This window comes from Homo sapiens, chromosome 2, assembly GCF_000001405.40.
Source record: "Homo sapiens chromosome 2, GRCh38.p14 Primary Assembly".
NCBI classification, from domain to species: Eukaryota; Metazoa; Chordata; class Mammalia; order Primates; family Hominidae; genus Homo; species Homo sapiens.
Window position 1 is genome coordinate 4,496,698 of NC_000002.12, and position 72,089 is coordinate 4,568,786.

Here is a 72,089-nt window from a genome sequence, read left to right on the forward strand (position 1 = left end):
GCTCATTCAAATCCTCACCTAATTTATAATTGAGTTTTTGTTCTGAGTTTTTATTAAGTTATTACTGTTTTATTTAGTTTGAATTTTTTTATATATCTTAAAAACATCACCTTTGTCAAATGTGTTTTGCAAATATTTTCTCCAAGCCTTTAATTTGTTTGTTTTTTTCTTGCCTTTTCATTATCTAAACAGTGTCTTTACCTAAACAAAAGTTTTTAATTTTAATAATATCCAGCTCACCAGACACAGTGGGTCACACGTGTAGGCCCAGAACTTTGGGAGGCTGAGGCAGGCGGATTGTTTAAGCCCAGGAGTTCAAGACCAGCCTTGGCAACATGACAAAACCCCATCTCTACAGAAAATACAGAAATTAGCCGAGGGTCATGGTGCAAGCCTGTAGTCCTAGCTGCTTGGGAGGCTGAGACGGAATAATTGCTTGAGCCTGGGAGGTTGAGTTTGCAAAGAATCGTGATCCTGCCACTGCACTCCAGCCTGGGGGATAGAGTGAGACCCTGTCTCAAATAGAAAAAAAAAAAAAAAGAAAAAGAAAAAGAAAAAACTAGCTTATTAATTTTTTATTTAATGTGCATTGATTTTGATGTTATAATGAAGCTCATAACCAAACCCAGTCTTTCATATATTTTCTCCTGTGTTTTCTTCTAGTTTTATAGTCTTGCATTTTACATTAGTTCTATGATCCATGTTGAGTTACATTTGTGTTTAAAGTTTAAGTTTTGTGTCTAGGTTCAACTTTTTATTCACATAAGCATTGAAATGTACCAGAACCATTCACTAAAACAAAAACAAAAACAAAAACAAAACCCTAGACTTTCTCAATTGAAATGTCTTTGTGCTTTTGTGAAAAATCACCAATTTATTTATGTGGATTTTTGCTGGACTATGTGTGTATTTCTTCACCAATACCCCACTATCTTCGTTACTATGGCATTCCAATGTCTTTAAATAGGGTGGTGAAATCCCCTAAATTGCTATTCTTCAGTATGTGTGGATTGTTCCAGGTCCTTGCCTATCAATTTGTTGACATCTAGAAAATAGCTTGCTGAATTTTGATTGGGATTTCATAGACACTATAGTTCAATTTGGGAAATAGTGACATCTTAACCATATTGAAAATTCCAATCCATGAACACAGGATATCTTCTATTTAGATATTCTTTGATTTATTTCATTAATGAGTTGTAGTTTTATGAGTACTGTTCTTGCATATATTTTGTTATATTTATACTCAAGTATTTCATTTTCCGGTGCTACTGCAAATGGCACCAAATTTTTAAGTTTCAAATTCAAATTGGTCATTTCCAATATATAGGAAAGCAATAGACTTTTGTATATTTGCAGGCACTAGTGCTGAGACAAGATATTTTGTCCTTATTTCTGATTTTAGTGAGAAACTATCTAGTCCCTCATCATTAAGTATGACGTTGAATATAGGTTTTGTAGTTCTTCAAGTTCCCTTTTATTATTCATTTTCTGAGAATTTTTAATGATAAATAGGTGTTTGATTTTCTCAAATTATTTTTACTATCAATTGAAATGATTACATGATTTTTCTTCTTCATCCTATTAATATGGTGAATTCCATTGATTTTTTTTTTACTGTTGAGCCATCTTTGTATACCTTTGTATACCAAATCTTGCTTGGTAGTGCTATATAATTATTTTTATATGTTGTTGAATTTGGTTTGTTAATATTTTGTTGAGGGTTTTTGCAGCAATATTCATAAAAGTCATTTTGTCTGCAGTTTTCTTTTAATGCCTTTATCTGATTTGGGTATTAGCATAATGCTGGCCTTATAGAGTGACTTAGGACATGTTTTCTTTGTGATTTTCAAAAGAAAAGATTGTAGAGTCCTGGTTAATAATTAATGAGAATGTTTTTCTGTAATTAGAAAAATTAGAATTTGGATATAATAGATCAATAGTGGGGCTGGGCGCAGTGGCTCACACCTGTAATCTCAACACTTTGGGAGGCCAAGCTGGGCAGATCAAGAGGTCAGGAGATGGAGGCCATCCTGGCTAACACGGTGAAACCCCATCTCTACTAAAAATACAAAAATTAGCCAGGCGTGGTGGCAGGTGCCTGTAGTCCCAGCTACTCAGGAGGCTGAGGCAGGAGAATGGCGTGAACCTGGGAGGCGGAGCTTGCAGTGAGCCCAGATCGTGCCACGGCACTCCAGCCTGGGCAACAGAGCAAGACTCTGTCTCAAAAATAAAATGAAATAAAATGAAATAAAAATAAAAAATAAATAAATAATAGATCAGTGGTTCTCAAATTTCACTTGATAGTGAATTAGATGGGAAGATTTAAAAAACATACCATCCTCCATCTCAGAGGGAACTAATCCAAATTTCTGGAGTGGATGCTAGGAATTAATATATTTTAAAGTAACATCTCAAATCATCCAATATGAAGACAAAGTTAGATATTCATTTTTAAAGGCTGAACTGATTGTTCTTTAAATCTTAACCACCAACAGGACACATTCTATGACTTAAAAAATTCCCAGTGAGAAATCTAGGAAATACCAGGAATGAGTAGATGGTTAGTGATATTGCCTTCACTAGGGAAGACATCTTTGGTATTTTTCGATTTATATCTTCAACTGGAAAATATTTCTACATTTCTATTTGTTCTTTGGAAGAGAATTTCATTCTGGTGGGAAGACAGTTCCTTACAGACGGCATTTCTCTTAGTCCCAGAGAGGGTGGGGAGAAGGAGAGAGGCAAACATGCAAGGCCTTTTCACCGGCAAGGCTTTGTGCAGGCTTCAGGCAGTTTCCTCCTGAGCTGGAGAAGTGGAGGAGGCAGGAGAAAGGGTGAGTCATCCATGCCTCACTGGAGCTGAATTCACCTGGGTTATGAAAAGTGGCCTTGCCTTAACAAAAGAACATCCTCTGTAGGCTGATCGCCCCTAGGGATAGCTCACTTGGACTTCTGGTGCATTGAAGGACCTTGTCAGGAATCATTCACACTGATCACATTGTACCAGGCCTCTCAGTCTTCTATTTCTAGCTGCACCTTCTCCCTGACATTCCTCCTACATATTCACAAGGCAAACTCTCTGTTGAGTGACAGGAGGTGCTCCACATCCCTCAGAACCCAGGCAAGCTGCGCTGGAAGAGCCTTTTGTCCGCTTTCAGCTGTTCATCCAGCAGCACTTGCCAACCAGATGATACAACAAATGCTCAGATTGTTAGTGACTGAGTGTAAATTGTATTTAGAAAAATTAATTGTGGGCTACATTGTTTTTTTAAATAATCATATGTGCCTTTTATTTTTCATTATTATTGTAGCTATTATTTTATTATTGTTTCTTTGTTTTGGGGTTTTTGTCTTTTGTGGGGCTATATCATCAAATTAAAGTCTGGCATGCAAAATGGCGGGGGAATACATGCAAGAACTCTGTTTTAACATACACATATTTCATCAGAGAAAAGACTCTAGTCTCTTGTTAAAAGGAGTTATTAAGAGTTTACTGGAAATGCAGCCATCTCTGATGGCTGAAGTCAACCTGGAAGAATCTTTTGGAAGAAGATGCATCTTCATATAGAGACTTATTTGTGTCATAAATAATGGCATTGACGACACACTGGATTTAGGATGAAATAATGATATATAGAAGCTTTTAACAAACATTACACCATAAGAATAATTGTTTTCCAAAAGTACCCTTATTTCGTTATGTTTCCTGGTCTATTACCTATCCCCCATGCTTTCTCCTCCATATTTTACTCTCTTTTTTATGACTTTACTCAAATATGGATTAGATCATGGACTGTTCATGCTCATTCCTTAATCTTGTCCAGTGACAGCGCATTAAGCTTAGCCTCATGACGACACTATTTAATGACACTGTTCTGCTGTGGAGAGCAAATGTTATTTGCTCTTGTTTTGTTGAAGAAAATAACCCCTGTGTTTTCAGATTAATCTCCTCATGGTTATATGGGTATATATGGCCTTATGGCAGTTTGGCCATGTTGCTAAAGCTAAGCACTGGATCCTGATTGCCCACCATATTACTTATAGACACTAGGACAAATGATTCAAATAACATTGTTAAGTATCAAAACTATGCATCACTTTTCCTAGCGTTTCTTAAACCCATGCATTACTGCAAGTGGTCTGTGCCAATAAATGAAGCTGTTGCTGACAAGGGAGTTATAAAAGTAACTTATTAACACTCATGTTAGAAAATTCCTGTTATGTATTAAAAGTAAGCCCAGAGTTTGATTATCTAAAATACACAGACAGCCAAAGAAGTAATGTATTAGCTGTTCTCACCTAAAATGAAAGCTTTACTTAAGTTTGGAAGTGCTCCTATCTTCAATGACATCCCTATAGGAGGACCCCCCACAAAACCCAGTCTTCTGCCTGTAGTGTAGGTAGAGGCGTGGAACACAAGAGGGTGACAAGACAAATGATCATTCATTTAGACACAGGATCTTCTTCCTGTCAGCTTTCCCATAGAGGAACTGGTGTGGGGCAGCTCTGCCTTCATCATCAGGGACAATGGAGCAGAGGCTAATAGAAATATTGGCAGTGATGTCCCAGAGGGGTCAAACATGAGCCAAGAAATCTTCAAAAATCCACTTTGAAGAGCCTATCTGTTATGGGTTGCATTGTCTCCCCCAAAAAGATATTGATGTCTTCACACTGAGGACCTAGGCTACGCAGGTGACCTTATTTGGACATAGGGTCTTTGCAGACGTAATTAGTTAATATATAGCCATTAGTGTTTACCCTAATCCAATATGACCGAGTTCTTATCAAAAGGAAAGATTTTGATGCAGAGACCCACACAGGAATAATGCATGTGAACGTGAAGGCAAAAATTGGGGTGACACGTCTATAAGTCAAGGAACACCAGAGGTTACTAGCAAATCACTAGGAGCTAGGAGAGTGGCATGGAACTGATCCTTCCTTCCCTAGCACCTCCAAAGGAAGCACAGCCCTGTCAACACTTTGCTCTTGGACTTCTAGCCTCCGGAACTGTGAAACAATACATTCCTGTTGTTTAAGCCACTCAGCTTGTGGTACTTTGTTACAGCGGCCTAGGAAACTCATAGGCTATCCCAGCTTACAATTTCATGACTCCATGATAAGCCTTCTGCTTTAGGGTAGAAAATGTTTCCCAAAATATGTTCAAGAGAAAGGATATGAATCATTAATCAAGTTCACTCAGTCTATATTTCAAACTTATTTGATTTAGGGACTAGGATATATTTTATTTGTCTTTGAATAACAACTACCTAGTATTTACATATATGAATGATTAAAAAAACTTATATCCAAAACATGTAAATAATTCCTACAAGTCAAAAATTAAATACAACTCTTTATTTTATCTTATATAAAATAAAATAATGGACATACATCTCTGTGTTCACAAAGAAGACATACAAATAGTAAGCTATAACAAGATATGAAACATCATTATTCAATAGGGAAATGTAAACTGAAATCACTATGAGATAGCACTATGTGGCCATCAGAATTGCTTAAATTAAAAAGACTCACAACAACAAATGATTGCAAGGCTATGAAACAACCAGAACTCTCATATATTTTTAGTGAGAGTATAAGTTGTATAACCACTTTGGAAAAATGTCTAGCATTTTCTTAGAAAAATAAACATACACTTACATTATGACCCAGCAGTTCTACACCCAGACATTTCCTCAAAGGAAATGAAGCATACATTCACAAAATTACTTGTACATGAATGTTTAAAGCAGCTTCATTCAAAATAGCCAAAACCTGAAAATGGCCCAGGTGTCAATCAACTGGAGAATGGATGAATACACTGTAGAGTGTTTCTATAGTGGAAGACTGCTCAGAAACAACAAAGGCTGAGTACAGGTACACAAAACCCATCTGCTGAGAAAAAGAAACCAGACACAGAAGCATATACGCTGTAGGGTTCCATTCATAGAAAGTGCTAAGACAGGCGAAACGAGTCTTTCTTTAAACAGTCAGAAGAGTGGGGAAATGGGGTGAGCATTGACTGGGAGGGTTCCATGGCTACTTTGTGAAGTGACAGCAGTGCTCTGAAACTTGAGCTTTGGTTACACAAATGTGTGCATCTGCTAACTTTTAATGAAGGTACATTTAAGTTTGGTTCATTTCACACAACGTAAATTTTACTTAAATCAGCATAAAATATTTAATTGTAGTTAATGATACAGATTCTGAAGTGTTTAGGGGTGGCATATACAGGAATATGCAACATATTTTGAAATGCATCAAAAAACAGAATTGATTAATGGCTCATAAAAAGGCAGATAAGTGATAACGCAAATAGAGCACACGTCTGCTGTAGAACCCACGTGGGGTGTATTTGAGTTTTCAGCGCATCATTTTCCAACTTTTCTGTATGATGAAAGATTTTAATAATCAGATATTATATAAAGACAACTTCAATTTTGAGACATTAATGTGCCGATCAAAATTGTTTCCTGATAGTAAACCCCTTACGAGTGGGAACAGTCACCCCACCTCACGTTGGCTGAGTGGATATAAGCAGATGCTTCCAGGGGTCACCTCTCGGCTAAGCTCCCCCAAAAAACATTTTATTTGGCCTGTTTCTTGAGTCCATTGCCTCTTTCATTTCTTCACTGTTATCCCTCATCTCTTTCATTTGAGTAAAATTGTGATAGCATAAGATGCTGTCCTGCCTCGCAGTCATGTGAAGAAGAGTCCCACTGGAAGTGTGGTGGAATGGGAAGGCGATAGAGTCTTAGGGAACACTGCAGAGGTCCCTTTTCAGATCCGGACTGCTCATCTTCATTCTCCTTGTAGGTTACAAATAAAATAAAGGTCTTGCTGTTTTAAGCATGCTTTCATTTACCACTTGTTAACGAAAATAACAAGCTTAGATTTTGGAATTAGTAGAGGGGAGGAGAAAGACAGTGGGAATTGAGGATGCAACCTTCCCAGCTTAGAAACCTGAGATCAATTTTGGTCAATAAAAACATTTTTGGAAACTGTAGTTTGTGATATTTGGGCACATACAACCAAGCACCAACTGTAACTACAGAGTGAGGATAACTGGTAGGAAATACAGAAGGTATGGCTATGTTGGCTGCTGCATGCCACCTTCGGTAAAGTCCTCCCAGTGAAGAAGCATGAGCTTGGTGTAGTACTGTCAGCCTTCAAATAGAGACAGGGAGAGTTTCTGGGTTATTCTCTACCTGCAGTCCAAAATCTGTGTTGACTGAGACTGATTTTCTGTTTGTTTGTTTTTAAAATTTTAATACACTTTATTGCATATATTTGAGGTTTGCAATATGACGTTTTGGGATACATTAGTAAAATGGTCATAGTAGTGAAGCAGATTAATATATCTATCACCTCAGTTACTTTTTGTGAAAACAACCTATTTGTTTGCAAAAATCCCTAATACAATACAATTCTATTAACTTTAGCCTTTGTGTTGTACATTAGATCTTTAGAATTTGTGTTTCTTAAATTCAGATACTTACAGACATTAAATTAGGGATAGAGGAAACAGATAAATAATAGTTTTGCATCCTGTGACTGCTATATAATCCAATTATGAAGAAAATACACCAGTTCTGGGCTTCACTTTTCTCCACTCATTTTCAAATTCACACATTTTTAAATATTTCTTATCTATCAAGCCTAAATCAGACTGTCAAATCTAGTTAAACTATTACCTAGCATGAGTTTCTAAATCCAGACTACATGATTTAAAAAGCCAGTTTTTATATCCTAAACTGAAACTTGCAAATGCTGTAGCTGAAAAGCAACCATTTTAGTAGTAGATAATTTTGGGGTCTTAGGCCTTTTTCAAACACCTCTCAATTAGAATCTGCAAGACAAAGAGAGAAAATTTTCCACCAGGTCGTGATCAAGGATGTTGTTATTTCTCTAGATACTATTGTTTTGAATTGCCTCAGAACACAGCCCATAATTTAAGGGAGGGATAAGGATAGACCACAGAGAACTGCTGCTGAGATTAAATAGTACAATGATCTGATGAATATGCCTAGACAACTTTGGCTACAGTTACTCCATGTAGAATTAATAGGAAGTAGATAGACATGAATTCCGTGTTGTCTGAGAAAAGCGCATTGCCAACTCCAAACAGAGCATCAACAACCTTTTTCATCATCCACTGAGAAATCCCGTAATGCCCTAAATTTGTACCATAGAAGTGGGCTGCAAAATGGTACATCTTCCAGGAAGGATATTCTCCCTGGGGCCCACCCCACTCTGTTCATGGAGAAATTTAATGTGGGCAATCCACCCAGAAGGCAGAGCTGTTGGGTCATGAAGAGCAACAAAGGAGAAAAATGTCCCATAGATAAAACCAAGAGACTCACCTCTCTGTTAGGGCAAGGTACTTACTATTCCTTTTCAGATGGTCTTGACTTGTGCTATGTTCCAGGAACTGCTGTGTTGCCCTTTCTACCCATCCAGACCAAGAGATTATCTTGTTTCTTCTCCATTATTGTATGATGGGTATCTTGTGCCAATTGATTATCAGATGGTTAAGAGACACATCTTACCTTAGGCAGAGGACCGTATAATTCACAGAAATGCTAGACTTTGGGGTGGGTGAGACTTTGTGGTCATTTCCCTGGGGGAGTTAGGAAGCGTGTTTTAAGGATGTGTATGGATGGGAAAAGTGCAGGTATGGATGTTGGATAGACCAAAGAATGGACTGTATCAGATACTGACACTTGTCCAGATGATCTCAATCCCCTTTATTTCCAGCTAGTGGAACTTGCTTTGAGCAAGGTAGAAAAGTGCTCAGCCAAAACTATTAATTTTCCTTCTCACAGTCATGCACTCTAGTCTGGTCTTCCCAAGGATATATGTAAATGAACAATCCTTCTGAAGAGCCTTTGAAAAGGAATAGATGCAATTTTCTCTTTTTCCTATACCCTTCCACCTTCTTTCTGCTTAAAATGTGGATACAATGTTTACAGATAGAGCAGCCATTTTGCAGCAAGAATATAGAAAAATCAAAAATATAGGAGGAAAATGGGTCTTTGGTGAGCTTGCAGAGCCATTGTGCAGGTCCTTGGGGCTTGTCATAGCCTTTTCTTATTGCATGAAATATATGGAATCTTTGCTTATTTCAATTGCTTTGGGATATTTGTGTGCTTTCAGTCTGATTTAGTTCTAAAATAGAGGAGAGGCAAGCTACTTCATCTCAGAGTTTATATCTCAGAAAACGAGTGCAGGAATGGGATAAGAATAGGGAGTAGTCTTACCAATACTGGTTAACAATTTAATTTTTATCCTTAGTAAGAAATTTGCTTATTTCTCTCCAATTGAAGAATTTAGTTTTTTTTTCTTCTAAGACCCAATCTAGAAATTAATATTTCTGCTAAAATCTTTGTATAGCTTAGCGAAAATACATAGAGATAATTGAAAGTTCAAAGAGAGACAAAAATGTAGAATTATGGAAATAGTTTTAAAAAACGTTGTCAGACAGCATGTAACAGGCAATAGAAATTTATCAGAGACCACTGGCAGGAAATAGCCATTTTAGCAGAGTTGATGGAGGGTATTTAAACATTTAAACTTTGCATAACTGAATTTCTTCTGAATATTTCTGATTTCTTCTAAATCTCAAGGAAAACTTCTGATTTTCCAGGCCCTTCTGTACTCCCTTTCGTCTGATGCTGACTGCTTTGGTCATTGGAAGTCTCAAAGATTAGAGCATGGAAGGAAAGACCTGAGGGTGTTTTTCTCTGTCTGTCTCGGAGACATATCTGGTAGGGGCTGTGTGTCTCTCGTCTGCCAAGCCAGACAGGATTACCACAGTTGTAGCTGCCCTCAGGTTCCAGCATACTTCTTTTATCCTTTCAGCCTGGAGGGGAACATTATATTAATGATGTTTTCTGACTGTTGTATTATCAGTTCTATTTGGCATCTTTGTCTTCTGACACTTGTGTAATGCATTCTTTCTATTAAAGCCTCTGTTAAATTAGGGTGTCTTTTATTTTTCTGATTGGAATCTAGACATCCCAGCCACAGAAACGGTGGCTCCACAAGGGAGCTGGGCCTCTCCAGGTTGGTAAAAAGAATGGAGGAAGGTGGAGGCAGAGACAAGAAAATAGTTTTGCGGGCAAATGGATCCCATGAAGGGGGCAAAACTGTATCTCACATTGATTTAAATAATATGACTAGACCCACCCAGGGCCTAGTCTTGCCTATCAAGTAAGTTGCTTCAGTTTCCAAGAAGTTGAGTGTTGAGAATGTCTTAAGTTTTCTCCCTAGTAGTCCTGAGGGAACAAGAGTTTCTCTTTTCCGGGTAAGGCAGAAATGGGGCCTGAAATTTTTCTGCTGAGAGTGTAAATCCAGGATCAGAATACGTGCACGCAGTAAGAAGACTGAAACTCACATTATAATGAAAGAAAAGAAGAACCATCCAGATTGGACCAGAAAATATAACATTATCCGAGCCAAATGCATTTAAAAAACTAAGTTCAATAAAAATATCTTTAACATAAAAGAATTCAAAGGTAGACTATTACCTTCATTAAAAAAGTAGTGGCTTTATTGAACTATTATATATTGTTCTCATTAGTGACAGTGAGATGTTCCTTCTTTCAGAAAATGTTGTCTTTCCCCCATATTGTCAAAAATCGATGTTTAGTTTAGATAGAGCCTAACTAACCATTGCAGCCACTATCCCTGACCCCTCTCAAACACTTTATTGGACAAAGAAACAATAAGACAAAACAAAACAAAACCTCAAACCTCCACAGTCTTCTCTTATTTTACATTCTCTAGGTTTAATAATCCTACATTTTCTTTGGAAACAATAAAATACTATGTGAATGTGAGCAGGCTAGTTTTATTCTCATTTCACTTCGCATTTGTGTTGTTTGGTTTTAGGTCTAACAGGTAGACTGCAGCTCTACAGAAGGAATATTGTTTTATTTTACTTACGTGTAGGATTGAGCCTAATTCCCTTTCAGCTAACAGTGTATTAAGTGGCTCACAATAAAACAAAGGGTCAATAAGGGAGACGTGCCACCTTGAAAAGAAATAAAACTGCCATTTCCTCAGAAGACTTCTCTTATGAAGGAGGAAATAAGATCTTAATTGGCATCCAAACTAACAACAGCTGAAAGCCCTAGAGCCTGAGCGTAATTAGACCTCAAACTGAATTAGCTGGCCCTTTCCTGTGGCACTCAGAGGCAACAGGTGCCCCAGGATTTCTCCTCGGCTCCACTTCCTTGTTAATGTTCCCAGGTTGCAGGGGAGGTGAAAAAGGGATTAGATTTCCCTGGTAACTCTCATCCTGCAGTATGGATATTTTAGAAACCAATTATGCGGATCTCCCTGGGACACAGCCTTGGCTATAAACATCAGTCTTCTCAGGCCCTGAGTCAGGATGTCGTCCATCGATACAACCATCCATGGTATGTGTGTTAATTTTGGATAAATCACAGACCTAATGTTTTGGTTTCTGTGCTAAGTAGACATTGGCAGGTATTATTTCACAACAGTAAGAAAAAATGACCATTAAGAAAAAAATTATGCAGGGGAAGTTAATATTCAAGGCAACATAGCTTGTCATAAACCATGGCTATTGGCTGTGTTTTAGGCAACAATAAGAAATGAGACACACCAATTCGAATCTTTGTGATGATGAAGGCTTACATATGGGTGAATATATATTCCTGAAATAGACAGAAATTAACTGGCACAATGGCCAACATCCGCTAGAAAATATCAAGAATTGGTTACACTTCTAAAACTGTATATTGGTAGTTATCTTTTGAACAAAATAGAGCAGGTTTCAAATGAGAATGATTTTAGCTGTCTTGAAGGTTGCTGTAAGCTTTAGAGGAATTCATGTTTCAGAAGTATCTCATACAAAACCAGGCAGAAAGCAAGTGCTCAATAAATGTTGACTCTTCTCCCCTAAGTTATAAAGACAAACCTAAGTGGGAGTTTATCTTTTTTTTGTTTGTTTGTTTGAGATGGAGTCTTGCTCTGTTGCCCAGCTGGAGTGCAGTGGCGCAATCTTGGCTCATTGCAACCTCCGTCTCCCGGGTTCAAGTGATTCTCCTACCTCAGCCTCCCAAGTAGCTGGGATTACAGGCACCAACCACCACGCCCAGCTAATTTTTGTATTTTTAGTACATACGGGGTTTAGCCAGGATGGTCTCGATCTCCTGACCTACTGATCTGCCTGCCTCGACCTCCCAAAGTGCTGGGATTACAGACATGAGGGGAGTTTACCTTATAGGGACTGTAGTGGGACAGCACATACTCATGGGGACAGAGCCTGAGCAAGCACCTTAGTCAGATAAAACAGAGTGGCAAGGAAAATTAATTGTTCTGAGAAAAAGTCCACAACGACAGTTAAGATGCTAGAAATACAGATCCTCCCTTCTTGCCTTGTGCGTGGAATTTAGACGCCCACTTGTGTAACAAATATCCACATTTATTCTCGAACTATGTGAATGTGCTGCACCTTTGGTTTAAATGAATATGTGTCAAATGAGTTTACCACCTCAGTTGCAATTTATGTAATTTTTCCTCCTAATTTTCTTCCATTTATCTCAAGCTGTACAACAGAATCTGACCCAAACCACTGCAGCTGCAGCTCCTCCTGGGCTGGTGGAGGGCATGGGGCCCTGGATGCTCTCCCTGTTGTGTACAGCCTAAGATGGTAGCTGAAGATCAGAACTGCTGGATTGTCTGTTTTCCAGTGTATTTGTTGGCCTTTACCATACAGTGGGTCTTCTTGATTAAAAAATGTTGGCTCTAAAAGCTCGTAGGGCAGGCTTGGTACAGCATTTGCCGACCAGAGTAGCTGGTGTGATTCAGTCCAAACAGCTTCAGAAAGACAGGTGTGTCTCCTCCTTCTTCCTTGTGAACCCCAAAACTCCTTCCTAAAGACTTCCAGCTGCTGTATGTAAGTGACCACTTGAATGAGTTTCTTTTTAAAGGAGGAGAAAAGTAAAACAAACATCTTGTAAGTAAGACTAAGTACCAATGGTGCATGCAGGACTGTGCAGAGTAAGAGAGGTCGTCCTAAAGCAATACTCAGCTGGTGACCATAAAGTCTGAGTAGCTGTTCATCTCCTCCATGAAAGGATCATTCTCTTAGGGTAAGAATTGAGCAGTAGGTGCAAACAGTGGCTTTGATGCTGGAGGACAATTGATGATGCAGGTATCATTTTTCTCATATTGAGGTAGTCAAGGCCTATGACTTCCAGTTGGCTTGGCTTTTCTCTTGGTATTACAATGGCAATCAAGGTTTTACACAGATTGTTACAAATATAAATCATTGAGTCCACCAGCAAAAGAGCCCTCCCTTTCCTTCTACAGATGCTGATTGTAAGGTCTACAGCGATGTGACTAGAACCGTAGTCCACAGACTTCTGCTACGGCATCCCGCAACTACGATCGTCCCTCTGCCGAGAGATCAGCCAGCTAGCCAAGTGTAAGTCTATCACATTCCTAAGCACATGTTTCTTTTAGCTCACAGTTTTTCCGGAGAACAACACTTCGGTGGAGGAAGCAGTGTGTTGATTTCCTTGAGTATATTGTACTCGATCCTTATGTCTGACAGACTGGCACTTGGAGTAGCAGCGATCTAGAGGGTTTAAATGTCTAGAAGTAAATTACCTAGGAATTAGTGCCAAAATTGCCAGTAGAACCCACATGTCCTGATGCTCAATCCATTGCTTCTCATGTTCTAGTACATTGTCTTTCAATGATGTAGTACAAAACGTGTAATATTCTAAAGAGCAGTTATACATAATTTGGAAAACTTTTGGAGCTTTAAAACAGTTTATATTTTTTTACCCTCACCTTTGAAGGCAGGTTGACATTATTTTTATTAATAAGACTGAATAGCTGCTGAGTAATAGACAACAAATGTCAAATAAACAGGGAAAGAGATAGAGAATGTGTAATGGAAAGTTCAGGCTGCAGAAACTGATGATTTCCCCCTTCTCTGTGTACACCATTCATAGAGTAGCAACAATAAGAATGTGCAGTTTATAAATTAGAGGCTAAATGAGATCATCTCTGTAAACTGTTTAAAATAATGCCGGGAACGTAGTCAAATTTCCATAAATATTACCTACTAATAGTAGTACTACCAATAATTATAACTAAAATTTACATAGGGCCTAATATATGTTACATAAGTATGACAAATGCCTTGGATAAATAAGTTAATTTTATCCTTTCCCAGGCCTAGTAGCTAATGCTATTGTCCTCATTTTACAAATAAGAAAACTAAAGAAAAGGCAAGTTGAGTAACCTCTTAATGTGCCATAGTGAGTTAGTAATAAAGGGAGACAGGAAACCAGATGGTCTACCCCCAAATTGTTGGCATTTAACCACTCTCCCATGTAAATTCAACAGTAGCCACAGAAAGGAAATTCAAAAAATATGTATTTCTCATTATTGCATCAAAACCAAAAATATCAGGTCTTTGGAAAGACAAGCCTTACCTGTCTTTCTGGGGATCCAGAAAGAAAGTACTAAACCATGATTTCTCTTGTGGAGATGAGTAATAGACACAATTCCCAGAAGCAAGTTTGCAAAATCATACAGAGGTTTTCCCCATAACACTACTGCTTATATCACTCCTGGTGACAGTCAATGCGTACTTTTGAATCATGGTCTATGAAAGTAATTCTGTAGAATAAATATAATTAAATAGCTTTCCTATCACTTGCAATGCGTTTGGCAATTATAGGTTGACAAATATATGGGCTGACTTTTGGATGATAAATTGAAGACTGTGATATTTAACACCTCTCACAGATTTAGTTCTATTTAGGAGCCTTGTAATGGAAAGGCATATGTTTGGTCTTTTCTTTATATAGGTAGTACTCATTTCCTTGATGACCTCATACAGTTACTTGATTTTAAACAACATTTATATGATAACTACTCCCAAATTTAAGTCACAGGCTTAGACCCAAATTCCATACTCAAATTTTCAAACGCCCGTTCACATCTTTGCTTAGCTATTTAACAGGTCTCTGAAACTCAAGTCCTACACTAGGCTGATCTTTTCCCATTAACCTGCTCCATCCCCAGACCTCCCCCTCTCAGCTGGTATCAACTTGATCCTTTTCATTTCTCTGGCCAAGCATCTTAATAAGGTTGTCCTTGACTCTTCTGTTTTGTTCACTCTGTGTCTACTGTATCAGCTCATCCTGTTGGATCTACGTCAAAATGCATCTGTGGCCACTTCCCATTACTTTCCACATTTCTCCTTATCTGTCCATAGTGCTTGAAGCCATCATCTTCTTTTACCTAGATTGCTGTAACAGTCAGTCTATTTACTCCAGCTACTACTGTAACCCTCTTTAAACATGAAATGAAAGTGTGTCTTTACTCGGCTCAAAACCATATAATGGGTTGCATTTTACTCTGAGAAAAGAATCAGTAAGGTCAGAAGACACTACATAATTTTTCTGCCTCTCCTTCCCCTGACCCCCTTTTCTATACACCCCTTCCTGTCACTCTCTACCTCCCTCACTGCACTCCAACCCCATTGACCCTTATTCCTGGTTCTTGAATAGCAGGCATGCTTCTCCTTGGGTGTTTGCCATTAGTTTTTGTGGGTTTTTGGCCCTTCTTGTTGGAAGTAACTTTTCTAAGATAATCCGCTTTGTTAATTTTCTCACTACCGGTAAGTCTTCACACAAATCTTGCCTTTTTTTGTTTGTTTGTTCGTCTCCCAGGCTGGAATGCAGTGAGTGGCGCTATCTCTGCTCACTGCAGCCTTTACCTCCAGGGCTCAGGTGATGCTCCCACTTCAGCCAAGTTGCTGAGATGACCGGTGTGCCACCACGACTGGCTAATTTTTGTATTTTTTGTAGAGATGGGGTTTCGCTATGTTTCCCAGGATGGTCTCAAACTCCTGGGCTCAACTGATTCGCCTGCCTCAGCCTCCCAAAATGCTGGGGTTACTGGCATAAGCCACTGTCCTTGGCTAAATCTGGCTTTCTTAATGAGCCCTCTCCTAAGCCCTGCATTTAATTTTGTGTCAGTTTTCAGCTCCACCTCCTTCACTCCATTCCAGCTGTGATTCCTGATTTCCCCTGCCTATTGTACCTTTTCCTTTTTACGTATATTCATGAAACTCCAATACAATACCATATGATTGTATTGTGTATTGTATTTGTTGATTGTCAACTGTGGAGACACATTTTGGCTCAAGTTGGTAGTATTTACGTAGTTTGAATGGTCATGCTCTTGCTAGATGTTCAAGTGTGGAATGCCTCCAGGAATACTCCTACTACTCATAGCATCAACACATGATACAAACCTGTAGAGCCAGAAGTCAATCATGGCATGGACATGTCCTACTGCTCAGGGGGAAGATGTATGTGGGTAGTGAGGAAAAACGGGTTTGAAATATTCAATTGCAAGCCTCATTGCATAGCATTAGGGGATACAGTAATATACATATAAGACCACCTAATCTGCACACAACCTTAAGTTCAGAACTTACAATGGTTTATATTTGAAAACCTTATGAAATTAGCACTTTATTTAACAGGTGAAGAAACTGAGGCACAGAGAGGTTAAGTAACTTAGGCAAGGTCTCATGGTAAATGCAAGAGCTGGGCCTTGAACACAAATAGTTCCACATTCAAACTTGTACTCCTGACCTCTAAGCAGAATTCTTCAGTTAATTCTTTAGTTTTCTCCTGCAGTCCCCTCTGCTGAGGTTCACCAGTGCTGTCATGCTGTGAGCATAAGGTAACAATGGTATCATTAGTTTATCCTTTCCATAAGCCTATGAGGTAAACATGACAATGACTTCAATTTTAGGGAGAAAAATTGAGGTCAAAATTATTTAAATCTCAAAGGTCACGACATTCGTCCTTGGCAGAGCTGGAATTACAGTCCAAGTCTCCTGACTTTCAGATCAAAATACCTTACAAACTGTATGCTACCCCTCAGCTAGTGGTTTATGACATTGGCTGTCTAGAGAAACGTGCACGGTCTCTGTGACCTTCCTCAGTTCAACAACAAAACCCCAGAGGGAGCAGCAACGGTGCATCATTAAGATAAGAGATCTCACAACACTGAGCTAGGAGATGATTTCTGGAAATCCCTACAAAGGAATCTCTGGGATAATGCTTAGATGCTCACTTCTAGCAAATAAAAGATGGGATGGTCCTTCTATTTTTTTAACTTTATTAAAATACTGAGTTTTATTTCACATGTATATTTTTGTCTCCCCACCATTTCCGTGTCTGACCACCACTACCACTATGTCCTACCATAACATTCCATACATACTTAAAACCAAGCAAAGGGTGGAGTTCCATCTTTAAAAACTAAACAGGCATTTTGGACAACACATTCTTGGCCATGGAACCTGGACAACATTTATCAAACATGGCAGGGAAAGCTGTCACTCTCCATTATAAAAAGGACAGCCAGACATCAGCTCTTACAGAAATGAAATAAGACAGAAAATTTTTAACAAATTGTTTAAACTATTTTCTTAAAGAGACTTCCTCCACTGCCAGAGATCTTGAATAGCCTCCTGGTCAGTTATCCAGAAGCCATTATTCACGTAATTGATGAACTTGGATTCCACTTTGGGAAGAGAACCACCTTTTTCTATACTTGCTTGCATTTTTACTTTAATGTCTTCTACAGAACTAGGTCTTTGTGGTGTTTTAGGAGTTTTTTCCTGTTTTTGAAAGATTCTTGTCCTTTTGATCTTGGTGTTGATGGTTTTGAGTCTTTTCCATTCTGATTTGACTTTTGTGCACTTTTGGCTAGAGTATCTCATATAGATTTCTTTACTGGCACCTTTTCTTCAGTTTCCTCATCATCAAAATTATCATTGTCATCATCATCATCATCTTCATCAGCAGCAAGTTTTACTTGTTTCCATGGAAACTTGCTACCACCCCCTGGGGCAGATTGCTTTCCAGATATACTTAAGAGTTTCACATCCTCCTCCTCTTCATCTCCTGACTCTGCCTCTTCCTCCACAGCTACTAAGTGCTGTCCACTAATATGTACTGGTCCTGAGCCACACTTCAACCATAAGACGACTGGTGGTGTTATTTCAAAGCCCCCAAGGGAAACCATTGCTGTACAGACATTTTCAAAGTTACCAGTGTTACTTTAATTGGACTGCCTTTGTAATTCATTGCCTCTGCTTCAACAGTGTGCAATTCATCCTTTGCACCAACCACTAAACTGACTGTTTTTAAAGATAACTTGAGCTCATTTTCATCATTATCTACCTTAAGGTGATCATCTTTGTTGGCCTTTAGTTCACAACTGAAAAGGTAATTCTGGGGCCTCAGGGTGCTCGTGTCCATGTCCATCGAATCTTCCATGAGGTGGTGGCATGTACTTAGGTGGGAGAGAAGGCGGATGGAGATAAATGACTACTGCTCAAGAGAACAGTCACTCAGGACAGAATCACACCAGAGGTCCTTCTATGTTAAAGAGCAGGTAAGCTCCCGCAGTGTCGCACAGCCTTGCCAACCAGAGATCTGGCAAAAAGCCCCTAATGGTGCGACTTTGTCACAGATATAATTAGCACGAGTACCTCAAAAAGCCTTCTGGGTGACCTTCCTAGCTTCCCCCAACTGAAAGCAAGTGTGCTGTCAAAGAACTGGGCTCTTAGGGTGAGAAACCAGCTTTTGGATAATTCCACCTATGCTGGCCTGTGTACTCTGAGCATCCCTGACCTTCATCTCCAGAAAGTGTTGTTATTTTTGACCATCTTGATTAATCCTGTGACCTGACGGAGCTTCCAGGCTCATTTAAGTTCCCTGTGTGAAGCTGGCTTAACAAGAGATCCCAGGGTTTTACCTCCCCCGCTGAGAAGCCCCTCTGCTTAGTTAGATCCAGGTGGGGTCTGAAAAGTTCCTGCTCTATGGCCAGGTTATGTGTTTAAAGTCCCCTGTGATTAGGATGCCATCAAATATTCCCATGTGGGACTGACCGAAGTGGTGATTTGAATGCTTTATTTCTATGCCATTCTGCGAAGTAAGAATAGAAATCTCATTATTTATACAAGTTATATTCTTACTTTTACATACTGAAGACTTGGCCTAAAGTATTATATTTTAATGTTAAAAAAAGTCAACAAGAACTTATCAACCTCTCATTCATGAAAAAAAAATACTGGAAAATGTCTGTCCTCATTGAGGAATAATCTGTTGTATAGTTAAAGTCAATTTGAATTTAAGGAGAAATATGAAATTGCCCAAACACACAACACACACATACACACATATCCCACCATCAACACACATAAAACCTCGCAACATTTCTCTTACTCTCTGACGTCTGTATGCCAAACGAATGTTCCTCAGATGCTTCCATATGTCCCAAAATATGTGCCTTCCTTATTTCATTATGGCAGGTTAATAGATATGGCAGGTTCAATTAATTATGACTTAAAACTTTCCACAGTTTTAAGTTTCAAGTATTTTATTCCACAGGAAGAAAAATACAACTTTCAAGTACAATACTTCTAACAATATGACTGATTTTTTTTCTCGAAAAAAAAAATCTGTCAAAACATGACATGTCAGATTCAGCTTCCTTCCACCAACATATCACAATCTGTTTTGATGGAAAAGGGATATATTTTAATTATTTGTTTTTAATCTGACTCCAGACTTGACATATGGCACCTCATTAAGTTCTCTCTACATATTCTGGTAAAAACAAAAACAAGCTGTACAAAGTTATTCAACTTCTGGCATAAAAGTTATTTTTAAGAACTTCTATTGCTTCTTAGGAGGTTAAACAATTCCAGAAAAAATATCCTTTAAGAGCCTGGAGTGACATCCGTTTTGAGAGGCTTGCCGGGAATCAATCACAGCAGACATTAGCTGCAGGCTAAATGTGCTCCTTGAGTGGCGGGTGTGCACAGAGATAGGTGCTGACGGCCCCTCCATGAGCTTGTTCCTCCCTGAAATGAACAGATATTGCCCACGCTGGGAAAAAAAGCATATATTATCTTCGAACTATGGATATTTTCAAACTGTGGATAAAGTCCTTTATGCCTCAACTCTGCCTCCGAAAAGGAAGATAACAGACGATTCATTTTTGTTCAGCTTTATGCTACAACACTTTATGAATGTCTCCTCTCCTATAGCACAAAGAAACAATTCTAAGTATCTGTTTTATCTGTTGGAGACTAATCTAACAGAACTATCAATTAACCAGAACTTCTTATTTTGTCTTGCATTCTACATTAAAAAATAACTTAAAAAAATCCTCATTCAAGATTTTAAAATGTTTTAAAAATCCTTTCAAATAACAACAAAAAGGGACATTCAGAGGACATGCTGATGCCAATACAGTTTCAATCTACTAATTTGGATTATAATTATCTATGCACCTGAAAATGATCAGTAATGTTTAGAAACTTTTTTATTTATTTACATTTATACAATAAATACTGAGTACAAACTTTTTTACTGAGCTTAAGAATTTTAAAAACTAGGAAGATGAGACACAATCCCTGTTCTGAAGCAGTTCATCGTGCTAAAGAGAAGAATGTTGTTGACCACAAAAAAAGGGAATGAAAACTGAGATATTAGCCAGAGTCTTCTGTAACAAAGTTTGGATATAAGACCATTTAGGGATGAAGCGGGTGAGGACATGTCACCAGGGTTTCTAAGGCAGTCACTCTAATTGAGACAAAGTCCTACTCTGTGTTCTATCTTGTCCTCAGAAGCCGATGGGACATGGACTCCTTCCTCTAGGGTCTCTCTTGCCAGATTTTAATCTCTGTTCATGCACCTCCTCAAAGATCTGATGGTGTATTAACTGCATTTGAAAAAAGATGTTCAAGAGAGATTTGGTGAGTGCCTACTATGTACTAGACATAGTCGCAGGAAGTAATGATGCATTGATGAACAAACAACTTCTCACTACCCTAAATCTCACATTCTGGAGGGAAGTATTATGCCACTGTGATTAAAAACAATTCAGTGTGTGTTTATGTGTCAGTGTGTTTGAATGCATGCTTTTGCATTGGGTTAGCTTAATCTATATTCTAGGTATTCATAGCCCAGTGCTGGTGATCAGCTGTCATTTACTCTGTCTAATTTTTAGAGAAGGCTATTATAAGTTCTTTCAACTATGTGTATCTCTCATCAATTCCAGAAGCTTCACTAATTAGTATAATACATATTAGATTTTCATCAATGAAAATAGTGGCTTGTTTGATGCTAGAAATTAGCTCTAATAGGTAAAATGATTCAGTTATGTGGATTAGCAGAAATATTTTCATGGACTTTTTATATGCATTAATGGGATATAAAAATCTAATGAACCCAGTAGCTTATAACCTTGGGGTTGATGCCTAAGCCTTTACTTGGTTAAAACCAACTAAATGTGATATATTTGTATTTTGAGATTTTTTATATGGATTAACTAAATTTGAAGTTTAAATTTGAAGGATAGGATGTAAAGATAAATAAATACAGGTGGAGAGATAAGCAGAGAAATAGAATCAAGGTACACAAGGAAGGAGGGGTGATGAGTATACCAGATGATCTTAAGTATTAGAGCAATAAACTTTCTTTTTGAATTAGAGGAGCCAATGAGAAATGCAAATGCTGTGTTAAGTAGATGTGCAAGTTTTCAGCAGAACAGAACATTAACTGTCAAGAGCTGTGTGTTTTGCAAAATGTGTTTCTCATTGAAGAAGTTAATCCCACTCATTCTCAAGGGACAACCAGAGACTATAATCTCAGGGCAGCTAAAGACGAAATCCTTTAGGGGTAGCATAGAATGCCAAGAAAATTGCTGGAGTTACGTTTTAGGCTCAGGAACACATTTTCAATAAATTGAGTGGCTCCACTGAAACTGTTACAGTGGGTAGCTAGTCAGGTATGAGCAGGGCAGGAGAGGGCTCCTCCTGCCCGACACATACCAGGAGTATCCAGGGTCCATCAGGTGATGGGCAGGTGGTTGTTAACTGTCTCTCTAAAGTAATGACTGGTCACAGCTGGCATCAGAGAAAGCCAGTCTCCTAATAGATAGAAAACACCTGAAACTGGTGATCAGCAGCTTCCCAAGGAGTTGGGCAAGTCAGGAGAAGCAGCGCAAGACCCTGGAAGTGAGCCAGCCTACAAAACCCCAAGTCAAAAGGTCAAACCATGCACTTGGCTTTCAAGATGCCCGCTTGGCCCTCTTCCAAGTGTACTTTTCTTCCTTTTGTTCCTGTTCTAAAGCTTTTTAATAAACTTTCACTCCTGCTCTAAAGCCTGCCTTGGTTTCTCCTTCTGCCTTATGCACTCAAATTCTTTCTTCTGAGGAGGCAGGAATTCAGGTTGCTACAGAACCGTAAGGATATAGATTCGCCACCAGTAACAGAACTGTCCCCTGGGAGGCTGGAGAGCCCCAGGACTACACATATCAGCAGTTGATGTAAATCCAGGGTACAAATTACCTTGAGAGTTACTCTATATTTACAGTGTCATCCAGGCCACAAAGAGTGCGATCTACGCATGGCTATGGAGTTCTCGACAACTCGAACCAGAATGCCTTCACGTGGAAAAGATCTGAACCGTGCGACACCGTCAGCTTCTCCGGCCTCTCAGTTGGAACTTGAGGCAAAAGAAGGCAGAAAAAGTTCCTTGAAAAGTAACCTGAAGATGACCTTGTCCCAGAATCTCTGCTTCAGTAACAGAGAGCAAGGGTAGCTTCCAAGCATGCTCAGATGGCAATGAGCTGAAACAGCAGCAGTTCTCTCAGGATGTTCTCAGCCAGAATTCTCTGCTTTTCCTTCTGGGCCAGCAAAGCATTGACTACAGAAAAATTTCTTTTTCATATGGTGTTTTTTTTTTTCTAAAATGAACTAATAATAAGAAAATAAAATAAACACCAAAGAAAGTATCAGTACGAATATAAGATACTCTTATGCTGACTGATGAAACTGCTAATGGAGCTGTCTCCCTTAAAAGACAATTGTCACAAAAGCAGATCACAATTTGAGTGCCCGTGACTACCAAACAGCAGGAGGAAGAGCAGGCTGCAAATTCCTGGCACCTTTACGGAACAAAGCTGAATTGTTTGGCTTAGGCAAACAAGTTTATGCTTGGTTATAAAGCAGATATTTATCTTTTAATCAAATTTTAAAGTAACAAATACCTAAGAACAATTAGAAATAAAACTTCGTAGACTATATTCCTCAGTTGGCAAAATATTATGCTGGAAATTTAAAGCAAAATAATAGATGTCTTGCAAATTGTTAGACACCAGAATTAGAAACCATGAAGTCTTGGACAGTGACTTTCCAGATCAGATTATTCAATCTTGGGATTTGATGCAATGCCTCAAACTAGAGTCAACAGGAGGTTTACAGTCCAAGGCAATGCAATCTTTCTCAAAATACAACTTATTTCATGCTATCTGTGGGGTTGTAGTGCTGAAGTCTTGGTAGAGGGCAGGTTTCAAAGTAAAAATTTCTCATTTTTCCATTCAATGGTAAATTCTGTCAACATACATAGCAATTTCAACACATATCTGAACTATGCCCTTAATGTTCAGGGTTTTGTCCAGATTTTCAAAATAAACATCACTCATAAAATAGACTTTGTTCTGGTTTGGTAAGACTAAAATGTATACATTATATAGTTCTTTTGTTTCTTCTAGCCCTCTGATATGTAAGAACAAAGATACATTTATATAAAAGTTGATAAAATTTTAGGCAGCCTAAACTCTATTTTTAAGTAAGAAAAAGATAATAAAAATACTATATTTTTTCTCACAATAAAGTTCAAGGAAAAGCTGAGAAAGATGATTCAGAGAAGAGGCTTTTAAATCTTTCATTTATCAAAAAGTATTTTAGAAATCCCTAAAATGATCTAAGAATAGCAAAATTGTTTCATGAGACATAAATATATTTCCCCACGATTTTAGATTTTCTCTGACACCTGAATATGCACTCATAGTTCTTGAATGATACTGAGCAGACAACACAGCCTGCTAATATAACAATCAACAAAATATCATCAGTCCTGGACAGGTCTGCGCAAATATCAAAAGTAAATTCCTTTTGTTCAAAATAAAAGCCATTGGGAGAAAATAAAGTTTTGTGGAGCAAAAAAGATTCTCCCTTAGATAAGATGATGTGGCGTATATAAATTAAACACTCAGCTGACACACAAAAAATTTATCCTTTTACTTAAAATAATTTCAGCCCAATATGTTTTAGGAGCTCTAAGCAAAAGCTAAAATATTAGTTGCTTATTATAAAACAAATAAACTAAACTAAAGATGATTATGTATCTTTCTCTGAGTTAAAGTGTTCTCATTGAAATATCATGATAGTATCTTGGAAACATAAGTAATTTAAAGAAATTACTATCAAACAATGTAAAAATCAAAAACTGATAATAGAACTCATATACCTTCCTTTCTCATTCATGTCAGGAATTGGCTTGCATTTTAATTTTAATTCCCCTCATATACCTTCCTTTCTCATTCATGTCAGGAATTGGCTTGCATTTTAATTTTAATTCCTCTCCCCAAATCCCTCATATCTTTGCATTCATTACAATATTTTAAGAAAAATGATATTTGTCTAACATTTTACTTTTTTACATGTAAATTATCTTTTCAACACTCAAAAACCTTGGGATAGAAATTAATATATAATCCCTATTTTATGAATAAAGAAACTGAAGTTGAGGAAGGTGAATGATATCTTTTAGAGTTTCAGAACATCATTTCCACAAAAAGAATCTATTCCTTTGTAGAAAACACTTATAAAAAAGAGGATTCTTAAATGCGTTATAATAAAGTGAAATCAGTCAATCTGAACAAACTATGTATGATTCCAACTATGTGACATTCTGGAAAGGGCAAAATTATGCATCAGTAAAAACATCAGCAGTTGTCAGGGGTGGGGATGGGCAGAGATGAATAGATGGCACATAGAGGATTCTTATGGCAGTGAAACTATTCTGTATGATACTATAATAGTGGATAGATTTGATTATGCATTTGTCAAAACCCATAGAACTGTGCCACACCAAGAGTGAACACTGGTGTCAACTATGGACTTTTGTTAATAAGAATATGCCAATATTGGCTCATCAATTATAAAACGCAGTGCACCAATGCAAGATGCAAATAGGGGAAACTGTGTATGTTGGGAAGGGGATGCGGGAACAATGTAATACTCTTCAATTTTTCTATAAACCCAAAACTGTTCTAAAAATAAGTTTACATTAAAAAAATTCAAAATCACACCCATGTGCCCTTTTTCCACTTGAAGATATTCCAATGTCATTTCAAGATATGAGTTTCAGAAAGTGATGCTTGCTAACCTTTAAAATCAGGCAGCCCTACTTGTGATCAGGTTCAGGTTAGTCCATAACAACTACTCCGCACCGGGTCTGCACCCAATACTCACCCATTATGTTCCACCCCAAATGAGCTCCTCTGAATACAGGTTTCCATATTTCCAGAGTATAATAACAGTTAAAGAGGGAAACAGGTTCAATAGCAGAAAAGAGAAAGTTGTTTTAGTCTAACAATGAAAAAAAGTGGATAATCTAAAAAATCATAATAAATAAATAAATAATCATAATTTTTTGAGACTATCCACACGATTGCAACTGTCAGACTATTGCGACTATGCAACTATCAGCACTATTGCAACTATCAGCACTGTTGCAACTATCAGCACTATTGCAACTATCAGACTACTGAAACTATGAAGCTGCAAGGTGCCCATGTGACCTGAGTTTCCTCTGAGGAGCATGGGGCACACAAATGGTTCCATCTGGGAGCACTCCAGGAAAAGAGTCCCCCTGAAGGCCCAGGGCCAACATTACTGGCAGGTTGGAATCCCTGTGAGCCCTAGACACCAGGTACCTGCCCCCATAACCCCTACAGCTGGCTTTTCCCCACGGGCAGCTCAGGTGCCCACAAGAAGGGTTGCAGGCAGCACTGCAGGCCCCAAAGGTCCCTCTCCACTTCAGTGACACGGTTGTGCAGGGACTGCCTAGTTTTGAGGGTAACACAGGAGTCCATGGGAAACTTATGCGCATTTAGGCACAGACAGAAAACTTGCCTGCAGCCCGGGCCCTTCTTAACGTGGGGCAAATGCCATCTGCTCCTGAGGGAAGGGTGGAAACACACCTGTCCAGATAACAGAAAACGGTTTTCTACCACTGAGGAAAGGTAAAAAAAACACCTCTCTCCCTGCATAACACTAGGCAGAAATCTCACTCCTCCCCAGGAGTCCGCACTGATACAGTGAACCTCGGAGTTGGCTGTGGGGGCAGGGATGGAGACACCACACACCCAGCTACCAAGCAGAGTGTGCTGTCACCTGTGGGCAGGGCGAGGATGTGTGCAGGACACAGGCCTGCTTTCCAGACTATGCAGAGTGATTTCCCTGGGGGAGGAAAGGATGCTAAGAAAGTTGTTTTCCTGAAACTCAGACACATGGGGCCTGCCTAAGCCTAAGTCTGGAGTCGAGAAAACACACGCTTTGCTCTCAATAACAGCAGCCGCCCCTTCCACTGGGTAGCAGGAAACCAGCCGCTGAGAAGGGCATGTGGTCTGAGACAGCAGTACACTGACAGTAAAGGTGGATGACTGAACGTGTTCTCTGGCACTCCAGGTCCCAGACTAAGTTCAGGCCAGTGGCAGGCTACTACTGAAGGGATGTGAAGGCTACAGTACACCCAAGGTAACTTCGGAAACAACAAAACAGGTAGGGCTCAAGTGCAGACTACGTGGACTCAACACACCATAGTTAAGAGCCTGGCAGAAAAAAACCAGTCAGGTCCATAAGTAAATATTCTGTTTTTACAGAGACCGATTTCTATACCCAGCATACATATCTTTCATGAATAAAGGTGAATAAAGCCTTTCTCACGCAAATAAAAGCTGAGAGAATTCGGGAGGCAAAAGAAAAATGATATCAGTGGAAATTAAAATATACACAAAGGAATGCAAGAGCTATGATTTGTAACTATAAGCTACCTATATGAGACATGTTTCCCATTTTAATCATATCAAAGTTAATTAAAGCATTTAAATAAAAATAATGCAAAGAGTTGTGGGCTTGATGACATATGTAAGAACAAAATATATGACGATAGTACGAAGGATAGGAGGAGAGAGAAAAAAGTTGCTAGGATTGTATATTACATGTGCTGTGGTTTAATATTATTTAAAGGTCATCTGTATTAAGAATAATGTGAATGTTGCAAACCTCAGAGAAATCAGAGAAATAAATAAATAATAAAAAGGATGAGGCCAATCAGCCAAAAGTAGAGATAAAATGGAAACATAAAAACATAATTATTTCAAACTAAGGAAATGGGAAAAATACAGAAAAAAAAAACCAGATGGCACCAATAGGAGATGACAAATTAGATGTCAAATTTTAATAAAAGTATATTAATAATTATGTAAGATATTAGTCTCTTGAAAGATAAAATTAAAGGTCAAGATGTTTATATTGGATGAAAAGCAAAGACCAACTGTGTGCTGTCTACATGTAGCACACGTTAAAAATAAGTAGAGGGAACAGTAGATTGTGGAAACACAATTCCAAAAGAAGCTGGATTAGCTATATAAATATTGGATGAAGTAGATTTTAAAATAAGTGATATTACCAGGAATAATGAGAAACATTGCATGATAATTAAGGGTCACTTCATCAAGAATTAAAAAAAACTTTTAAATATATAACAGAGCTTCCAATGATATCAAGCAAAACCCAAGAAAACAGAACTTTTTTTCAAATATCATAAATATTGTTTGAAATTAAAACACTTCTTTCTCTCTCCATCATTGATGGGATGAATACAGAAAATTAGTAAATATATAGAAAATTTGAACAATACTATTAAACTTTTTTTATTTTTGGACGCAGGGTCTTGCTCTGTTGCCGGAACTGGCACTGGAATGTAGTGATCCAACAACTGCTCACTACAGCCTGGAACTCCTGGGCGAAAGCTTTCCTCCCACTTCAGCCTCCCAAAGTTCTGGAATTATAGGAATGAGCTACTCTGGCCAGCATCCAAAATATTTTAAAATTAAAAATGACATTTATAAATAATTCACTGGTCAGATAAAAAGTTACAAGGGAAATAAGGAAATATTTTGAATGGGATTATATGAAAACAAGTCATATCAAAATATGTCATATGGAGCTAAAACATTGCATAGAGGAATATTTATCGCATTAAATGTTTACTTTAGAAACAAATCTCAAATCAATCATCTACACTTACACTTAGGAAACTACAAAAAGGAAGAGGAAATTTAATTCAAATCTGTCTAACAGAAGGAAATAATACAAATGAAAATAGAAATCAATGAAAATGAAAGTTAATAAATGCAAAAACAAAGAATAATAAAATCAATAAATTCTAGTCAGTTTCATTAAGAGAAATAGAGGAGGCGCAAATTGCCAGTGAAAGATAGGCCATCACAACAGATACAACAGATAATAAAACGATCATAATAGAATATTGTGAACAACTTATTGCAATACATTTGAAAACTTAGAGGAATGCTTTTGTTCTAAGAAACAAGAAAACAAAGGAAAAATGACAAGGAAAGTATGTCCAAACATACCACTTTTATTAAAAATTATATTGAAACTTCTACCTAGCAGAATAAAGCAAGACAAAAAAAAATTAAAGGCAAACTGATCAGGAATAAAGAAACAAAATTACCTTTATTCAGAAATGGCATGATCATCTAGTTAGAAAAGTCTGAGGATTTATAAAATTGGTAGCAGTTTAGAGTGTTTACAATGGTCACAGGATATAAGGTCCATAAACAAGAAGTCATTTTATTTCTATATATTATAACCAATGGGAGTTTGAACTTAAAAACTGGAACTACTTATAATCACATAAAAATTGTGAAATATTTTGGGGTAAATTTCACAAAATATGCACAACATCTGTGCACTGAATATTACAAGTCATCGCAGAGAGAAATGAAACAGAAGTCACAAATTGGGAGAAAGTACTGGTAAACATTTATTAAATTATCTACACTCCATATCATATTTATAATGTATTCAGCATAAATAAGAAATTCTTGCAATTCAATAAAAGGAGAATATAATTACAAAGTAGGCAAACAGGTACTTTCCAAAGAGATGTAAAAATGGCCAATTAGAAGCAAAAATGTGTTCAACATTATTAGCAATTAGGGAAATACACATTAAGACCACTTGTACATTCACCAGAATGGCAAAGCAAAATTTCTTGTTATACCAAGTGTTGGTGAGGATGTGAAGCTACTAGAAGTCTCATACATCAGTGGTGAGAGAGGAAAAGCTGTGAATTCTCTTAGGAAAGCTTTTATCAAGCCCAAATCTACTTATCTTATGATCCAGCAATGTTAGTCTGAAGTATTTATCCATTAAAAATAAAAATAACTGAGAGCAAAGGACCTATACGTGTATGTTTTTAAAAGTTTTGTTCATAAAAGTTAAAAACTGCACACAATTCAAATGTATATCATCTGATGAATGGATAAACGAATTGTGGTATATTCATAAAATTGGGTACTATTTAACAATAAAGAAAATAAACTATTGATATATATATATATATATATATATATATATATATATATATATATATATATATATATAGAAATAAATGAATTTCAAAACTTTCAAGCAAAGTGAAGCCAGAAATAAAAAAATACATAAGCTACAGTTTTATAATAGTTTTATAATATGCCATCCTGGGAAAGGCCAAACTCTAAGGGCAATAAGCAATCCAGTGCTTGTCATGGTCTAGGTGAGGGGGAAGGACTCAACGATGAAAAGGGACATTTTTGTTGAATGGATCAAAATGTTCTATACCTTGATCATGGTGGTGGTTGTGTGAGTATATGCATTTATGAAAACATCAAAGTGTGTTTCCGTGTGTATGTGTTCTGAAAGTGAAGGGAAAAATACTCAACTGGAGGATTTCTTTTTCTTTTCCTTTTTTTTTAGATGGAGTTTTACTCTTGTTGCCCAGGCTGGAGTGCAGTGGCGCGATCTCGGCTCACTGCAACCTGTGTCTCCTGGGTTCAAGCAATTCTCCTGCCTCAGTCTCCTGAGTAGCTGGGATTACAGGCATGCGCCACCACACCCAGCTAATTTTGTATTTTTAGTAGAGATGGGGTTTCCCCATGTTGGTCAGGCTGGTCTCGAACTCCTGACCTCAGGTGATCTGCCTGCCTCAGCCTCCCAGAGTGCTGGGATTAGAAGCGTGAACCACTGCGCCTGGCCTGGAAGTTTTATAATAACATTAGATATATTTAACTGTATACATCAGCAACATTCATGTTCAAATTTTATGAAAAGTGTATGTTTTCTCATATAAGTAAAATATGCTTGACATACATATTAGAAATAAGGATCCACTCTTAAAATGACATCTGTCCATTCATTCATTTATATTTATTGAATGTATAGCTATGTGAAAAATTCTATTTTAGATTTACTTTAACTACTCTTTTTTATACTAAAGTTATGTTTTCCTTTTAAATAGATGCTTATTTAGCATTATGCTAATACACATTTCTTATATTTTATATTCCTTCTCAAACTATACTCTTCATCAATTTCTATTGTAAAATTTGGATTTAATATATATGCGTAAAGTTTATTCTACCCCTCCATTGTTAGGACATTAAGTCAGAAACTGGGCACATAGAGTAAACTTTACTTGCTTATCTGTTAAAATTTTGCATACATAGCTTGAGATCACTGACACTGCTTATGTTACTGAGACCCGTAGAACACATCGGGTACGTAGGACGCTCAAAACACACATTAACTGTCTTCTAGAAACTCTCACTGACCTCTTCAACAAGCTTTTTTAACTGAACTGTATTTATGCAACAGGAAACGTGAGCATTTTAAACAAAGGGACAGCCTGATAAGTTAGCGCATTGACTCAATGATGCTGTTGATGATGCTAGTCATATTCGTCATCTGCATCCTCTCTAATAATAACTGCAGAAGAATTATTTTATGTCTTCATGAAAAAAGTAGTCATGTTTTCTCACGAGTGATTTGTCTTCTGTCTCAGCTTCCAAGAAGGTTAGCAGCACATTTGCAAGTGCTCAGCATTTCAGAAGACTTATTTTTTATAATACTTCATCTCTGCATTATCCCATTTTTTTTCTTCTAATCTTTGCCTTTGGCAGTTTTCTTACTTTCCTATATTTATATTTTTGCAGTTTCCTTACTTATTTATATTTATCTTGTGTTACATCAGTTTGGAAAATGGGTAGGAGGTACATAGATGATTAATGAGAGAAAAAAGGTGAAGGAGAGAAGAAAGAAAAAAGAAAAAGAGAGAGAGAAAGGGAGGGAGGGAGGAAGGAAAGAAGGAAGGAAGAAAGGAAGGAAGGAAGGAAGGAAGAGAGACATTTCTAAGACATTAAGCCCCTGCGGGTCCGGCTGAGGAGGAACACCTCTCCTGCTACCTGGGTTGAAGGCTGGGGTAGCTAAAATGCACACATTTCAGTGGCAGCAACCACCAGTCCACACGATGAGTTGGTTTCCAAGTCCTTGTAGTGAGAAGATGTCACTACAACTTTATGCAAGGGGTTTAGATATAACTTAGTTCTTTTACAATCTGTACTAATACTATTTTTAGTGAAGAAACTCTTTGATCAGGAATATTTATTTATAGGGCTTTTTAGTTTACAAAGAAAGGGCTGTGGAGAAGTGTCTGGAGGAAGCCTATGAAGACAAATGGTGCTCTGTGTGAAGAAAAACATATCAGAGATTGTGGTTGTCTTGACAATGCTTTCAGGAAATCTTAGTTCAGACAAATAAAAGGATATATTTTATTTAAAGAGGAAGGAGCAAAGAGAAGTGAATGGAGTGCTAGAGAAGAAATGATCAGAGGAGGCATCTTAAGACCTCAGAAAGTAAAATGCCTCCAAGCCCACAGGGGTGAAGACTGCCCCAGCTCATGTGATTCACAGGACTAAGGGCAGGGGCGGGGGGCACACTCCATACCCAGGGTGGGTGAGGCGGGTGGAGGTGTGGTGTTTGAGCAGCCACCACTTAAAGTCTGTATCTGTAGTTAGTATTTGGGCTTTTGAGACAGATGTGTAGGAAGCTTTTTGATCTGGCAACCAGTAAGTTTCCTGAGGAGGCTAAATTCACTATCATCCCATGCCCAGAGCTGCCTGGCCCGCCTACTCTGTGCAAAGGTAATGCCACCCTTTGGGCATGTAGATTTTCCATACATTACACCACAGGAAGTTTCCTCATCACGTCAGACCACTTCCTCATATCGGTGACCTTCAAGTCATCACTTCTGCCATCTGGAAATGGGCTTCAGTGTCTGATTTGAATTTCTATGACTAATATTTTATAATGGCATTCAGGAAATTAAAAATAAAAGTATGAAGTCTGAATAAAAAGTAATAAAGTTTAACTTATACCAAGAGCCTTCTAGACATGTAAATATCTGGAATGCAGGTTATGTAATTTACAAATGATGAAAAAGTTAGCTGTGTGAATGGTCCAAAGTTCTACAATTATCTGAGGCAAATTTTCTTCTTTTTAAGAGGTAAAATCAACAAAGACAGCCTACCAACTACCACGAAACTCCACATTTTCTTTATTAGCCAAGAGATTCAACGATTTTCATTTTTGCCATTGCTTCCAGGAACTCTCAGACAACCTAGCAACTCCGACATTCAGATGTTGAGTTTCACAGCCTTTCGTCATTTCTGAGAGATGAGCCATCATCTGTTCTTTGAGCCTGCATGTTTCTGTCCTTGCTTGACATACTCTAGTTCAAGTTGTCTTCTGCCACTTAGACTTAAAAGATGCTGGCACCTAAAGATATGTTTTTGGAGACATATTCATGCTTAAATGTATTATACATTAGGGAAAACAACTTTGGTATGACTTCTCTCTACATTTTGTTTTTCTTCATAATGCACATCATAAAATATCTTTGCAGCCAAAGTGTTAGAGAATCTCAATGCTTCACACACATAGGGTTCGTTTTGCAAGGCAAGGCAGGTCTCCATGACCTACAGCTCTGTTAAAGTGGGGATTTCTATAGATCAGGTCTACATGCCCACTTCCATGGGGCTTTGTGGCTGTGCTGCCTGGCCTGGCTCTCTGAGCAGTGATGCTGCCGAGGATGGAAGGACAGGCCTTGGGAAGGTGCTCCAGAGGACAGGGCAGCCTATGCAAGGCTTGAGGAGGGTGTGCACCTGGGTGAGGTTCCAGAGAGCAAGGGGCCAGAGGGGAAGAGAGGTGGTAAAGTGTGGAGTGGATGTAACACAGAAAGTGGGGATGGACCAGGATGAGCCTCACAGGCCATAGTCAGGACCTGGGCCTCTACCCTGGAAGAGACAGCAGAGGCTGGCCCAAGAATTCAGGGGTGGGGGAAGGTGGGGGAGGCCTTGAGTTCATTAATGTGTGCATTACCTCATATGTTTATTGTTTTTTGTAATTCTTTTTAATCACAAAAAACATCATGTTTTAGTATCTACTGTCAGCAATCTTCAAGAATATAATGCACCATTATTAACTCTGGTCGCCATGCTGCTCATTAGACCTGTTGAACTTATTCCTTCTGTCTAACTGAAATGTGTACCCTTTGTCCAACATCGCACCCGAGCCCCCAGCCCCTGGCAAAACAGTATTTTACTTTCTAGTTCTGTGAATTCAACTGCTTTAGGTCCCACGTGTAAGTGTGATAATCACGTGGTTTTTGTCTTTCCCTCCCTGCCTCTTCCACTTAGCAGAACGTCCCTGTTCATCCATGTGGTCACAAATGACCGAACTTTTTGTTAAGGCTGAATACTACTCCATTGTGTAAACATACGTCACACCTCACGTGATAAATACATACAATTTTTGTTTGTCAATTAAAATGAATAAAAAGGTTAAAATAAAATTATTTATATAATGGAACTGCATTACAAAGTGTCCAAATTTTGTATTTATCATCATCAATTCATGTCTATATTTGTCTTCTTAATTCATAGGAGGTATCTTCATAACATGAGTGATTTTTATTTGGACAAGTTCTTCACACAAATTAATTTTAGAACTAAAAGGGGAAAATATATGTTGAACTCAAATGAGCAAACAGTTCCCAGTTTTTTTGCAAATTACTCAGCAGTTGGACTTAATATAACACATAGCCCTACCCCTGTAGGCAAGTGGATGATTTAAGATCAAGATATTTCATGTACTTCATATTCTTATGATGATTTTTGTAAATGAGATTTATTTAAAAACTTGTCATGATTGTATGTTTTTTGATTTAGTAAACATGCCTGATAGCTAATCAACAATAGGCTTCACATTCTGTTATCTGTTGTATTAAAACATACTTCATGAATTACTTGTGAAGTAATAGAATCTTACCTATAATGTAATCTATAGTGCATTCTACATTGTTTTATATTCTTATAATTACTATTTTTAATATCTCAACTAAAAAAAGTATTCATCCCTTCCGCCCCTACCTATGGTTATTTTTTAAAAATCATTTTTATTTTTCTTTCTGTATTTCTTGCTTTACCTCTGAAGTTATTTTTATGTTGGTATTTTCATGTTTCTTATTAGAAACACTGTTAGTCATCAGGAGACTAAGCAGTGTTTTAAATCTGTACCAACTGTTATGTAATCAAGAAATTTACTTTTTCTATCAACCCTTATACAAATTTAGATTCCACAGACTACTAAAATATCATGGTTTTGCACTTTCCATTTATATTTAATATGTGAATTTTATTGCTATTAGGGTGACTATATGTTGCATGAAATCTGAATTTCAGTCATTTACTGTTTTAATAAAAATATAATTGCAAATGAAATTGCAGATCACTACTTTTTACTGCATTTTTCCAACAATAATTCTGCTTACACAAAGCTCAAATAGCCACTTAATGAGGTCAATTCAGAGGGAAACATTTTTGCCTCTTAGCGCCTGAGCTAAGAGCTTAAGCAAAGGCTTGGGGTGGAGGTGGCTTGGAGAGACTGAGCAGGGCAGCTTCTCCTGAGTGCAGCTGGTGACACCCCAGAACACATGCTCAGTGGCCGGAGTACTCAGTATTATAATTGTCTATGTACTGGCTTTGTTAAAAGATTCCAAATGTTTGAACATACTTTCGATTAACTTGGTCATCCTATAATATCCGTGATCTCTGAGTACTTAAGGAATTTCTTGCTGTATCAGTGTTTGTGTGAACACATGGTTTTACCACTGAATTAGGTTCGAAGCATTAACTGCAAAGCCTGAGTTGCTTCCTGAGGTTTGCAACCAAGAACCCCAACTGCTATGCATACGAGATTTAACTCACTCCCAAGAGCAAGCGAGACTGCAGTGTTCACCGGTCTGACACACCCTGAGCCCACTACACTGGAGAGGGGCGCATGAATAAGGCAGTCAAGAGCAGTCGGCACAGCAAATATTCATGGTCATGTTAACGCCTTGCTCTGGGAGCTTATGGTTAAATGAGGGAGGGATGGCTGAAATAGTTAACTTGGCTCACTGTGGTGAATGAGAGACATACACAAATCACTAAGGAAGCCCCAGAAGACAAGAGTAGGTAGAATTAGGGAATTAGGGAAGGTTTCCTAGAGAAGACAGTAGGTAACTTGAAACAAGAATTAGCAATATTCTGGAAGATAGGAAGCAGTTACTCTCTCTCTCTGTGTGTGTGTGTGTGTGTGTGTGTGTGTGTGTGTGTGTGTGAGAGAGATGGGATGAATTGCTGGGGAGAATGAGAACTGAATTCTATGTGAAGGGAGTATCCTCTGGATAGTATACATGATACTGAGCATAAAGCCATTAAACTATAATACAGGCTCTTATCATTAGCACATTTAAAGGTGTTCACAGGAAATATCACAGTGCTATGCAATAGGGAGTCGACTTTTATAGTTGAGATTCTCTGCTGGAACACCACTTCCCTCCAGCGTGACTTTAACTCCCACCCCATCCAGTCACTGAAACCGCTGAGGGCGTATAGCCTCCAGTGATCCCATAGAGAAAATAGAAACACAAATAGAAGCTGTGCTTAGATTAGAGACAGAAGGCTACTATGGTTTTATCAGCCATTATAGAAAGTGTACATTAATGACTAAGTATTTATATGTCGTAAGCTAAGTATGTGTTTAAACTAAGAAATGATTGCTCTTTGGTTAATAATATATACTCTGAAGAAAAACACAGACATTCTGGGGACACCAGACCAAGAGTTGTGAGAATATCCTGAGACACCAAGAATAGAATCCACATGAAACCAGTGTGAAATAAATTCCTTGAATCCTACCAGTTATGGGCTCTCATGATTCTTTAGAAGCCAGGCGAAGAGATGGGTGTCAAAACACACTGCTTACCATTTACGACTGGTGGATATAACTGTAAGAAACCTTTTGTCCTTCAATCCTTGCTGCTTGTGACAATGGCTGGGCATGGGATTATTCATAAGAATTAAATCCAAAATACAGAGAAATTTGCAATTATAAAGCATGTACCAGTAATTGGTATGTCTAAGATGAAGGTCTGGAGTAGGAAAAGTGATATTGAACACTGTACTTTAATGGCTATTGGATATTTAAGAAATGGCATGGTTGTCGTGCAGATATGAACTCTATAATAAAATAAAAGTTATTTGCTTGTTTCAGGCTTGCATCAGAAAAGAGAGAAGGAGAAAAGAATGCCCAAAATGTCAGGCACACATTCTTAAGGATAGAATATGGCTATGGAGAAATTCTTAGAGCTAAGGAATAATACTTTCATTCAATAAGAATGATGCTTTGAAGAAGGAAAAGAAGATAATAATTATGTCATTGCTAACAATAATAACAATAACAAATAATACTTGAATAGCCCATATGTGCCAAGGCTTTTGAGACTGTGCATGTAATCCAACAATAGCACTATGAGCTATTTGGAGAAGATCTTCTTGATTATGAGGGACAGAAACCAAGTTGTAATTGGTTTAAAGAAAAACTACTAGCAATAATGCATGATGATAACATGGACTTATAAAGCTCACAGTATATTCCAGGCACCGTTCTAAGTTCTTGCATGGATTAGCTTCCCAACCCTGTGAAGTAGGTACAGATGAGGAGGCAAAGAGAGTGTGCATGATTTGTTCATGATCACACAGCTGGGAAGAGTCAACCTGTGTTTGGAACTGAAGCCATCTGGCTCCAATGCCATATTTTTACCCATCTGATAAGAAACTGTGACTCATATCATTAAAACACTAAGGTAGACCATGCTTCTGGCAGCACTGCGTGTCCTTGCTGAAGGAATGTCACCAGGGCTCTGTCTCTGTTTCTCAGTTCTGCTTTCATTTACTTCGAAAACTCTTCAGTGTCCTGCACACATGCTCCCCCATGGTAGCAGCCTTGAATTTCATATGCCTTAGTAACACTGATAGAGAGAGTATGCCTCTTTCCTAATAAGCTCCAGCAAAAGTTCTGGGTTATTTCTCACAATTCAATGTCTTGAGCCTATATCTGTTTTGTTAGAAATCACTGTGACTGTCAATTATTGGGACTAAAACCATACCAGTTTCTGGAGCATAAGATATAAAGTCAGCCCCAACTGAATCCGTGGACTGGATGTAGGAAAGGGTGGTTCCTCAAAGAAGAAACGAGGTGCTGCCAATAGAAAAAATATTACTAGATTCAGGGCAAGTCAAAAATAGTAGATAGCCATTACCCCAAAAGTTATACAGCAAATGAAGTTCAGTAGAGGCAATTTGGCTTCAAGGCCAACCCTCTTAAGCGAATAAATTAGTCTTTTTTGGTTTATTCTGCAATTCATGCCTATTCTTTGAAAACCTCCATCATCAAAGGTCTATTATAACCTCACTGTTTTGCTAGTGTGATCTGGGGAATGGATGGAGTTAAACAGTGGTGAGAAAGTTAAAACCTATAATTGTTAGAAGCTACGCCACTAAGGAGAAACAATTCAGGCAAACACAAGCCTACCCTCTTCACCCCTCTTCTGCCAAGCAAGCGTCAAAATAATGGGCGAAGGCTCTGGGTGACATACAAAACAAAACAAAACCTCAAGCTGTTTTATTTGGAGAAGATAGGAAGAGTAACCCCAGAACACCATAGGAGGTGCGATCACTTGCATGGGAAACCTTGTCATTCTCCATTCAGAGGGAAGATTTTTCTCATTTTAAGTAAACCTCCACATCATCTTTAAAAGATCCTATATATATTTACAGATAGATATTTAAACTGGCTGAATAACACCAGGCATAGCCCAACCAGCTAAACAATGCACCTTATAAAGTTCTGTTTTAAAGACACTTATTTCTGTTTAGTGCCTGCAACCACCCTTCATCCAGACACAGCTAGACAAAGAACGTAGGCATTAATACTCCAAAGTGAGCATCTTAGACTTGCATGATACCTAGTAAAAATAAAAGCATGTTTTTTTGTTGTTGTAATATATACAGTTTAGTTTGGTCTTTGTTCAAAACAGTTTATTTCAGTGTACTCAAATATTAGAATCATTAAGTTTTTAAACAACCTTCATAAAAAATTGTTACGGAAACTTGATTATTTTTCTAGCAAAAAAAAAATTAAACCACACTTTAAAATTTACATTAATTTGATCTAGACATTTTTATTCTCATAGAAACTTAAGTTTTAATGATTTTCATAAGAAAAAAGAATTAATAAATATATTTTATGATGGTTAAAATAACCCAAATTTCTAAGACAAGTAATTTGACACCCACAGAATATCAACTAAGTGAAACCAACCAATTAACAAGCTGGCCAAACTTTTAAGCATTTAGACTCTGCCTGGCCTTTAGAAATATAATCAGAGAAACAAATGACATATTTATTTAAAAAAGGAGGAAAAATTCTGAAATGCAATATTATATCGGTACGTGTGCAGACATGCTGATAAAATTCCTTAGCCTTTATTGGGCCCTGGCTATGTGCTCAGTACCATGGTAAACATTTTACGTATTTTATTGCTTTAAATATCTCCATTTTACAAAGAGAAGCGCTATGGCTTGGTGAAGTCATGCAGATAAGGAAAGATCCGAGACCCTCACTCAGGCCCTGTGTTTACAGGAGGATTTTTATTCATATAGTGACCGCATCTGCCTCTGGCAAGAATTTGTGAAGTATTCAGTCAATTTTTACATGTAAACAATTATAGCAATCCTATAGAATTCAGGTGCTGTTGTAAGTTGAATTGTGTCCCAACCAAATTCTTATGTTGAAGTCTTAACCTCTGGCGCCCCAGAATGTGACTTTATTTGGAAATAGGGCCATTACAGATGCAATTGTTAGTTAAAATGAATCATTCTGGATTAGGGTGATTCTTAATCCAATATGACTGGTGTCCTTATAGAAAGCAGAAATTGACACACAGGCACACATAGGAAGAACACATGCAAAGATGAAGGCAGAGACCAGGCTTCCGCTTCTAACAAGCCAAGGATCACCAAAGATGGCCAGCAAACACCCAGAGGCTGGAGGAGAGCCTGGAACAGATTCTTCCTCTCCGCTCCGGGAAGAAACCAGCCCTGCAGACACCTCGCTCTCAGATTTCCATCTCCCAGCCAGAGCTGTGAGAGAATTAATTTCCATGGCTTTAAGCCACATGGTTTGTGATGCTTTGTTATGGAAACCTTCAGAAACCGATAGATGCTCTCATCCTCCCTCTACCCAAAGAAATTAATAATCAGAGACTATCTAAAACAGAAAGGCTTTGGCTAAAAGTTGACAAGAGCCTTTAAAATTCAGGCTTTTCTGAATCCAAAACCCACACTCAGTAGGAGAGCACTGCACAAAAGAGAAAGGGTTAACGTCCTTGCCCTGGAGCTACTAACAGGATGCTGCACACGTGAGAATAAACTCTGACAGTAAATATTATGTTGTCTAATGTCCACTCTTGATGATAGCATTCTTTTTTGATTCAGAATGCTACAAGATTAGGGTTCCCTTTTCAAAAAAAGTGTTGATTATTTACATATTCAAAATCCTTCAAAGAGATCCATGTGCTTTGTAAAAAATCTGTACCATTGACATGTACTTTTTGCTAATTGAAATGCACTTTAATTTTGAAAATTATGTCCCATTTCATTAAAGAGTTGAAGACAATCTGTATAATTAGCTAGAGTTAAGAGTCATTCAGTTAACAATTTATGATTGTTAAATGTTAAACATATTGTTGATGAACAGTCATTTATTTAACCTAGATAAAAGTCTTTCCACCTCTCCTCATTATAAAGTTTACAAAATAAACAATTCTGTGAGAACTATCGAAATCTAGTAACATTTGATTTAGGGAATCAGCAATTCCTGTGTAGGTTTTCTTTATCCCTTTAGAGAATTATCTTATTTTTCCTTTCCTCTAACTCCACTAATGAAAATCAAGCAGATTAATGATAAAGGACATTAATATTGCAATTAAGTTAAATTCTAAAAAATCCTAATAAAAATGATTTGAAAAACTGTAGGCTACAATCTAAGCTGGTTCTCTTTTTATGCCTATAAAGTCCATTTGTTCCAAAATATTTGGTGAAATTTATATTTCAGAGCAAAAATTAATTGCAGTGTAATGAGTAGGAATGGAGAAAGAAACCCTGAGAGTAAGTTAGGATGACTATATTAATTACTTTTTTATTTGAAGTCAATATAAAAATTGGAATTTGAGGAGTAATGTTGATCAGCCTCCTTCTATGAACATTGAAATGCACTTATACAAAAAATGTTCACCTCGTCACTAGAGCTCCAGTGGATATGATTTAATATTGTTGAAATCAGAAGTTTCATCTCCTAGAATAAGCAAAGATGTTTTCTAAAAATCATTATAAGCTGTGGAACAAAAGTGAAGAAGATTAAACTAATACACATATAAATGAAATTTGGGTAGTAATATTAATGGGTGCTGTTTAGAGAGATGGTTATGTGAACTTATAATGCTATTGGGCTATTTTTACAAATGTGACATCATAAGAAATTCTGTTTCAATATTTGAAATATATCCTAAAAGATAGTTTATGTATCCTGGGGATGAGAAATATGATCAGTTTTGAAAACTCATTAAGACAGACTCTACCCAAATATAGCAAAAAGCCAATCTCTTTAAAATACTAACACAGGGCAGGTCGGAGAGACAGAAAGGAAAGGCGATGGAAAGACTCAAGTAGCACTGTAAGCAGAAAATCTTGCCACCATTTGAGAAAACAGTTTAAACTCAGGATGTTGGTGTGTGTTGGTGGGCGGGGGACAATGGTATTAGACTTTAATATATCATCTGAGAAGCAATTAAGGTGAAAATTTTGTTTCCAGTAATAGATTGTCTCAATGAATGGTAAAATTCATTTTTCAGTTTTAGGTTAGACTATCAGAATGTCTCAAGCAATAAAAACAATTTTAAAAGAAGGTTAACAGTCTTTACATCTCAGGTAGATAATTTATTGTTGTGCGTAATACCAGATTTTACCAAGGAAATCTTATATCTTTCTGAAAACTGTTATAGAGATGCTATCGAAAAAGAAATACTTTGTAGTTTTAGAAAGGTGTTAGCATAGTATCAGATTAGATGTTTTTTAAGTCAAATAATTTAAGAAGCTTTGTGTGTTTATATTAATCCCCAGAAACTGAAAAGAATTTTAATTATTAATTATTTTCATGTTTCAATTTTTTAGTAGAAGGGCCACACATCCAAATTATTATGACAAACCAGATGAGAAATAATAAAATTGAAAATGAGCAGACTTTTATTATAAATTTCCTTAAAAATAATAAAGTTCATCCATTTTTAAACAAGTTATTCTCTGGAATGGGCAAAACTCCTAGTAGACTATGGAAGCTGAAAGTGGCTTTGAAAGATTACACTTGATTTTCAAAATTGTGCTAACTTGTCACATTACCTGAATGGCTATTTGTGCCAACAAGTTAACTTCTTGTTATTAAATTAATCCTAATGGATTTTGTGAATAATTTTAATTTTCATTGTCGTGGGAGGAAAAATGATTCACACCCCCCAAACCATGACAGACAAACATTTCCAGACAGATACCCTTTATTATTCAGCCAAAACATTATTTTCTTATGAACTGGATCACCTTTTCTTAAGAGAAAGCAACAAAATGGGAAACAGCATTAAGGAAAGGAAAGAGTGGATTAACCAGATTCTGAGGCAAAGCCCTTGTGTATTAAGACTTTAAGTAACAGAGTTTGTTTTAGCATGTTCTTTTCACTTACTACGTGAAATCATTTGCGTTTGAATAATCGGTAATCTCTCAAACCAATTGAAAGTACATTTTTAAAAGTAGATATTCTTGACAAGAAGCTCATTAAATACAATTGTTACTAAAAGCTCCTAATATTTAATTGAACACTTCACCTGCCACGTTGTGTGTGTGGCTTGAGAGGCTGAATGCGTACATTACAGTGTGTTTGGCACAGAATACAGAGGGTGTGGCCCGTCTGATAAGGAACCAACCATCTAAAGAGAAGCCAGGAACTATTGTCCAAGACAATGAAATAATGACTTCAAAGTCAATTCCGAGATCATCACGGCCGCCCCTCCACTCAGTGGGCTAGAGTGTAAAATCACCCAGTGCGATGGAGCCATTGCACAGACGCATTAGACCCATGCCAGGCCATGTCTGACCATAGAACTCAGATCCACAGCCTCTGCAGCCAGCACTCCAGGAAGCCACACCGCAACCTTGGCAGCCACCAGCCCAGAATGGCTGGACTCGGTCAAGGACTTTTGCAGGCTGCTTCTCCTGTTGCTCAAATACCACGGTGTCATATTTTGGGGTGGCATGTCCTGAACCCCATCATATCTCTCATGTCTCTCCTCAATTTTTTCTGCATCAGTATTCAAGGTCTTGATTCTTTGTTAGAGGCTATTCAGTTTTAAAAGCCCCTCTCTTTATTGGAATCTTACCAAATAGTCTCCTGAGTCTGCCTCTCTTTCCTATAATTCATCCTGGGAATCAAAACTTCTTAAAAGATACTTTTATTAAAATAAATTTATCCTTTCACAACAGGGTAATGACCCAAATCCTCATCTTACTCCTTACAGCCCTGTAAGGAGTACTCCTTACTGCCCTGTAAGGAGTACTCCTTACTCCTACCGAAAACTTGTCTCTGCCAAGTAAGTGTATCTTTTATCACACAGCAGACTTTGCTCTTTCTAACCTTCCAGAATTCTTTTTGGAACCCCACAATTTCTTTTCCTTTTGGCCTATCCAAAAAAAGTTACCATTAAAAAAACTGTTCATTGCAGCTCCTATTTAAATCATTCTCTTAAAATACAAACTAGAAGTAATCTTTATAGCAACAAGTGCCTGTAATGGGAGCACAAATAGATTTTAATCCACTTGCCAACTCCTATCAACTGGTGATGGTAGAGGAGGGTGCAGAGCTGAGGATTCTGATGTTCTGAACAGGCTCATCGGGAAAGTGTATGATGCGCTAAGGGAATATCTGATTGAAATAAAAATGAGTATCCTTTGATATAGTCAAGTGAGGATTGGTTAACATGACCCGAAGAGACAATACTTTCTGACTTCTAACTTATTGGCCATCAATGTTCTGAATATTTTATTTGCAATTAATGATGCCTTTGCCCACAAAATCTCTTCCATGGATTTTTAGAAACAGTTGCTTATATAGTTATTTGTCAATTGACTTTTTCATCTGCTTAAACTCTATATCTTCAATTAAGATAATTCTTTGAGGGCAGCTTTATCTCCTCCAACAATATTTCAGAACTGGTACCCAAAAGTATGAGATTTGATTTTATTTAAAGAAAACTATAATAAAAAATGAGAGGAGTATGGTGATTTTAGCAAATGCTTAAAAATAAGGAAAAATATCCATTTTATTACTGATCATTTCCAGTTTAAACATTTTTAATTTCCACCTTCCTGAAAAGTGAGTTGTAAAAACATATTTATAGTTTCAAAAAATAAATAGAAAGGGCATATTGTATATTTAGGCAGAAATTGATTTTAAATATCAATTTTCTGTTTTGAAAACCAAATATTTTTTTTTCAGCATGCACAAACTAAAATTATGGCTTATCAGTGAAGTTTTGTGATTCTAATTTAGAGCGAAAAGTGGACTTACTAGTATGTACGATCACCTTACTTCATACGTGTTTAAAAAGTTGAATTCTAATTTGTCTGATGTCTGGATCACTACCTATCATTTTTTAATCAATAAAAAGAAAAACATTAAAATAATGAATTAAATTCTCAATGCAAAATATCACAAAAAATGAAAGCTAAACCAGATGCAGGCAGTTGAAATAAATACATGAAAGAAGAATCTACAGACCATCATTCATGAAAATTAATGCAATGTTACTAAATAAAATATTAACATACAGTGCCCATACCACATAAAAATAGTACACCATGACATTTATTATAGCAATATAAAAAAGTTGTTTTAATATTAAGGAAACCATTCATATATTAAAGCATATTAATAGATCACAAAAAAACTTATAATTTTCTCAACAGTTGCTGAGAAATTCTTCAACAAAATTTGATGCCTAACTAAAAACACTCAAGAAAATGAAAGCTGAAATATACTTTCTTAACCTAATTCTCTCTCTCTCTCTCCTTGTACATATTTATATATGTATTTCTTTATATAAGAGATTCTTAAAGTATATATAATTATATGCACATATATATCTAATATGTAGAAATTTATATATGTTGAAATATACATGTAAGACAGGGAGGCTTCTACAGTTCTCCTAAGTGGAGAGACAATTCCCTAAGTTCAGGAACAGGGAAAGGAAAGAATAATTTCTACCTTTACTACTATTCAACCCTTAAGGTCAATGGAAGAGACAAGAAAAATCAATAAGATACATAAGAATTGGTGAGGAAGAAATAAAGCTATTTTAATATGCCGTTGATGTAAGAGTTTTACCTGGAAAATTCTAAATAATCCATAATAAAAATAACTCAATAAAAGTTACTATGGTAGCATGATATAAAATTACTATACAGAAATTAAAAGCTTCATATTGTGTCCATTAGGGCTTCCATAACAAAACACCATAAACTAGGTAGGTTATAAATGACAAAAAAATTTATTTCTCCTTTTCTAGAGAGTAGGAAGTCCAAGATCAAGGAGCCAGCAGATAATGGTGTCTGCGAGGGCCCATTCCTTACAGATGGCAGTCTTCTCATTGTGTCCCCCCATGACAGAAGAAGAGCCAAGGCATCTCTCTGGGGCCCCTTTTATAAAAGCATTAATGCCATTCATGAAGCTCCACAATCATTACCTAATCATCTCCCAAAGGCCCTGCTTCCCAAAACCCTCATGTTGGAGCCCCATCCCATGGCTCCACTAGACATTGGTCTAATGGAGCTCTGTGCAATGGCTCCATGCTTTTGGGGGATTTTACAGTCTGGGCCAATGAGTGGAGAGGCAGCCCTGATGATCTTGGAATTGACTTTAAGGTGATTATTTTATTGTCTTGAACAATAGTTCCTGGCTTCTTTTTAGATGGTTGAGGAACTTCCTTATCAGAATGAGCCACATGTTTGTATTCTATGACAAACAGACTGTAATTCTTTTCAATTTGAATATGTTGATAATGTTACAAAACTTTAAGTTCTGCTTCCATTTTGATAACAATTCTGTCTATTAATCATTATTTTCTTCTCACATTTTACTATTTATTGTCAAGAGGGACCAGGCTGCTACTTCAACACTTTGTTTTTATATATTACCTCAGGAAAACACACAATTTTATCACTCACAAATTTTACATTCCACAAAATACTAGTGCATAAACACAATTCAGCCAAATCCTTTGTCATTTTATAACAAGGATAGCTTTTTCTCCATCGCCTAATAGCTCATTTCTCATTTTCGTAAGAGAGCTCATTAGAATGTCTTTTACTGTCCATTTTTCTACCCAAATTCTGTTCAGGATTACCCATGTGTTCGGATTTCTCTGCAGCTCTCCTCCTCTCCTTCTGAGCCTTCTTCAGAATTACCTGTAACAGTCCATTTGTGTTAGTCTGTTCCCACATTGCTATATAGAAATACCTGAGACTGGCTAATTTATAAAGAAAAGAGGTTTCTTTGGCTCACAGGTTTGTAGACTGTACAGGAAGCATGATGCTGGCATATGTTCAGTTTCTGGGGAGGCCTCAGGAAACATACAATCATGGGAGAAGTTGATATGATTTGGCTGTGTCCCTGCCCAAATCTCATCTTGAATTGTAGCTCCTGTAATCCCCATGTGTCATGGGAGGGACTTGTTGGGAGGTAAATGAATCATGGGAGTGGGTTTTTTCCTGCACTGTGCTTGTGGTAGTGAATAAGCCTCACAAGATCTGATGTTTTTATAAAGGGCAGATGCCCTGCACATGCTCTCCTGCCTGCTGCCATGTAAGATGTATTTTTGCTCCTCCTTCGCCTTTCCCCATGATTGTGATGCCTCCCCAGACATGTGGAACTGTGAGTCCCTTAAACCTCTTTCCCTTTATCTATTACCCAGTCTCAGGTATTTCTTCATACCAGTATGAAAATGAACTATTACAGAAGGTAAAGTGGAGCAGGCATGTCTTACATGACAGGAGTAGGAGCAAGGGGTGAGGAAAGGTGCTACACACTTAAAAGTATGTAGACTTTACATTAAAAGCTTAAGACTTTACTTAAAATTGTATAGACTTGCCACTTAAAAATGACCAGATCTCACAAGAGCTCACTCACAATCAAAATCAAACAGTGCCAAGGGGGATGGTGCTAACTGTTCATGAAAACCACTTCCATGGTCCTCTCCCCTCCCACCAGGCCTCACAGTCAGGTCCAACACTGCGGATTTGCAATTCTATATGAGACTTGGTGGGGACAGAGATTCAAACCATATCATCACTCATGGCAATGTAGGCTTTTACTAGCATGCACTTCTAAACTTATACAGCCTCTGTCTATTACCCAGTGCCAAGGCCACTTCCACATATTAGGTATTCATTGCAGTAGCACCCCACTTTTGGTAATAATTTCCTGTCTCAGTCCATTTGGGCAGCTATAACAAAATACTATAGACTGGATGGTTTATAAACAACAGAAATTTATTTCTTACAGTTATGGAGTCTGGGAAGTCCAAGATCAAGTTGCTGGCATATTTGGGTATCTGGTAACAGCCCATTTTCTCATAGGTGGCCATCTTCTCCCTGTAACCTCATATGAAAGAAGGCTATGGGGAGTCTCTCCAGGCCTCTTTTATAAGAATATGAATACACTCATGACGGCTCCATCCTCATGACCTAATCACCTCCAAAAGGCCCCACCTCCAAATACCCTCAGATTGTGGAATTAGGTTTCAACATGAATAGAGGTACACACATTTGGTCGGTAGAATCAGAGTTTTCCGAAGGCTGCTCTTTAGCAAAACTTTTGGCTTGTGCTCTCTCCATCATAGATGCTTGCCTACTGCTGAGTGAGATTCCACTTGAAATAGTCCCCATGGTATCAGTTAGTGACAGTATACAGAATCAGTGTAGTCAAAGACCTCATCTAGCCCTTTCTCATTATATTCCATCAGGCCCCAGGAAAGTTTTGAGCACAGTACTTGCTCAATCAATATAAGAGCATGAATTATTATGAATAGATTTCCCCCCAGTGGAATATGAATCAAAATTATATATGAAACTTATCACGGCTCCTGTTAAAAAATGTTTTCCTCTCCAGTGTCTGAAACCAGATGTGATGGTGCCATTTTCAGGTCTACAGATGGAAGACAGACCCTGGAAATGAAGGAACAAGAAGTGAGAAGAGGTCTGGGCTTTAAGTGATGCAGGAGGAATTGCTACTCCACCATTTTAGTCTGTTCAGGCTTCTATAGCAAACTACCATAAACATGTCAGCTTATAAACAATAACCATTTATTTCACACAACTCTGAAGCTGGGAAGCCCAGCATCAAGGCAGAGTCACTGTCTGGTGAGGACCTGCTTTCTGGCTCATATACACGGCCTTCTCTCTGTGTCCTCACATGGCAGAAGAGGCAAGGATCTCCCTGGGGCCTCTTTTTTAGGCCGCTAATCCCATTCATGAGGGCTCCACCACCATGATTTAATCACCCCCAAAGCCACCACCTTTTAACACCATTGCACTGAGGATTTGATTTTGATGTATAAACCTTGAGGAGGACTTAGACACTAGGTCATAATAGTAAAGAATTTTCCATTTACAATAGCAACTAAGAGTAATTACTTAGGAATAAGCTTATAAATAAATGTTGAAATCCTATATGAGAAAAATCTTAAAGCACTAATGAATCACACAAAAATGGAATTAAGCAAATAGAATATTAAACGTTTTCTTGGACGCAAACCCCAACATTATGATGTTGCCAGTTTTTCCTATAATAATTTATACATTTATTGCAACTCCAATTATGAGGTAGAGTTGATTTATACAAAGCTAGACATGTTCATATTAAAGTTTGCATGGGTTAAAAATTATGCAAAAGTAGTCATGCAACACTGAAGATAAGACAATGTAGGTTGGGGCCCTAGCCCTACCAGACACTAAAATATACCATAAAGCCATTAAAATAAAAAAGCTATATGATATCACATTCTGTTGGTGAGGCTCTACGATATTGGTGCTCTCATACATAGTTGGTGGGAATGCAAACTGGTACAACCTTCTGGACGGGAATCTCACAATACTTAAGATTATGCATTCACTTACCTCTTGACTAAACATAGAAGTAGGTTCTATGAATCTACTCTTCAAAAAATCTGTAAAAATGCAAAACTTCATATGCATTGTCGCATTGTTTGCTATCACAATATGGGAAACAACCTAAATGCCCAAATATAGGAGAGTTATTAAATAAACTGTGGTAAATGTAACCAGTGGTGTATCATGCAACTATAAATATGCACAAAGAACAGCTCAATTAACGAATTGGTAGTGTTTTAAAGGATATATTTTTATTTTTACAAAAATTAAAAATGCAAAACCCAACATTGTTTCTATAGTATATCACATTTCATATAACAAAGAAAGAGCTATGAGAAAATGTATATGCATTAACTCATTTATGCAAAATAAACACATAAAGGAAGAACCAGAAATGAATGAGATTTGTTGCATCCAAGGGTTGTTGGAAAGACTATGGAAAGATTAGAGAAGGGTAATGGGGTATTAGGAAGGAGTGCTACTATTGTGAGTATTCCCTTTTGTATAGCTTTGACTCCTAGGACTACAGCAATATCTTATATACATTCTAGATATATACATACATACATACATAAAATATACAAGGATACTGAGAGAGCATAAAATGGAATAAGCACAATAGGTTTGAAATCAACTCTGTTATAAATGGATAACAAAACCCTGCTAAAGGGAGTGGTTAAGAAAAGTACGAATCTCAGTAATTTTGGAAGAGTATCTTGGCTAGATAATGTGAGGCTAAAAACAAAAGAAATTGTACACAAATATCGTACTCCAGACAGTAAATTTGTTTTTCACAGGAGTATTGGTTAGTGATTCTGAACATACTTTATACATTAACTAAGATTAAGCAAATAGGTAAATATATTGTTAATGGTGAGAGTCAGGTTTCACTTTGTCAAACAATACAGTTATGCGTAAGAAAGGGATAAACGGTCAAATGAATCCTGTGATTTGAATCAACAGTAAAACAATATCAGGATGAACTTATGCTAACTATATGTCATTTATCTATTACTTATCTATATATTATCTATGATTCATTGTTTATCTATCTATGTAGCTATCTGTATCTATATCTAACATCTATCTGCAAGTGTGAGTATACTTTCATATATTTCCTACTTCTGTCTACAAAGGTCTAGAATCAATGACACCCCAGTGGCAATGACCACAGCTAGCAACAATATTTTGGATTTCAATAACAGAAGTCAGGGATCCTTGGAGGAATAATTGATTCTAGGGCTGGAGCAGAGAAAATATAAAATAAATCCGAAATATTTTGTGGTGTCAGAAACTAAGAAAATGCTAAAAAAACACAACAAACAAGAAAAGATAGGATAGTAAGATTTAACCTGAAAGAGATCCATATGGGCAAACTAAAGATAATTTGAGCCACTAAATAAATAGACATGATTATATAGATTATAATCCATAGAATAAAATTAATATTCATGAGTTTATACTTATGCAAAAAATAATTGTATGAACAAATGTAGGGGAAAGGACAGCTTTTCCTTACAGTGGAATTCAATTAAATGTAGCATAAATTATAAAAACAGAAAATCATTATTTTTCAAACACTGTGGTACTAATGTTCAATCAAGAATCACCAGGAGGCCAAGCATGGTGGTTCACACTGTAATCCCAGTACTTTGGGAGGCTGAGGTGGGCGGATCACCTGAAATGTCAAAAGTTCAAGACCAGCCTGGCCAACATGGTGAAACCCCATCTCTACTAAAAATACAAAAATTAGCTAAACGCGGTAGTGGGCACCTGTAATCCCAGCTACTTGAGAGGCTGAGGCAAGAGAATTGCTTGAACCCAGGAGGCCGAGGTTGCAGCGAGCTGACGTCACAACACTGCACTCCAGCCTAGTGAGAGAGTGACAAAATAAATAAATAAATGAATAAATAAAATCACCAAGAGAGATGCTAACATTAGTAGGTAAAAAGTCTGATGAAAACCAAATATGTGTATAGATCTAAGGAGCTTTCCATGAGGTACTTATTAATTATAGCATGTAAAATGGTAATTTTATGATGGAAAATTCTGGTAGATACCACCTCAACCAGTAATCGAAGTTAACATCACAAGCAATGAAACATATTGATATAATTTAACTCCTGATATGATATACTGAGAAGGATGCATTGACAATTCTCTAGATTTCCTGCCAAAAATTCATAGCTTCAGTACTCATGAGAAAGCATCAGGCAAATTGCAATTGAGGAATGTTTCAAAAAATAACTGGCTAATCCTCTTTAATAGTGTTCAGGTCACCAAAGACTAAAACAGACATAAGACCTGTCCTATGATGTAAGATATGAAGGATACCTAATAGGTAAATGTCAGCTGGGAACCTGGGAACCTGAATTTGGTTGGAAATTTGAATAAGGTTTGTAGTTTAGTTACTAGTATTGTATCAATGTTTATTTCTTGCCTTGATTATTATACGATGGTCAGATATGATGTTAGTGCTAGGGGAAGATAAGGAAAGGCTGTATCGAAATTATCTCCATGATTTTTGTAACTTTTATGTAAGTCTAAAGTTATTCAAAATCAAAAGTTTAAAAACAATTGTTCTGAGATTCGATGAGAAAAGTCAACACAAGAAAGCTACAGAGAACAGTCTATTGTCCATCACATTGGCTGCACCGTTTCAATCTCTGTTTAAATATATCTATTAAATCCTCTTTTCATTCACTTCCTTTTTAGATGAATTTTTATACCTAATCCATATTATTAGTGGCCTGAGAATATTTAGAATTTCTAGGATCTCAAAAGAGCATATTTCAGTCAGCTTTCTTTCCCTCGGCACAGAGCTCATAGAGTTCTCGTGACATATTCATATCTGGCAATCTGTCCCTAGTTAAGAAATGTTAAACTTCTGTGATTTATTTTTATTTTATGTTATCACTCTACAAAGTGGAAAATGGGAAAGATGTTTATGCTCCTTAGCACTCAGAAAATAAGTTTGCCCTCTCTATATAAAAGAATAAGAAAACATTGAAAATAGTTTTGCTGTCTTAATTTTCCAATATTTTATCCTTGGTTCTGCCATACACAGACTGTCCCCCAAGCTTCTTATCACAAATTAATGATGAAAACCTCTTAACACATCTGTTTTACAGAGTTATACTTAAATAAAACTCAGATTACCAAGCTGTCACTTGGATGCATGTTACTCTATTCATGTAGCTATTTATCTGTCATGTATTAGTTACCCGTGTAACTTTCATCACTATATATGAATTCACCAAATATGCACAATGGGTGAATTTCCTGCCTTTGAGATGCCGTTTGTGATCGAGCAGCTTGCTAGAGTTTCTGCCAAACTTGTAGGAACTAAGGGATGCACTTCCTGGAATTGGTTTGCCCTTATTCCTTACTTCAGTTCCTTTTTGCTGTCTAAATCATTGCCCTAGGATTGCTCCCGGCAATTTATTGACATATAAGCTTTGTCTTGAGCTCTGCTTTCTTAGCTTTCTAGACTGTATCAGCTGTAAATATGGATGATTACATATACCTCGGGGTGTTGTTGGGAGGACCAGCTGAGATAGTACATTGAGACACTTGTCAGGTGAGAGGCACTCATTAAGTGTCAGAGACCTTGTTGATCTCTCCTTGCCTCCATGCAGATGACATTCATGTTAGCGATCAGGTTTTCTACCAGAATTGTTGTTCCTTTAGGCCTTGGATGTTGTGTTTTATCTTAACCTAAACAGCTACTGTTGCCACACTTGGATGGGCAAAGGTAACAAAATAATTTTTAACAAATTTCCCAACGTTTCAGAGATACTCTCTACTATGCAAACTAAGAAGAAATAGGATTAAATTTCCTGTGCCTTACTTTGGACAAAATAGAGATATTTCAGACCACAAGGAGCACATGGGAAGCTCAAGATCCCATCATATTATCTGTCACTTATCAGGTCAGTCATGCTTCACAGACTGTTCTCAGATATTTCTGAAGTCTGCAATATTTTAGAAGGATTTCCTATTCATAAATTTACTATACAGATTACAGAGGAAAAGAACCCACAATGAAACTTTTAAATTACTTTTGCGGTCCAGTCTTTCTACTCTATCGGAAGGAGTATTTCCAGGGAATTTATTTTCAAAAATTATCATGTGGTTGATATATTATAGGAAGTATCATTCTTATTAGGCCTGGAAGAATGTCATTATTTATTAAGTGAATGAAATATAACGCTTATCAGTAAATAAAATGAGGGATAATGTGTCTTTAAATTTTTTTTTCTTGAATGGATGTAGTAGAAAGTAAGAACTCCACAGAGGCAGTTCAAATGAATTTGGCTCTCAGGTGGAGGTGAACCATTGACAGAAACCCCTGTCTTACTGTACCTACTGGAAGCAGCATGTGAAGCTTTCCCCAATATGCTTCCAGCGTACCTCCCACCACGGATGTTCACGGCTCAGTGCATCACGCGTCATGCCTCACTGCACCACCCAACATGAGAAAAGACTCAAAATCCTTGCACTCCCAAAGGCTGGTATTTGAATAATTTAAGACTCTTTTTTTAAATGTTTGGGTGTCTCATGTTTAAGAATCTAAGACAGGTCGTCAGGCATTTCCTTAGTTCATCTATAATTGAAATCTCAAGGTTAATCACCGTGTGAGTTGCTTTTCCATATGAGATCCTTGGGAGACTGGCAGAGGCTACAGCAGTGGGCCAAATCACAGTTTGCTACAGTGAGCTTCATCATCTTGGCTGAAAACGCATTATCCTCTGAGCAGGTTGTCCATGGCAATCCAGCTATAACTCCTCCCCAAATTCCCTGCGTTGTCAAGTCTGATTCTGTCTGCTTGTCGCAGAGGACGAGGCAACTCACCATTTTGGCAAATAGACTGTCACAGAGCTAATGCTGTGCGTAGTCCTTTGATTAATAACTAATTAAGTCCACGAGGAAAGAAAGACTCGGTGAGAGGAAATAATAGTAACACTTTTGGAGTATGTACAAGATGTTAGTCAATGAGGTTAAGGCTATATACATCACATATATTAATATTATCTCATTGTGTGTGTGTGTGTGTGTGTGTGTGAATAAAATCTCAGTTTTATAACTACTCAGTGAAATGAAACACAGAGAGTTTCTATAACTTGCCCAAGCCACAGAGTTAGTGATGACCTGTCCCACTCTGGAACTCAACTTCACACACCATCTTCCAAATTTAATTCGTTCAGTTTTCAACAATTTATTGAGTATCTACTATATGCTAAGCACTGTTTTAGGCATGTGAGATATGTAAGAAAACTAGAATTCCTTGCCTTCATCGAACCTGAAATAGACATGATTAAAAAAGTAAATTCCATATGGGTAGGAAGATCATAAGTGCCATATAAAATAAATGACAAAGTAGATTAAGAGGAAAACAGCGTGCCAAGAAGAGGCGATCATGGCCAGTTACAATTTTAAATGGAAATGCTAGAGTAGAACTCGTTGAGAATTTAACACAAAGGTATGAACTTTCAGAGTTTGCCTGTAAGTGTGGAAAATGCTTTCACAGAAAGGGACAACTGAGCTAGCTCTTACATCAAGAATAAAAATTCACTAGGTGGAAAAAGTAATGGTATCTCTAAGGGGATTCAAAAAATGAGATAAGAAAAGACATAAAACGTTTGTTTATGTGTGTCTGCCTATGACAGAGGCAGAGGAAGTATCCTATCTTCTTTACCTACTACCTGAAGCCAACCAAAATTATTTTAGAACTTGTCTACTAAAAGTAGTTAGCACTTAATTCTTTTCTATTAGCATGTATAATGCAAAAGTGATAGTATTTTAACTAAAGTGATGGCATCAGAATTGTACCGGTAAATATTTAATAACCAGTCCTTGAGGAAAATAGTTACATTTGTATCAGTTGCCAATTTCCATGGTGAAAATATTCTTACCATAGCCAGTTTGCAGCTAACAAAAGAAAATTATCAAATGACAAATTGAGAAGAGATATTCATGAGTGCCCCATTATACAGTATTTCTACTTCATACATATGAAACATACAAATAACCTAAAAAGCATAGGTAATAGTAAAAATTTACTATAATAATTAGGAATTGATGTACTTGAATAGTCAATGTGTTTCCTTTTAATATAGTTTATTTAACTGAAGTTTAGATACCTTAAGTTTTTAATAATTCTGGTGTTTAGCAACTGACTTACGAAATTCTTAAAAACTGAAAAAAAATGGCTCCTATAGCAGTATGAGCTGGCTCCAGCAAACCACTGATGGCATGGAAAGAAAGGGAACTCTGTGTTTTTTGAAGTCAGATCTTATACATTTTCAGGCTGAAGAAATTCTGCATCTCAGGAAAGGATGACATTCAGAGAGGAGCTTTCCCTTTATGGCAAAAGAGTTCCCAGTTCGAATGCACTTTTCTCTGAAGTGTCACAGCCTGGTGCCCGGCTAGGATCTTTGCCCAATGAATGGCCACACCTGCTTTCATGGTGCCTGCAATCCCACACCAAGGGCAGGCTCGATGCCAGCAGGCCGAGGGAGGAATATTTTGATACTTCCTTCTGAACTGCTGTTATGTTTTAACTTTGATGGTAGAAAATGACAACTGCAGAGACTGCAACTTTTAATCTTCTGGAATATAAATACACTGCTGATAGAGTAAAAAATGTTGATTTCCCCAGTGCTTCTTTTCTGTGTTTGAACATATTCCCCAACACGAGCCACTGCTCAGAATATATTTTTTTTCATCTTAAAGATCTTAAGCTCTTTAATAACGGTACAATGAGGGCAGCCTGACAGATTCATTCTTCCAGGCAGCCACAGATATGTGTTCCCATCAACTATAATGTTGAGACAAGGTGAAAGAAAAAAATGATTCTGTGTTGCCTATCTCATCATAAAAGGGATGACTCAGAGGTGTCTCTGCTGCCCGCTGAGTTATCCGAAAAGTCTAAATAGAAACAAATGAAAGTACCAGCAACAGATAAGTGGCTTATTTTCATATGAACTAATGATTTCAAAGATTTTCATTTTGGTTTTGTTTTGCTCTCGTTGCTCTTCCTGTTATGTGCAGCATCACGAAGGAAGCTCCCATCACATAAAATGTGAACAGAAACATATTGCAGCGCTGGTTTTCCAAAGTATCTTCCTAGAAATAAATATTAATTATGCCCTGCCACCCAATATTATATCTCTGCTTAAAGAGTTGATGTAGACGACAGAATGCATATGTATCCCTACAAAGCCCATTAATTGTTTTAAGAGTTTTATTTTTAATATTCAAAACCATTTTGTGAAACCAAAGGAACATTCCACGAAGGAGAAGGCTTAACTTTTTAGCTCTTAATTGTAGAAGCTTGGTCTATGCTGAAAGAGTGACTCCAAGCCGAATTGACAGACTCAGGGGAGTTTATTAAGTTGTTTGGAATTGGCCAGTTAATAAATGGTGGAACCTCATTTAAATGTAGCATTTTTTGGTTTCAAAGCCTTATCTTTTCTCAAAGCACCGTGATACTCCCAAAGTGTCCACTTGGTGAGGAACAGGAAACGGTGTTGAAAAGCATTGAATTTGGAGTCTGAAGTCCAGTCCTGACTCCAATACCTGCCGCATAAATGAGAAGCTCAGTGACCTTCTCAACTTTTCCGGTGTCATTTTCTGCAACTGTCCTACCTGTCCTACATAAGGCGTAAGGCCTTTCAGCATTTCATACCGTTTAAATGTAATGCCAAATTGGAAGATTATTTTAGGCAAATACTGCTAAAAACTGCTTAAATAAGAAATGCCCTTGTTCTTTTCTTCCCCGCATGAAAATAGTAAATCAGACACTTGGGCATGCTGTTTTCTCTAAGCCTCGTATTTATTTTGGCACGTGTTGTACCAGTTATCCGAGTCAATTCTTACTTAGGCGAGTTGCATTATGTATGCACGGAAGCGTCTCATCATTTGGCTGTGCTTGCGGGGTGTTCCCTAGCACTGTCTTGCCGAAGTGAGATGTGTGGAAGAGCTGCCCCAGAATCATCCATGGAGCATTGCAAGCAGGCAGCCGCCCAAGGCGATGTCCACGTGGGAGGTCTGTGTGCTTCGCCACGTTCCCAAGCAGGCTTCATGTATAAAAAGCTTGAGGTCTACTGCATCGACACCGAGTGTGGCATCACAATAAAACCCAGGGTGTTTGTTAGAACTGTTCTGTCTCCAAAGCAGTGTATAACCTTTCCTTGACGGCTCTCTCTCTTGCTTTGGTAAATTAGCTTCTGGAATGTATGCGTGTAGCCAAATACACTGCTACACTGAAGCTAAGTTCAGTTTTTAACCATTTACACTAAAACATGAAAGTGAAAAGGGGCCAGAACATGTAAAATAATAATCTGAGCACTGCTTTTAGAACACAGCAAATGAGGCAATCTTAGTTTCACATACAAACAATCCCCCATCATAAATTTATTTTTTATGTTTCTAACCCTCTGCCCTCTACACAAAGCCCCAAGATCATCTATTTTTGATTCATACTAGAGGTGTAGGCAATAAGATAGATGCCTAATTTAGTGAATCAATCACATTAGATGACTTCCCACTACATTTTAATATCAGATAAATGATGGATACTTTTTTAGTTTTTGTTTATTTTTTGGTGTGTGTGTGTGCTTTTTTTTTTTTTTTTTTTTTTTTTTGAGACGGAGTCTCGCTCTGTCGCCCAGGCTGGAGTGCAGTGGAGCGATCTCGGCTCACTGCAAACTCCGCCTCCCAGGTTCACGCCATTCTCCTGGCTCAGCCTCCCGAGTACCTGGGACTACTGGCGCCCGCCACCACGCCCGGCTAATTTTTTTTTTTTTTTTTTTTTTTTTTCTTTTTGTATTTTTGGTAGAGACAGGGTTTCACCATATTAGCCAGGATGGTCTAGATCTCCTGACCTCATGATCCGCCTGCCTTGGCCTCCCGAAGTGACTTTTTTAGTTTTTAATATAAATGAATTAGTCTGTTCAGGTTGCCATGACAAGATACCACAGACTAGGTGGTTTCAACAACAGATATTTATTTCCCACAGCTCTGGGGGCTGGAGGTTCTAGATCCAGGTACCTGCTGATTCAGTTCCTGGTGAGGACTGTCTTGCAAGCTTGCATAGACATACTGTACAGGACATATTAACTCCAAAATAATATTACCTGCTGATTATCTGAAGTACATATTTACCAAAATGTCCCATATTTTAACTGTATATATCCCATATTTAATGTGTAGAGAAAAACAATCAGGAACCTAAAGACTTGGGCTTTCTTGCCAGTTCAGGCACTTCCTGCCCCTAAGAGTTGAGCAAAGTTGTTTCACACTCCATATCTCAGCCTTACCATCAGGAAATGGAGATCCCATGACCCGGAGACACCAGGGCTGCATATTTTTGCAGGGTTTGCATGTTATGGAACAGCTTAGCACTTGCCCAGCACCTTGCCCACAAGAAACATTAGGATTCTCTGCCTTGGCATCCAAGTCCCATATTTGTGGTGCAGATGCGCTGAAATAAGAGTTGTTCTCATTCTTTCTTCTAGGGGGCCCAAGACTCTGGGTCTAGGCAGGGACCTGAACTCCTCTCCCAAGGCTCCAGTGCAGGGCCTCAGTTAGACATTTCTTGAGGCATCATTTCCTGAAAGTGTGGAGTTAAACACTAGATCAATGATCCCAGTGAATGGCAAATGGGAAGAGGCCAGGAGGGTGACCATGCGGGAATGGAATAAACTTGAGCAGAGGGTACAGAAGGGGACATCTAGGACCAGAGGCAGCTTCTGATAGGGATTCCCATTGGGATGCAGTGAGGCTGGATGCATGTAAAATAGACTTTTGCTTTTTAATCTATGCAGATAAGTTGTTAAAATTAATGATAACAATATAGAATAATATCTATAAAGTATAGAAAATTTTAAAATGGCATGTATCTCATAGATGAAAATTTTAAACTTTTTAAAAATTAATTTTAATTTTGTGAATTTTTCATACATTTATTGAAAAAATATATGAAGAAGAAAAGGAAATTACCCTCAATAGAACCTATGGGGCACTTTGGCTGCGTAGCCTTTTAATGCTTCTAAATATTCAGCTATTTCTAAATTTCCATACAAACTAATAAAATAGGGGGTTAACTCCAACATATCATTTCATAGCCGATTTTTCTCTTTAAATTTTATTTGGAATATTTTGCATGCCTATACATTTTTCTCAATAATCTATGTTTAAATGACTTTAAATTACATGGAGGAACCATGTTTATTTTGTTTTGTTTTATTTTGTCAAATTTCTATTTTGTGAGCATTATTTTCACTTTATTTTTACTATCATATTAAGAATGCGAAGAATACTCTATTGTGTATATTTTTGTCTACATTTCTGCATATTTATATAGCATAAATTCATTAGAAAGCCAATCACAATGTCAAAATATATTACAGACTTGTGATACTTACTTCCTAATTACTTTTTTCAAGCACAGTTTTTGCTAGATTTTCAATTCATTATGAATATAAGTAACAGTTTACAGTGTGGTCAGAGAACCTTCCTCGCCTGGGATTTTTTTTGAAATGCAGAATCTCACATCCAGCCCGAGAATCAGAATCTGCCTTTTAGCAAGATCTCTGGAAGTTTTGCATAAATGGTACATTTTGGAAACGACTGCATTACACAGTCACCTCAACAGCATTAAAACATTACTTTTATTTTCATTGTTGCCAGAGGGGAACAATTAACAGTATGTAGATATGTTGGAAGTTTGATTCCAGACCTCTGGGAAGCAGGGCACTGTCACAGAGCTGAGCGTTGCCCATGGTGTGAATTGAGTCACCCGCCCTGAAATAGAAGTGTGTCAGGGCTAGGCTGGGGTAAATAACGCAGAGGTGTGTGTGGGGGTGGGGTGGCCACTCCTGCACCTTGTCTAATTCCAGCACAGCCTGTCTGTGTCATAGGGGGCTGAAGTCCAAGAACAACCATGACTCAGTGGCCAGAGACGGGAGAGGGAAGTGGAGGCAGATGAGCCTCTCTCCTGTTCTTTCCTTTTTAGATTTTGTCAATGAGCATGGGCGTTTCTGCCAATCCTATCACCATAGCCACGGAATCAAATTAGCAATCTCTACTTTAAGATATGCATTTGTTTACCCAGGAATCGGAGGCGCATATGCATGAATATGCCATCATATGTTTCTATGGAAGCATGACTATTTGCATGCCATAGCATCACATGCCAGACAACTTCCATTTTAGTTGCAAATGATAATTTTTTGATTCACCACTTTGAGAAATAACATGATATCATAGATGAGTCTTTCTCAAAGGGCTGAGGGATGACCTCAGAATCTCACTAACATGTAGATTCTGAGTCAGTGGTTCCACAGTGGGACTTGAGATTCTATATTTTTCACAAGACTCATGTTTAGCTGCTGCTGTTCTTCTGAGGATCACACCTTGAACAGCAAGGATAGGGATCATTAAGGCGCAGCAAATGTACCAAATCTAAATCTAACTTTTCTTTATTTAGCTATGTTCTAGAGAAAATATATGGAATTTTCATCTGTCTAAGTTTAAATGACGTTATTCTGCTGAATAAAATTCTGTATTTATTTTCTAATCTGTGAAATATCATATAATAGTAAAATATCCTTGTACTTTGGAGCTAGGTAGGCTTGAGTTTAATTCGTGGCTGTGCCTTTTCCACTTGTGAATTCAGACATGTTAAAATTTTCCCATTTTGATATATTAACTTATCTCACCTCAGTTTCCCTGCATCTGAGTGAGATGATAGTACCTGTTTCCAGGAATTATAAGAATCCAGTGTATGCAAAAATATAGCATGTAGCAGGTATTCGACTTTGTCATAAAGTTACATGAAAAAAATTATATTACTTTCAAATAAGCAATACAGTTCCTTATAGGAAGAGAATTGTGTTTGCCAAACTGCTCTGGAATAGAGAGGATCTGGAAGCTGGGGTAAGCAGTGACAAAGGAAAGGGGAGAAAACTGAAGAACAGGTGAATAAAGGCAGCAAGATGACAGTGAACCGAAGCCCATGAAGAACATTGATTCAGAGAAATTTCTGCTAGCGAGGCATCAATAGAATTTTAATAGACGTTTCTAATACTCAATTTTAAGATTTTTTTCAAGGCAGGAACAGAGCTTCTAGCAAGATGTTTTTCTTCTTGTTTGCACAATTCTACAAAACATAATATTGTAAACTCACACATGCACTACTCCTGTCCTAATGCAAACCTCTTCTATTTTTCTGGATATTCAATGCACGTTATACTGGACACACTGACTTTGTGTAGATGACATTTGACAGTGGAATAGAATTAGGCAGCTATCATTATGGGGCAAGAGAGTCTGGACATGGCATTGCTCACTCAGGAGAGTAAAGTTTTAAGGGAGAGTGAGTGCACACTGCAATTGGGATGGAGCTTCAAGCTAAAGTTGTTTGAATCCAAAAACACTCAGGTAATTCCAGCTGGCATCAATCACTTTTTTAAAATTATCTTTTTCTTTCTCCTGCTTTTTTCCTTTGATAATGACCTGTGATTTAAATTACCCTATACCAACATGTCCATCATAGTCTATTCAGTATGATAATTTGTTATATTCTTTTATTCCCAAGGTTCACTATCTTGTACAACAAAATGTTTAATAGATGTCCAATTATTAATTGATAAATGAATCAAGAGATATATAGCTTTTTACAAATAGTAAAATTTATTTATCCCTAATTTGTGGGAACAATTATATCTGACAGCTTAGAATTTCTTGTTAGTCAAAGTTACTCTTGTCTGTTTTAACCTTTGTTTTGAAAAAAAATTCAAAAATATTTTAGTGTATTTCCTGTCTTAAGAGTTAGAGTATACATAAAATAAGTGGAATTTGACTAGACAGAATTTTTTCATATATTAGCATATTCTTTTTTGTCATTGATACCTAAAATTATGACCTAGAGCTATAATCTGATAGAAAACATAAAAGTGTTGATTGAATGTACGCTTAGGCTAAGGCATTTGAGTAATTTTATAATTTTTACTTAATTCATGATACTGCCTTAAGCTCTTTTTACAAATATACTCCACAAAATATTTGGTTAATTAAAAATATTAAATAGTTGTGCCGTTACAATTTGGAATTTGCTATACAAAGGTTCAAACTTTTCCTCAGCTTTAATAATTTTTACACAGATTAGTTATTTGTATTAACCTTAATATTAATCAATGCTTCATCTTCTAATTGGCAAACTTCTGCAATAGCTTAATATAATGATATTTAACACTTTTTAAAATTGTTGGGTGCCGGCGCGGTGGCTTACTCTTGTAATCCCAGCACTTTGGGAGGCCAAGGTGGGCGGATTACCTGAGGTCAGTAGTTTGATACCAGCCTGACCAACGCGGTGAAACCCTGTCTCTACTAAAATACAAAAATTAGCTGGGCATGATGGTGAGCACTTGTAATCCCAGCTACTCAGGAGGCTGAGATGGGTGAATCGCTTGAACCCGGGAGGTGGAATTTGCAGTGAGCCGAGATCACGCCATTGCACTCCAAACTGGGCTACTGAGCAAGACTCTGTCTTAAAACAACAACAACAAAAATTTGTTGGGCTAAAGTAGAATAAAACAATTGTAATTCACAGCTTTAAGAATCTCGATTTCAATAGAGATCAGTATATATAAACTTTTACTTTCGAAAGCAAAGCATTAGACCAGCCGCGGTTCAGAAAAATTTCTCTCCTATCTCTTACAAATACTGTTTATCTGTGCAAAGCACAGTTCCTTTCAGGTAGGGTTGACTTCAGTAACATTTTTCTTATGGATAACAAAACTTTTCAAAATTGGCAGTGCATGACATTCTAATTTCAAAGACTCTTATTCTGATGTGAGTGCCAGTTACTTGAGGCTGATTAATTTATAAAATTTCAAATGTGTATTTGAAAAAATTGAATTTTATTGAAGTAAATATTTTAAATACTGTTAATATTAAGAGCCATAAATTCAACCGTATCAAAAATAGAAAACAATTTGTTAATGAAATTTGCAGAAGAACAAATAGAGTAATAAAAATTTGGTTATTGGCTTGGTGCGGTGGCTCCCAGCACTTGGAAGGCCGAGGCAGGCTGATCACCTGAAGTCAGGAGTTTGAGACCAGACTGGCCAGCATGGCAAAACCCTGTGTCTACTAAAAATACAAAAAAATAGCCGGGCATGGTGGCACGTGCCTGTAATCCCAGCCACTCGGGAGGCTGAAGCAGGAGAATTGCTTGAACCCGGGAGGCATAGATTGTAATGAACCGAGATCAAGCCACGGCACTCCAGCCTGGGCAACAGAGCAAGACTCCGTCTCAGAAAAAAATCAGTTATTAATAAATCTAATATCACATTTCTGTTTAATGCCTACTATGTGCCAGGTCCTATCCTAAGATGTATTACACACACACACACATGCACGCACACACACACACATCCTCACTTAAGCCCCTTATCAGTACTATGATATGAACACTCTGTATTTACAACTATCCCCATCCTGCAGATCTAGAAACTAAGGGAGAATAAGTCTAAGACCCACACCTCGTAAATGGTTAGTGGGCATTAAACTCAGGCATCTCACTAAAGATCCTACACTCTGAACCATCCTATTAAATATCCTCTTTATGTAACAGGTGGTTTGCATTAGATCGCTCAACCAACTCAACCACCATCAAGATTACTATACATAATTATATTCAATTTCCAGGTATAATAGCTGAAGTTACGAGAAGCTGAGTATTGGGCTTAACATACGGTTAATAGAGAGTGCACTTGGGTTCATGCCTAGAAGTATATGTTTATGCCCATGTGTCCCATTCTTGTTCTATCACTGCATTTTGCCTTCAACTGTATCATTCAGGTATATGTCTTTATATCTTTACATTTAGGACTAAATGTGAGAAAGTACCAACGTAAAGTGGAAGATGACTTTTCTAAATTGCCTTAGAATAATAAGTGAAGTAAATTGCAACTTTATTCATTAAAAATGAAGGACTTTAAATATTTTAATCAGCCCAAGGATTAACAGACTTTCCAGGTGTGTGCTTTAGAAACGCTAGATCAAACCAGGAAGAGATGCTAACGGTAGAGAGGAATGTGGTAGAGATAACTATTTACAATTATTCTTCTTTCCACATGCTTTTCTTCCCACTCAGGTTAATTTCTTACATCCCCAAGGCATAAGTAATGTTCACATATTTTTTTTTCAATTTGATACACTCTGTCCTCAATTTTCAGGTAAAAATGTGGACAACATTAGATAATTCAACCTTCGGAGATACTCTTCACAAATGCAAAACCCCACAATATCTGGGGGAATCATTTTGCCAGTTGGTTGGATTTGAAATTCATGGTTGCTGACACCTCTTTAAAACCCTGCAGTCTGGTGATGCACATTTGCTCAGCCATTTTTGGCTTGATGTATTTCAAAGCTAGAGCTCTGAGGCAAGTCCAGCATATATTGTTGAAGAATTGAAGCGTGAGCAAGATGCCTAAGAAAGTCATAGATTGCCTTGAAGGAGAATAAGCTGTCCAGCAAGAAATTGTTTTCAGAGCAACTTCAAATTGTTTCCGCTGGTAGAATGTGGTTGATCTTCAATTTATTTTCATTCAAGGCAGATGTGTCTATTTCAAAGCACACCTACTCCAGAAAGACTTCAAAGCAACTGAATTTAGCATTTGAAAAACATTTAATCTCAACCAACAGTGTTCACTGGAGCTTAAACTTCATTGCATGTGTGTGAGGGGGTAATTTTTTATATTTTATATATTTATAACATTTCATACATACACATATCATATATATGTATATTCTTTTTAAATCAAAACTAACAGGATGCTATCATAGCTCAGGTCTACCTCATATTGTTGAAAGCACACTTATTTTTAAGAAATATGGAGTCTTAAGTGTTTTAATGCATGGCAGATGTGCTGGGTGAGGGAGAGAAAACAGCACTGATTTAGCCACTGAAATGAAAGCAGGGTCCCCAGGGGGAACTGGCTGTAGTGAAAACAAGTTAATAAGAATGAGACTGACTGCACCTCTAGTAACATTTCTTTAAGTAGAAATGGAGGAATTATGTCTCCAAAGAAGGAAATGACTGCTCAATTATCTCCTACATTTGCATTTCCAAATTTATCCAAGGTCTATATCCAAAGTAAGGTTTATAACGTTGACTGGGAAAGAAAAAGATAAACAAAAATACGATAGAAAAATTTAGTTTATTGGAAATAACATCTAACTTATCAAATGGGTAATTACCTAAAGGTAATATCACAAAGAGGTGCTACAAATGTGGAGGTAATCTTTAGCTAATCCTTCTGCTGCTCCTCCTCCCACATAAACATCTAATCCATCAACAATCATGTGACTTCAGAGATCTCAAAGAAACAGCTCTTTCTATTCTTCCAAAACATTTGCTTCTATGCTAATTCTCTCGATGGTATGGTTATTTTCTCTTTGCATATTCTACTGCTGGACACAGAGGAACGCAGTACATGAGTAAGTACCTTGTATATAATAAACATTTTTAAACCCTTATAAATAATAAAAATAATGAATAAGTGAATAAATGAATAATTACACATTTATGAAATTTAGTTGTTTTGATATCAGTATTTTTATTTTTGGAATGTATTACATTTACAGAAAAGTAGCAAGGATAGTAGAGAGAGTTTCTACATGCCCTTCACTCAAACTGCCCTCATGCTAACATTGAATATAATTAAGAAATAAACACTGGCACAATAATATCAACTAATCTTTGGTTTAATCAAATTTCCTCATTTTTTGCACTAATATTCTTTTCAGTTTCAAGATTCAATTCAGGAGCTCAGATTGTGAGTACTTATCATATGTCCTTAAATCCATCCAATCTGTAAAAGTTTGTCATTTTTCCTTGTCTTCTTTGATCTTTACGATTTTGTAGAATACTACTTAGTTGTTTGTAGACTGTCACTTAAATTGGGTGGGTCTCATGTTTTCTCATAATTAGACTGAAGTCATGGGCTTGGAAGGAGATTGCCACAGATCACATGAACACATAGGTGATGAATGTTACTCATCAAATCATAAGAATGGCATTTGACGTCAACGTGATTTACTTCTGATGACCTTCATTACTTGGCTAAAGTGGTTATCTGCCTAGTTTTTGCACTGTAAATTTACTTCTTTTTTTCCTTTTCACACTGTATGTGTTAACAGTGTGTCACTACAAGTGTAGTCCATACCCGATAAAGGGTAAATTGAATTCTACCCTACAGAAAAATAATCATCGGCCGGGCGCGGTGGCTCACGCCTGTAATCCCAGCACTTTGGGAGGCCGAGGCGGGCGGATCACGAGGTCAGGAGATCGAGACCATCCTGGCTAACACGGTGAAACCCCGTCTCTACTAAAAAAAATACAAAAAATTAGCCGGGCGTGGTAGCGGGCGCCTGTAGTCCCAGCTACTCGGGAGGCTGAGGCAGGAGAATGGCGTGAACCCGGGAGGCGGAGCTTGCAGTGAGCCGAGATCCCGCCACTGCACTCCAGCCTGGGCGACAGAGCGAGACTCCGTCTCAAAAAAAAAAAAAAAAAAAAAAAAAAAAAGAAAAAAAAGAAAAATAATCATCAAAACATCTGAAGATGTGCTAAAACCGTAGCAGCAATTAGTATAAATAATATTTAGGAGGAGATATTCTGTGGCTATGAAAATATTGTCTCTCCTTAAAGTTTTGTCCATTAGTTTTAGCATTCATTAAAGAATTTTGCCTGTGATAATTAATAACCATGGTTACATTGGAAAAACCTTTCTAGGCATTGGCTTAGGCAAAGACTTCATGACCAAGAACTCAAAACAAATGCAACAAAAACAAAGGTACATAAGTGGGGCTTAATTAAACTGAAGAGCTTCTGCACAGGAATGGAACAGTCAGCAGAGTAAACAGACAACCCACAGAGTGAGATAAAATCTTCACAATCTATACATCCAACAAAAAACTAATATCCAGAATTTAGAAGGAACTCAAACAAATTAGCAAGAAAAAAAATCCCATCAAAAAATGGGCTAAGGAAATGAATAGACAATTCTCAAAAGAAGATATACAAATGGCCAACAAACATATGAAAAAATGTTCAACATCACTAATGATCAGGGAAATGCAAATCAAAACCACAATGCAATACCACCTTACTCCTGCAAGAATGGCCATAATTAAAAAATAAAAAATTAATAGATGTTGGTGTGGATGCAGGGAAAAGGAACACTACACTACTGGTGGGAATGTAAACTAGTACAATCATTATGGAAAACAGTATGGAGATTCCTTAAAGAACTAAAAGTAGAACTACCATTTGATCCAGCAATCCCACTACTGGGTATCTACCCAGATGAAAAGAAGTCATTATATGAAAAAGATACTTGCACATGCATGTTTATAGCAGAACAATTTGCAATTCCAAAAATATACAACTGTCCAAAACGCCCATCAATCAATGAATGGATAAATTGTGATTTATATATATATTTGTATATTTGTGTGTATATATATATATATATATATATTTGTATATATATGATGGAATACTACTTAGCCATAAAAAGGAACAAAATAATGGCATTTGCAGCAACCTGGATGGAACTGGAGACTATTTTTCTAAGTGAAGTAACTCAGGAATGGAAAACAAAACATCATATGTTCTCAGTCATAAGTGGGAGTTAAGTTATGAGGATGCAAAGGCATAAGAATCACACAATGGACTTTGGAGACTCAGGGGAAAGAGTGGGAGGGGAGTAAGGGATAAAAGACTACAAATCGTGTTCAGTCTATACTGCTTGGGTGGTGGGTATTCCAAAATCTCACAAATCACCTCTAAGGAACTTACTCATGTAACCAAATACTACCTGTTTCTCAAAAACCGATGGAAACAAAAAAAATTTAAAAATTATTAACCATGCTGTTTTAAGGATGATCGTCTTTTTTCCTCATTTTGTCTACATTTATTAACTAGAATTCTGTAAAAATAACTGTCCTTTCTTGTTCATTCATTTAATTATTCCAGCATGCATTTTTTTAAAGACAGGGTCTTACTCTGTTGTCCAGGCTGGGGTGCAGTGGTGTGGGCATAGCTCAAAGCTCACTGTAGCCTCCACCTCCTGGGTTCAAGAGAGTTTCTTGGCTCAGCCTCCAGGGAAGCTGTGACTACAGTTGTGTGCAACCACACCCAGCTAATAATTTTGTTTTTAGTAGAAATGGGGTCTCATGTTGTCATCTAAGTTGTTCTCAAATTACTGGCCTCAAGTGATCCTCCCACTTTGGCCTCCCAAAGTGTTGGGATTATAGGTATGAGCCACTGTATCTGGCCTCAAACATGCATTTTATTCAGTTTGAGTTCCTAGATAATTATTTTATTTTCAGATTTATAACCAAATATGATATTCTTACTAATTCTGCACAAATTGTTCCAGCTTTGTGATTGAGTCTATCAGGCTGTCTTTTATGTCCTTTTGACATTTCCTCTTTTTGGCCCTTCCTCACTTTGTGAACTGAAAAGATAGTCCAGCTTATCTTGTATTTTGCATGTCCCAGATCTTTAATGTCTTTTCCACAAGGAACCCTTGGTTACCTTTTATTGGAGAATGGTATTCAGAAACCAACATCTGAGCATTAGGTGTGCTCATTGCAAATAGAGTGTCACTCCTTCTGGGCTCTCACAGAAGACAGAGTTAGAAAATATATGTATGTACACTAACTCATGCATACATTCATACTATATTTACTTGCTTAACTTTCTATTTGTATATATAGTAAAATAAACATAAGCCAATATTACATATCTAATTCTAATCTAGCACCATATGGTTCATTTTAATATTTTTTCCTTGTTTGTTTGTAAATTTTCTGTCAGTGAGTGACCCAACTCTCATTAACTATATTTATTTAATTTTAACCCAAATATTATGAAGTAGCTTCAAAATTGCTAATATATCCTATGAAGGACACATTTACCAACAATAGTACAGTGTTTGTCAGTGTTTGTATGCCTTTTTAAAAAAAATTACTTAGTCTTATAGTATCAAAACAAACTTTCCAAGTTATTGCGGTCAATTTTTTTACCCAACCACTTCAGAGCAGTTATATCATACATTTGCAATACAATGTAATGTTACAATGTGGATTATTAATTTATACCAGGCTGAATTTTATTCTTAGTTCCCCCCTAAATCTTGATTTGTTTGTATTTGCATACAGTAAAATTCAGTTTTAATGTCATACAGTTCTTTGTGTTTGGACAAATCCATGAACCCACAGATCCCTCACTCTAGTAGCATACAGAATGTTTCATCACTGTAAAATTTTCTCTGTGTCTTCTCTTTGTTGTCAACTATTCTTCTGTCTTCTGAACTAGTGCAATCACTATCTGTCTTCCTTCCCTATAGTTTTGTCTCTCCTAGTATAATACATAAATGTCTGTATTCTTGCACTCAGCAAAATGCATTTAAGATTCATCTGTGTTCTTGCATAAATTAATAGCTTTTTCCTTATTATCTCTGAATAATATTCCATTGCTTGCATATATCATAGTTTGTTTTTTTCCTTAACTTGTTGCTGGCCATCTTGATTTCATCCAGTTTTTGACAATTGTGAAGAAAGCAGCTGCTACATCTCTATCATCTGTCTATCTATCTATCTATCTATCTATCTATCTATCTATCTATCATCTATCTATCTATCTATCTATCTATCATCTATCTATCTATCTATCTATCTATCTATCTATCTATCTATCATGAAGGTTTTATGTAAACATAAGCTTTACATTCCCTGTGTAAATACCTAAGAGTAGAATTGCAATTTTGACTAACAAATTTACGTTTAATTTAATAAGAAGCTGCCTTGGTATTTTCCAAAGTGGCTGTATAATTTTGCATTGCCTTCTGCAATGAATGAGAGTTTCTGTTGCTCTGCAACTTAATTAGCAAATAGTACTGTCAGGTTTTTTTTTTGGAATTTTAGATTCTAATACATGTATATCAATATCTCATTGTTTTAATTTGCATTTTCCTAATGACAAAATATGTGAAATTTGTTTTTATATGTTTATTTGCCCTTTATGTATCTTTTTTGGTGAAAGATCTAAACAGATCTTTCCCTATACTTTGATAGAGTTATATGTTTTCTTATTGTTGAGTTTTAGGATTTAGTAAATCTTATGAATAGAAATCCTTTACTAGGTATGTGATTCTAAAGCATTTTCTGACAGTCTGCGGCTTGTCTTCTTCTTTCCTTTATAATGCAATTCAAAGAGCAAATTTTAAATTTTGAGTTAGTACAATTTATTAATCTTTAAACATTTTTATTGGTCAAGATTACAGTGCTTTATCTAATAACTAATCAACAAATCTAAGGTTTCACAGATTTTTTCCTGTTTCCTTATAAAATTTTACTATTCTATATTGTATGTTTTATTTATGTATAAATGTAAGGTATGTGCTAAAGTGCATTTGTTTGCATATTTTACTCTGTTCTATCAATCTATAGGTCTGTCTGTATGCCAGTACCATACTATTTTTTCAAATAAATTCAACAATTTATTTTATTTTTCTATTTATTTTTATTTGTAATTTTATTTTCTGTGGGTACATAGTAGGTGTATGTATTTTGGGTATGTGAGATATTTTGATACAGGCATACAATGCATAATGATCACATCAGGGTAACTGGCGTATCCATCACCTCAAGCATTGATCCTTTCTTTGTGCTGCAAACAATCCATTTATAATCGTTTAGTGACTTTAAAATATACAATAAATTACTATTGATTGTAATAACCCTATTGTGCTATTAAATACTAGATCTCATTCATTGTAACTGTATTTTTGTATCCATTAATCACTCTCAGCCTTCCCCCTGACCCCCTTCCTCTACCCTTCCCAGCCTCTGGTAACCATCATCTATTTTCCATCTTCATGAGTTCAATTGTTTTAATTTTTAGTGCCTTTCCACAAATAATGAGAACATTTGAAGTTTGTCTTTTTGTGCCTGGCTTATTTTGCTTAACATAACATCCTCCAGTTCCATCCATGTTTTTGCAGATGACAGGATCTCATTCTTTTTTATGGCTGAATATTACTCCACTGTATACATTACTATATTTTCTTTATCCTTTCATCTGTTGACAGACACTTAGGTTGCTTCCAGATTGTGGCTATTGTGAATAATGCTACAATAAACATGTGAGTGCATGTATCTCTTTGATATACTGATTTCCTTTCTTTTGGGTATGTAACTAGCAGTGGGATTTCTGGATCATATGGTATCTCTACTTTTAGTTTTTTGAGGAACATTTAAACTGTTCTCCATAATGGTTGCATTATTTTATATTCCCATGAAAAGTGTATAAGGGTTCCCTTTTTCCCATATTCTCCCCAGCATTTTTTATTGCCTGTCATTTGGATATAAGCCGTTTTAACGAGGGTGAGATGATAATCTCAAGGTAGTTTTGATTTACATTTCCCTGATGATCAATGATGTTGAGCACCTTGTCATACACTTGTTGGCCATTTGTATGTCTTCTTTTGAGAGATATCTCTGTATGTATTTTGCCCATTTTTAATTGGATTGTTAGACTTTTTTCTATAGACTTTTTGAGCTCCTAATATATTCTCGTGATTAACTTCTGTCAGACTGAGAGTTTGCAAATATTTTTCCCCCATTCCGTGGGTTGTCTCTTCACTTTGTTGATTGTTTCCTTTGCTGTGCAGAAGCTTTTTAACTTGAAGTGATCTCATTTGTCCATTTGTGCTTTGGTTGCCTGTGCCTGTGGAGTATTGCTCAACGAATCTTTGCCTAGACCAATGTCCTGAAGAGTTGCCCCAAAGTTTTCTTGTAGTAGTTTTATAGTTTCAGGTCTTAGATTTAATTCTTTAATCCATTTTGATTTAATTTTTGTATGTGGTGAGTGATATGAGTCTAATTTCATTATTTTGCTTATGGATATCCAGTTTTCCCAGCACCATTAATTGAAGAGACCCTCCTTTTTCCAATGTATGTTCTTGGAACTGGGGGAGGAATAACAGTAGGACCCTGTGGCCACCTCCACTGGGACTATGCTGGGTCATACCTGATGCCCACATAGGCTGAATCTTGCCCAAGACCCACAGTGACCACTGCCTGGCTACAGTTCATCTTCACTCAAGGCTCAATAGCTCTACAATCAGAGGTGGCAAATCCAGCCAGCCTTGTATTCTTCTCTTCAGGGAAACATATATCCCTCAGTCCCAGGCAGGTCCAGAGATGCCATCCAGAAGCCAAGACTGGAGTTTGGAACCTTAGGACTCTACCTGGGTTTTATTCTACTGTGGCTGAGCTGGCAC

General features: G+C 37.1%; 1 pseudogene, besides 2 other annotated features; it reads right to left on the reverse strand.

Moving 5' to 3' along the window:
- Positions 17,422-18,455, reverse strand: NPM1P48 (nucleophosmin 1 pseudogene 48; annotated as a pseudogene).
- Positions 26,172-26,671: an enhancer, noted in NCBI's record as "H3K27ac hESC enhancer chr2:4570459-4570958 (GRCh37/hg19 assembly coordinates)". NCBI's record gives its function as "activates a minimal SCP1, AML or CMV promoter by ChIP-STARR-seq in primed H9 embryonic stem cells {active_cell/tissue: H9 hESC(primed)}" and the evidence as "EXISTENCE:reporter gene assay evidence [ECO:0000049][PMID:30033119]".
- Positions 37,272-37,341: a silencer, noted in NCBI's record as "silent region_11117". NCBI's record gives its function as "represses an Ori minimal core promoter by ATAC-STARR-seq in GM12878 lymphoblastoid cells {active_cell/tissue: GM12878}" and the evidence as "EXISTENCE:reporter gene assay evidence [ECO:0000049][PMID:35858748]".